Source organism: Protopterus annectens, chromosome 17.part0 (genome assembly GCF_019279795.1).
Source record: "Protopterus annectens isolate FY-2018-M chromosome 17.part0, PAN1.0, whole genome shotgun sequence".
In the NCBI taxonomy this organism is placed as follows: Eukaryota; Metazoa; Chordata; order Ceratodontiformes; family Protopteridae; genus Protopterus; species Protopterus annectens.
Window position 1 is genome coordinate 175,085,236 of NC_056751.1, and position 72,089 is coordinate 175,157,324.

Below are 72,089 nucleotides of genomic sequence, written 5' to 3' on the forward strand. Positions count from 1 at the left end.
GCGACTGTGCCTGCATGACAGCCCAAAACATAGCTGAGGTTGACAGACCTCTTTGGGCACGTCTGCCAGATGCAGTATGCCCATGGATGCTCCCACGAGAACCCATGGGCAACTGTCTGTGTGCTACCATCGCAGGACCCTGCCCATGGCTGCTGTGTGGGGAAGCATGTGCCACAGATACCACATTACTCTGGTCAATGCCCACTGTATCCTGTCCATCACCTAGGGACAATGGTGACATAGGATGTACTGGCAGGATGACTGTGTGCAATGATGGGGTTGACAGCTGTGTACTATCAATTGGCTGACCAATGGCAGACCCTGACACACCTTCCTGTGCCATTACACAGATATCATCATTATCAGTACCTGTGGCACCAGATTCAGGTTCCCTGCTGCAGGACACCAGAGCAGCACCAGAATCTGCGGGAGGAAGACAGGAAACACAGTTTACAGTGTCCACACAATGTTACCAGTGATGCACTTATGCTCACATGCACACGTGGACACTTGCACTTGCACACATGCACACGTGGACACGGGCACACAGGCACACATGCACACATGCACACCCCGCAGTATACACACAGAGCACTACTGAGTTACACTAGTATTACTAGCACTATCAGGACTTTATAGGTATTGTTAAAACACACTCACCAGCATGGATGGCCTGCCTTGCTGTAACACTGGAGGGACCTGCAGAAATGAGGAGATTAATGTCAGTGGGCACAACTGTGCCATTGATACTGCATATGATACAGTGCAGTAGTACACCAGTTGCCTTTCACACGTCAGCTGCTGATATTGCCAATATCACACCTGCACAATGACATACTATGTTGACAGCTACATACCACGGACACACCTTACACATGCATAAACTAACTGTGTACAGAACAGTCAAGTGTACATATGGCATATTACCTGCACGCTCCATGTCGTGCTGCTGTGTGGATCCAGCCTCCATCATGATGCAGGTGTATTGCTGTTGCTGTTCCGGGGCTGGAGCCACAACACTTAGGAGTAGCCCCTCCAGTCTGGTGAAGGGGGGATGTGTGGCCACCCCACCTCCTGTAGCAACCTGTTGCCTGTGGATATCTGACACACGCTGACTGACATTTCTGATTAAATCACTGCAATGATGTCGTACCTGCTCATATGTCCTATTATGCGTGCCAATGTCATTTACCCTACGGACAAGGTCTTGCCACAGTGCAGCCCTCTCCTGCTGATTTTGGCTGGTGCGGGAAAACAGTTTGTCATAATCCCGCACCAGGCTCTGGTGTATCTCCTCATCTTCTGCTGCAGAGTAGGCGGGATTATGCTGACACGCCATGTCCCTGGAAGAGAACACAAACAGGATATCAGCAGACTATGTCAGCAATATATGGCACACATACTATACATGATACTCAACTGTAGTGATATACTACTACTCCCATATGTAGCATGTGTGTGTCTCTTGGTGGATACACAAGTACATGGCCAGATATCAGTGCTCAGCCAACACCTGTGCAACAATACCTGCCACATTCCATACAACATAGTAGCATGCCCCATCGGTCAGCACACTGCGACAGGTCCAATGCACAATCTCACTCTGGGGGTTCATACCAAGGTACTGTATGTGGAACGACATCCACTAGTGTGATCTAGACACAAGTTACTCGGCCTGGATATACATATCCCACCACCACCACCAGCACAGTAGACTACTTTGATATGTATGTGATTAGACAGTTATTCACTTGTTAGGACTGAGATGGTATCCATGCAGCCCACTGGGCCAGTGGAAGCCACAACCCACACTGCTGACCCCTTTGTGAATGCTTCCCACGGACATCCCAAAGATTGCATGGAACATGCACACACATTTCTAACCCAGACCCTATGCACAAATGTTAGGCCTGTCCGGTGGACCCCAGCCAAAGGCAGATTGTATAACAATAGAAGGAGGCTACTGCAGGACAGAGCAGATTCACATGAAGGGAGGGCATCTGTGGTCAGCACTGGTAATAAGCTACGGTCTCTCATAACAACATCCACGGCCTACTCTGGGAAGGAAATGGCCACGAACACTATAGATAACCACAAGGCCTTCTTCAGTTATGTTACACATATGGACCAAACGCCTCAGATATGCTCTGAGTTAATACACACCTACTTAACATTCACTGAACACACAGATATTGGCAACATTCTTGCAGACAGGTTCGGTGCACGTATCCCCCCTCCTTCTCCCCCACAAGTAGAAATACTTATCACAGCTGAATGTAACCTCCCTATCATCTCACATGTCCAGGTGAGGGCTGCCCTCAGCAAAGCAGAACACACAGCATCAATGTGACCTGATGGTATCCCTGGATGTGCTACGTGAACTCCAAGAGGACATACAACCGCATATAAGACTGATATTTAACCTTGGCCGTACTACAGGATATGTACCTGAACACTGGCATACAGCAACAGTGGTCCCACTCCACTAAGGAGGCACCTCTACTGACCCTGGGAACTACCGCACCATAAGCTTAACCAGCCTGGTCTGCTAAGCTATGGAATGATTCAGTATGGGACGCATATACAGCGATATTGGGTACCTGCAGACACTTGTTCCCAGCCAGTTTGCCTTTGTGATGGGCTGATCCTGCCTTTTGAACCTGGTTGACCTTTCAAAACAGTCACTACAGCCATTGATGAGGGCAACGCAATCCATACAGCCTACCTGGACTTGCCTAAGACCTTCAACACAGTACTCCACTCAGACATCATAGACAAGCTCATTAGCTTACATGTTACTACATATGTCACATGATGGGTTGTACACTGGTTGACATACAGAATCCATAATATCGATATTGTAGGAGCCATGTCAGACTCAATGCCAGTCACATGTGGTATCCCACAGGCCTCTGTCCTAGGACCCCTCTTGTTTGGCATTTATTTCTCAGATGTAAAAGCGAACATGTGCGGGTTGTGGATGACAAAGTTCCCAGATGACTGCTAACTAAGCGCCATAGTCATTACACCAGCTGACACACACATCCTACAGACAGGCCTCACTGCAATGGAAAACTGCTGCCAGGATCATGGCCTAACACTGAATGACATGTAATGTATAGTCATCCCCTTTTGGTGGAACTACGTGCACACAACATATCACATGGACATACCTATAGATACAGACCTATGACACATATGGAGGGTTCACAGTATGCAGACTATTAACCTGCTACTTTACATTACCTGTGTTTGTCACAGCTGGTTGCGTTACCACTACTACTGCTTCCTGCTGCTGCTGGTGCGGCTTTCTACTGTCACTGCTGACAGCTTAGACTCAGTGTGTGTACCGTGTGTTGTTGTTTGTGTTTTTTTTTGTTTTTTTCTCTGTCTCTGTCTGTCTCTTTCTCTCTTTGTCTGCCTTCAGACAGTGCAATGAACGCATTGCATGTGTGGAGTGTGAGTACAGGATGCTTTTGTAGGTATCTGCATAAGTCCATGTGATGGCCTCTGCACCAATTGTAAGCCAGCATTTGCTAATTGCATGCAGCCAGTTGTGTACTGATTGCAGTTCTCACTGTGATTTCAGGACAGTGCTATAAAAGGGTATGTGAGATAGGCATTGCCCTTTCAGATTGTAAGGGCGGGGACCATGCTGGTATGCTGTGGACACTGTTCTGTGAGTGTAAAGGTTAGTATCTCTCTCATGATTCAGGCTGTGTTGTAGATTCACATTTCTCCATTCCTCTCTCCTGTTTCCTGTAGTAAGTGTGTATGCACACTGACACCTACAACTATATATATATATATATATATATATATATATATATATATATATGTATATATATATGTATATATATATATATATATATATATATATATATGTATATATATATATATATATATATATATATATGTAAATATACATACATTGATATATGTACATTAACTGACATTATTACCTACTAGCTACCAACTAGCATGGCTATTTCTGTTCACACACTACTATTATAGAAATCCATTAGTTTTGACAGTAAGTATAAATGACATGCTTTGTGTACTACACATCCTATATTCCCTTTACATTCATTCCTACTATTACATGATATATTTATTTTAGCACAATGTTCTTGTATAAGAGTCATGGCTTAGTGGTAGGTCATGCAGACTACTGTTTCCAAGGTCCTGTGTTCGGGTCTGACAGTGGGATTTTATTTTGCTTTTGAACTGACTACAGGACCTGTCAATCAGAGTGACTAAGGCACGTTTAAGCAGTTGTAACCGGGTTAGCGCTGGTTTGCGCAGAGCTCACGCATGCGCACTGGCATTCAGCTCCGCGCACACCCGCTTACAACCGCTTAACAGTGCTTACTCTGGCACACCAGCTATTTTCTTTGAAAGAAATGAAAATGGGGAGACAGGAAAGTGGTGAAAAAGGGGTCACAAAGAGGGAAAGACAGTAGGGAAACAAGCTTGGGATTTTGCAGGAGGAATGTAGGTAAGGCCCATAGCTGCCCATTTCTTCATCAGCAACAGCTGTGCATATGTATGTAATTTGGTGTGACATTTGAAACCTTCCACCCCTGAGAGAGGTGTCAGGACAACAATAATACTTGTTGTACAGCCAATTGTAATTAATAGTTTCCATGTCCAGCAGACATGTGTGCAGAATGGGCAGCTATGTATGGGGCGTAATTTTTTTGTGGGTACAGAGTGCCCTTTTTTTTTTTTCCAGGTGACAGTGGTATGTCAGGTGAAGGAAGTCGGTATAACTGGGGAAGTAGGTTGGGTAGGTCAACAGACAAGACAAACAAGACGCATACAAGGGCGGTGTATGACATGTGTGGGGGGGGTTACACAATTGACGGGGATGGATGTTTGGATATCCAGAGCCCATGAGCCCACAGATGGCAACAGTGGAACTGATATCCCCACCCATGGGCAGTTGCCACTGTTCCTTCACTGCCCAGGACGGGGCTGTGCTGGGGGCTGTGTAGGCTGGGCAACAGGCATGCCCGTAAGTTGTGCCACCTGTGCCTCAAGCTGGCATAGGGGCCCAAGAACAGAGTACCGGATCTCCCTACGCACCACAGTCCGGATGCTACGGATGGTGAGTGGTGGTTCTCCTCTGGCCACGCTTGCAGAGGGGGGACGAGCCCCATCCCCTGCAGCACTTCCACCCGCAGGTGGCACAGGGCCACCGGAGGAGGGTCCAGACTGGGCACTAGTGCCAGGTGCACTCGCCAGATGAGGTGGGAGAGGTGGGTCCGCTGGAACCCGCATTCCCTGTTGTCCTATGTTTTGCATTATGTCATGACAGTTTGGGTTAGTAGCATACAATACCATTCGCAATTAGTTGTAACAGCATGCATTAGTATTCCCATTAACCAAACACCCAGATATTCACACCATTGAACAGCGAGCATAACACATGCATAATTTGAACAGCAATACACAGTCCAACAACATGCAGGGTTGATTGATGGCAACAGGCCATCAGGTTTGGATGTATGAACAGGGCAGATGCATCAACGGACATGCAAATATTTATGACCCAACAGGACAAATGTCCAGGGGTGTTAATTGTGATTGCACATAACATTTTCACGTGGAATGGGTTATATGTGATTATCGGGTGGGGTGAAGAAAATAATATTAACACCTTCGAATACCAATACATATGCTGTACATTTCTAATAGCTGCAGATATATACACACTACTGTTCTAACTACAGTTTCCTATATGATAACTACTTCAATTTGGTGATAGGACTGTTACTGCTACATCAATATACATTTTATTGTTCTTCATACACATTCATATCTGGCTTTGTTCAGCTACATCATCCTGCTACATTTGCTTTATATAGCTATAGACAACTGTGGATGTTTGGTATGTCAGACAATCATACTATCTGCATATTGCAGACTGAGAGCAACATATCCAGATTTTGGGATACACATTCCAGCTGCAGCAACACTTTGAACAGATTTCACTGTTTGGTTCTGCTTCTCACATTCATTTCATTCTGTACTGACTGCAGTATACTTTATTCAGGGTTATTACTACTTTATTGGTGGATTCATAACTCTTTCTCACACTCTCTCACTTGTTTTCATTTTACTATTCAGGATGGTACTTACTTCTAGGCTTTATTGACATGTTTTACCTGTAGTTATTACAATCCTTTCCAGCAGTCTCACTTCTGTCATGTTTCAGTATTTCAACAGGGGTATATTTCACACATGTGATTTGCTCATCTTCTGCAGCTGTACTTTTCAGCCTGCTGCAGGTTGTGTACTATTATATTACAGGTGGGGCATCTTTATTTCAGACTTTATTTCAGACATTTTCATTTGTATGTTTGGATTACAGACTGCAACACACTTTTGTAATCAAGCAATACTTGCAAACACTCTTACACTGTTACTTGCACACTTTATTACTTAGTGACTACACTGCACTCTTTTGCTAACTGTCATACTTTTATATTTCTTTACAGTTACTGGGAGAGGATTACTGACCTGCCTGGTGGTGCAACCGCACCAGCCTATCGCCATAGGCTCTGCGGTTCGCAGAACGGACACCTGCAGCTGTAATATAAATTAAGTAATATTGGAATACACATCTCCATAATATCTGCTAGTTTAATTTCTTACATACGTAATTAAATGTAACTTACTCAGTAGTGGGGCGTTGGGCATTTGCCAGGCCTCCTGGATCCAAAGGTTCAATTGGTCCTGCTTGCATCTCTTCAGGTCCGCATGGTGGTGATGGACCTGCTCACCAGTCCTTGGAATCCCTGTGGCACTGGTGAGATCATGAGCCAACCGGTCCCACACCTCAGCCCTATATGCTCCCCACAGGACCTGGCCCTGCATGAGTTGGGCCTCATGATTGTGGACTAGGAGCCAGACCATGTATCTGGACTCCTCAACTCCCCACCTCTGTGCTTAAAAGCAACTACCCTCACCTACTCCTGACATTCTGGCTGCAAGTTAGTTCTACAATAGTTTATGCTGTGTATTCCCGCCTATGGGGCTTATATATGCCGTTTTTCCCGCACATATCTGTGATTGGCCATTTTGGAATTGTATCAACTTCACAAAACCTGCTTTGTCATGCTCCACTTTGTATTCATTCCTATATATTTGCTATTACTGCATTTCTAGGTACTGCTGTCATGGCTTAGTGGTTCAGTACCTTGACTATGGTGCATAGTATCCTGGGTTTGAACCTGGCCACTGCTTTTTATTTTTATGACTGTCTAGACAGGCTAGGGGGTGTGTCTGTGTAAAGGCAGTTTTGATATAGCTTGCTCAACGTTGCCCGTCGGTTAGCTGGTTGGCGCAGTGCGCAGCTCCGCGCAAATGGGTTACACTGGTTTATGCTTCATTTGGCTGTCAGCACGCATATTACGCTCAGCTCAGCTAGGGGCACACAGTTTCAGCATGTTAAACCACAGCTCACCTACAGGCACTCATTTTGCACCTGTTGAACCATTGCTCACCTACGGGCAGATGCACTCACTTTGTTAAACTGTAGCTCAGCTATAGGCACATCTCGCATTTTTTATTGTTTTGTTATCTCACATTTCTTCAAAATAAATGGACTATTTCATTACATTTTACATAAACTATGATTTTATATGTGTACATATTTGTCAGGGACTTGTTTCGTGCTTATTTTACTAAAAATAAAAATTGATGTTGTGGGGGCTCAAACCATGAATGCCTGCTCTTCAGCCAACGTCTCTACCGCTACGCTATTGCTTCTTGGCTTACTTTGCATATTTAGTTCTTATATCCTTTTCCACTGACTGCTAACTGTGGCTAAGCTACGGGCACGCCCGCACAAATGAGCGCACTCATGGGCAAACATCTTTATGATTTAAAAAAATATATAACATGTTCATTTATATATTTTATGTTCATAGTCTGTGGAGGCATGTGTTGTGTTGTGTTTATTCACATTTCCATGGCCTCTGTCGTGGGTATTTACTTTGGGCAATTTTACTCTTCTGGGGGCGTGTCCGCTTGCAGGGCTCAGCCTACGGACATGCCCCTACTGTCTTCCACGGACCGTGTTAGCCTTAGGTGTGATTCAGCATGCTCTCTTGCATATGCATAACATGCTGACATCACACCATTTAACTGCAGCCTCCATGTAAGCCATGTATCTCTTACACGGAGGCTTCGTGAATCCTGCCCTAGGTCTTGGTTACAATATGGTTCTCAGAAAACAACCTTGCTTAAAGATTTCTCATCTTCTTTTTGTGGATGATTTAAACTGTATAGTTCATCAGATGAAGAGATGAAAGCACAGCTGCAAGTAGTTAAGACATTCTCAGATGACATTAGAATGACATTTGGTATTGATAAATATGGAAAAGCAATGTTTAAAGCAGGACAATTACAGTTCCAAGAAAATATCATTCTGGGACTGGAATGTGATATAAATGAACTTGAGGAGGAAGGAGTGCTATTTGGGAAATGGTAAAGGATAGTTAATAAAACATGAACAAATACAAATAAAACTCAGTAAGAAATACTTCAAAATACTAGAACTAATATTGAAAATAGCGTTGTTGATATCTAGGAATAAAGCCCAAGCTATAAAGCAATTTGCTCTTCCTTTTCTAACTTAAAGTTTTAGTGTGATTGACTAGCTTCAAAGGTTATTGGATCAGTTGGACAGAAAAACAAGGAAAAATGCATCTGATGTTGTCAGTCTTCATTCAGTCTTGATTGTTGGGTGCCGGTTTCATGCTCAGAACTGGCTTGGCCATTGTATCAAGCTCACTTCAGCCAGAAACTCTCAAGCTAAGGTTAACCATAGTGCATCTCTTCACTTCCTCTCAGATCTTGTTTGCCATGTAGAGTTTTAGGATGCATCAGCTGTACTCTCAGTTAAGTGCTACCTTATTTTTCATAAATGTCTTACTAAAACCTTATATCTTTAACTCTAATCTAGTTGTTTATTTAGTTGTTTCTAGTTACTGTTGATATTGTTTGTGTAAGTGCTATTTTTCCCTTTTTACCTTTCGGTATATTTCTCACATTGCCATTGTTGGTATAGGCCCACCCTTCCCTTTTACCTCTGGTAAAACCTAAATACCATTGCTGGTATTCCTTCTTTACCACCCCATTCTTTACCCACTCTGGGTATTTTCTTATCTACCATTGTTGGTACAATCTATTAAAAAAAAACTTCATTGTTTCTCTTAACTTTGGTGTGTGTGTATGTGTGTGTGTGCGTGTGTGTGCGTGTGCGTGTATAAATGTTTTTGCTGTACATGCTTTGTGTTGCCATTTAAATATGTCAGAAAAGCATAAATGAACAACTGGAGTCAAACAGTGTGAGGAATTTGGAAGAAAGTTGCTCAGCTCTGACAGGGATCCCTCTTGTGTATATTGTTTGAGGGTGCCACATTTAGAAATTCAACCTCTCTGTGAACTTTGCAAGGGTTTCAGTGCTCAGACCCTTGCAGAGTGGCACAACAAATTAATCCTCAAGGGGCTTTTAAAATGTCCTTTCAGTGAGGCTTTGTCTGAGGAGGAAATGTCAAAGTATTCCAAGAAAGAAGCAAAAAAGAGGAGTCACTCTGTTCCAGCTTCTCCTAAATCTCATGACTCAAAATCTTCTAAAGGCCAGGTTTCTTACATAGAACTGAACCCTAAAGTTTTGAAATTGACACCTACAACCATTTTGGTGGCAAAGTCCATGACTTCCTCTACAGTGCCAACAACTATTACTGAGTCTACAAAAGTTGCTTCAGTACCGACAACTATTACTGAGCCTACAAAAGTCACCCGGTTCTGATCCCTTCATTGGTACCTATGACCCTCTTGGGACCAACAATAGTTTCCCCAGTCATACTGGTCACTTCCCCTCCAACATAAATCATTGGTAAGCCAGAAGCGGTGCCAAAGGCCGAATCCTTCCCTGGACTAGGTACTCCCCATCTGTTGACCTCTTTTTTGGTCACCAGTTAAGTCCTTTTATTGAACGTCCAGAATCACCCACGGGGATGTCTATTTGTTCCACCAGGAGCCTTTCAGAGCTTCATGTAGTTAGGTGAGTGGATCAGCTCTTGGCAGCCAGAGGTCTTCCAGCCCCATCTAGGACCTCCCTCCCATATGGAGCTGAGATCTACTCTCCAAGAACTCCAACTTATCTTCCTCCTTCAACCTCTCTGCAGGTCTTGGAGCCTTTGACTTCAATGCTGCTCCTGGTGCCAACTACTTTGGTACCAATGGTGGACCTCATGTTGGTTCTGGAACCCACTCTGTGGTGCTCAGCTCAGTCAGAGTCAAACCACCCATGAGACCATGACTTGGCTGCCGGCTCCAGGATCCATAGCACGGTACCAATTTTTTTCATGGTGCCATCTACAGTTCTGCATCCTTTGACAGTTCCAAGTCATCTTGTGGCTTCTTCTGTAGAAGTGGGCTCATCAGAGCAGGGTGTGACCCTGGTTCTGAGGTTGTCATTCTCAGTTCTGGGCTCCCATCCCTCTTCAGGTAGGCCTGCCTTTCAGATTATGGAGAGAGCTGCATCAGGGCAATGGGCACAAGAGCAGCAAGACACCCTGCTGCAGGGTACCCTCTCTTCTGAGTCCTCCTCAGACCCCCCCCCCCGAGGAGCCACTCCATAAGAGATTGTGCAAGAGAAAGCACCTAGTTTCTCTGGAAGAATATCTCACCAAGGATACAGATTATGATGAAGGGGAAGGGTCCCCATGGTCACCCCCTGAAGATGACTCCTTCAGAGACATACTGGAAATCTTGAAACAGAGGGGTGATTGGAAGTCCACAAACCCTTCCTCAAAGGAATCTGTCTTCTAGCAGGCCTTTTGTGCCTGACCTTCTACTTCTTCGGTGACCCCCACCTTCTGATGAATTGGTCAAGCTCATTGTACAGCATTCTTGGAAGGCCCCTGACACTATAGAACCTATCCCCCGGAGTCTCGGAGACTGGACAAAATTCTTTCCGCACCAGACGATCAACCCCACTGGTCTAAAGGTTTAGCAGTAGATGCTATGGTGGTGGTGGCAGCCACAAAGAAAGAACTCACAACCGAGAGTCTTGGACAATCGACAGATTTTGGAAGTGGGTCTATGCATCAATGACCTTTGCCATTCAGTCATTGAATTTCTTGGCACATTTCACACGTCTTCAAAGGGACCTGATAACTGAGTTCTCAGGGACCTTGGCAGGGACAGTGTCTGATGAGCTACTCAATAAGGTTGCATCCCAGCTTGTGACCCTAGAATCGACATCGAACTCGTCCATGCGACTTATTGCACACACAGCTGAAGGGACGGCTAGGGCAGTGGGTACTGGCATTGCCATTAGCCGTCATGCTTGGATGCACTTATGTGACTGTGTGGACCCTTTCAAGTCTTCCTTTGTCAACACTCCAGTTGATGCTACCTCATTGTCTGGCCCAAAAGTCAGAGACACATTAGCCAGGTGTGAGAAGGACGGAAACACCCTTTCTGCTGTGGGTGTGCATTCTTCCACTCCTCAATGACCTTATTCCAGGAATCAGAGAAAGATGTGGTTCAGGAAGTCCCAAGGGCCTTTTTAGGACACATGTGGTGAGTTTTCCTCCCGGGGCTGAGGGGAGAACTCATCAGGAAGACACCACCCCCCTGTGGCAGAGGGGGCCCACATAATCAGGGTTCCAGAGACTCTTTTCCTTGACAACCCTACCAGCCCTCCTGAGCAGTAGCCTGTTTGCTTACCTCTAGAAGCATTTGGGGGAAGATCCTCTATGCACCACTTTTCTGGCACTCAATAACATCAGATTCCTGGGTGTAGATCACAGTTACCAGAGGTTATCACACCCCCTTTGAACTTTATCCAGGACCACAAAGATGAATACTTGATATTCCACCCAGTCAGAGGGATACAGCAGCACTAGAAATCCAAAATCTGCTTAAAAAAAAAGAGTAATCCAAACAGTCCTACCAGGCCCAAAAGAAAACAGCTTCAGAAAGCTACCAGTAGTTTAAAAGTGCATAAAGCGCTTTTCGTTTAATAAAATCAAACTTCTTCAGATGCATACATAAAGAATACAAGTTTCAGTTAAATAAGATACCAGGAAGTGCTTGAGCCAGTCTGCTCATAAGCTGTGATGACATCAGCAACCATGATTAACCCTTCCTGTTCTGCACACTATGAAATAATACTAGTTAAAACTAAAACAATGTTGACATCCATAAACAAGGAGAATTGAAGCTATGAAAAAAGATAAATCATATCCAAAATATATTAATGAATATTACTTTAGACTACAAAAACAAATAAATGCATAAATAAATAAAATCACCTATAAAGAATTACTTAAAATTTAATTTAGGTAATTGTAAATTACTTGAGGAGACTAATATCTGTACATGAAAGTATTTCTTTAATACAACATTAAATCACATGATAGTGCTAATGAATACTTTAAATAATACACATGATGCACTGCTAAAATTCCATACTACAACCTTTTTGCAATAACATTTCATGCTGCTTCATTGCTAATCACCTGGCCCAGAAAAATAACTCAGCTGGCAGCTCAGAAAATATATTTAGGAACTATATTTGTGAACCATTAACAGATCTAAAAAATATATATACAAGACATAAACTTGATGTTATACATTTTTTTAACTAACAGTGCATAACCATATTACTAAATTTGTTGCATTCATGCTATGTTATGCCATACACTAATTCCCCGATGTAGCATTCATTATGTAAATAAGTAATACACAAAACTACTATGACATTAAAGGAAATTAAGGTTAAATATACCTGGTATAACATTTGCTACCGTGAAATACTACTAAAGATAAACATATAAATGATGTTATAAAAATGGGGGAAATGTCATCTAGTTAAACTTTTCAATGTAAGTAGACATCTAATCGAGCACATGTCATTGATACCAGGGTAATAATATGCATTGAGGTGAATTTGCCAGTAGAGGTCAAGTTCTTCAAATCTTAGGGAGATGGGTCCACCCTAATGTCATATTTGAAATAATCAATAATCTTGAACTTAAATTTATGGTTTGGAAACATTCCAATATGTTTAGCCAATGCATTTTCCATTTTCTTTTTGTTAATGGTGTACTGATGTTCATACATTCGGTCCTGGAGCTTATGCTCCGTCTAGTCTATATAAAATACTGGGCAAGACTGGCACTTCACTAAATATACTACCAATTTGGTATTGCAATTGTATCTGTCTTCTAATCTAAAGACATGATCATTTATCTCAAATGTGTTTCCTACATCTATGAATTTACAAAAGTTGCAGGATTCACATTTAAGCATCCCAGAAAACTTCACAAATTGTGGTCTACTAGATTCCAAGAGGTTCTTAATATAACACCCTCTACTATAAATGATTTTGGGTGAAGTACATAATCTACTAAGTGAGGTTGGGTCCCGTCTAAGCCATTCACAGTTTTTTCTAACCAAATTCTGTACAAGATGACTGTCCATGTTATAGGTGGTAACTAGGCTCAAAGTGAAGTCATTTTTTGTAACTGGACTATCCACATTGGGGTCAAACCCATACCTTTCTATTGATGTTGATACAGATATCCCTCCTGAACCCAAAATCGGGGTGTAAAAACCTGACCTTTTCTTACTCTGAAGCTCCTCTGTAAGTGAATCCATTAGATCACAGGGGTTGTCTCGAGCTAAAAATATGCTCTTTAATACCTTACATTCAAGCTCAAAGTCACTATTCAAGGTAATAATTCTAACCACTCTTACCAGCTGGCCTTTAACAACCGAACAGTTTTGGTGGTAAAGGTGGCAGCTGGAATAATGGAGAAATGAGTTCAAATAAGTGCTTTTCCTGAAAATTCTAGACAAGTAATGATTTCTCTCTCTATCTTTTCTAAGGTTAATATCCAAATATGCTATTTCTCCACTGTCAAAAGTGTGAGTGAATTTCAGGAAGGATGTGGTATTATTAAAATAATCCACTAACCTATTAGCTACTGCTAAATCCCCTTTCAGCATAATAAAAATGTCATCCAAGAACCAAGTATAAAACAAAATCAGGTTCTTGCATTCCTCCATATTAAATACAAAATGTGTTTCCCAGAATGCCATCACTAGGTTTGCCAGACTGGGTCCACAAGGGGAACCCATGGCAACCCCAATTTTATGCAAGTAGAAGTCATTCTCAAACACAAAATAATTATTTGAAAGAATCTCCTTAGTACTACAATTACCTAAATTAAATGTTAAGTCATTCTTTATAGGCAATTTTATTTATTTATACATTTATTTGTTTTTTGTAGTCTAAAGTAATATTCATTAATATATTTTGGTTATGATTGATCTTTTTTCATAGCTTCAATTGTCCTTGTTTATGGATGTCAGCATTGTTTTAGTTTTAAATAGTTTTATTACATAATGTGTAGAACGGGAAGGGTTATTCATGGTTGCTGATGTCATTACAGGATGTGAGCAGACTGGCTCAAGCATTTCCTGGTATCTTATTTAACTGAAACTTGTATTGTTTATATATATTTCTGAAAAAGTCTGATTTTATTAAACGAAAAGCACTTTATGCACTTTTAAACTACTGGTAGCTTTTTGTAGATGTTTTATTTCTATTTTAATAGTGTTTTTGTGTTTTTTCGGCTTAGTCCTACCAGACCAAATAAGATCTGGATTTTACTCAAAATTCTGTTTTGTGCCAAAAAAGACAGGGGACTGGAGGCCATTTCTCGACCTTAGTGTTTTGAATAACTTTGTTCAACAGACAAAATTCCGGATAGTCATGGTACAGTTGATCCTTCCTTTTCTGGAAAAAGATGATTGGATGTGCACTGTAGTTCTTCAGAATGCATATTACCACATAAAAATGGATATGTGCTCCAGAAGATACCTCTGCTTCCAGCTGGAAGCTAGTCATTATCAATTTTGAGCACTGTCCTTTGGTCTCACCAGAGCCCCCAGGGTGTTCGCCAAATGCATAGCAGTGGTAGCAGCTCACCTAAGGCTACGAGGATTCCACATATTTTTGCATTTAGATGACTGGCTCCTTATAGCTCCCACCAGGCATCCATTGCTTCATGCCTTGGACTCCATTTTGAAGCTGGCAGAGTTCATAGGCATTTCAGTAAACAGCAAAAAGTCAAAACCATCCCCCCTAATTCCCCAGTTTTTGAAGAAAGTCCAATGGTTGAGAAGCAAAGTCACCTTCATTGCACCTTATTGGCCATGCAAAGTCTGGTTCCACTTTCTTTGGCCTCATCTAGCTTATCGTCCATGGACCCAACTCCAGACCTGTTGTCTTTTCTGCAGGGACTGATCCATCCCAACCTACAAAGTCTCAAGCTGACTGCTTGGTACCTTCACTTCCAGTGATTGCCATGCAGAATAATCTATCTTCCCCAGTACAAAATATTATTTTGGCTTCTCATAAACCATCCACCAGGAAGCTCTACCTTAGTAAATGGAAAATATTTGTGCTTTGATCTCATAGAGAAGGAAATGACCCATTTTCAGCCTCAATTAAAAAGGTATTAGAATATTTATCAACCTTATTCCAATTGAGAGCCTCAGCTTCGACTATTAGAGATCATCTAGCTGCTATTTCAGATTTTCATAATGGCTTTGATGACCTTTCCTTAATGTCTCATCACCTCTGCAAAACCTTCCTAAATGGCATTTTACATTTGAAACCACCTTTTAAAGAACCCATCAAACCTTGGAGTTTAACGCTAGTCTTGCAAAATTTGGTCCATCAGCCCTTTGAGCCCGCAGCCTCCTGTGATAACACATTTTTATCTTGGAAGACTCTATTCCTGGTGTCCATTAGGTCAGCCAGGTGAATATCAGAATTGCAAGCTTTGTGTGCGAAACTTCCATATATAATTTTTCACAAAGACAGAGTATCATTTAGAACTATCTCCTCCTTTCTACCCAAAATAGTATCAGACTCAAATATTAATCAATACATAGACCTACCTGTTCTCTTCCCAAACCTCTCAAACAAAGGGGAATATTGCTTGCATTTGACAACATCAAATAAAGAAGTTATGTTCTTACCATAATGTTCCATCTTTGTTGTCAGTCTTCATTCATTCTTGACATCCCACCCTCCTACCCCTTCCAAAGACTCCTGGCGGTTCAGAACTAGTCCTGGTTTTATACTAGGGCAGTTGCACAGACAAACCCCGGGATTCATGAAGCTTGTGCCAGGCGTATGCATAGCGTAGGCGTTATAACGCCAAATATGGCCGTCGAGCGATTCAGGTACGATCCAATTCCACGTGCACTACCGGTGTACGCCAGATCTGCGCAGCCCCCGGCGTAGGTATGCTAATCACCCCATGTGCAGTGTCGCACCATGCAAATGAAGGCATATAGCGATTCATGAAGTGGTGCAGGCGTAGCGTAAGCCCACGGAAATGTAAACCAAAAAACACAGTTTACATTTTCCCAAACAGAACATCGGAGCTATGGAAGAGGGCCAGACTCGGGTATCACAACGTTAACATATGCCAATGGCGAAATACACAGCCAATGACATAAGAAAAGATGCACAACACGTAAATAACAACATTTAATGTCATGTCCACAGTAACGCACAGCACAACTGCAGGGCATGTGGGCGGAAGCTGTAACACAAAGAAATAATATAAAAATGTCATAAAATCACAATGCAATAGAAATCAGGTCTACAGCATAATACACAATGGTAGGCATGGAACACCACAACCAAGGTGCAAGGGTTGCTAAGGGCTTGCGATAGTGTTCGGCGCAGTAACTATGAATTAGTAGTCAATGCCATGCAAATGAGGCAGATAATACTGAATCGCAAATGTCCCACCGGATTAAGGTTGTACCATACGGCGCAGTGGTATAACACTGAGGAGTGGCTCAGAGGAGATACATGACATCAGCAGAGGGGTGTGCCACCGTAGCAGTAAGCACATTGGAGCATTGCAAATCTGGCCTGTCCGTTGCTATGCAAAGCTGCAGGACAGGGGTGGGGAGGAATCGTTTAGCTGAGAGCACACATGGTGCCCAAAAGCGTATGTGTACGAGGATGAAAACGTGCCCGAAACCCAGTGATCGGACACACGCGCCGCAAACAATAGCAGAAACAGGAAGGTCAGGGGAAGAAAAGAAGGAAATGTGGAAGTAGGGTAATTGGAGTACTAATGAGCAATCAACACCAATCAACCCACGAAGGCCAATCGATGGCAGCTGACAAGTCTGCTTGGAGAAACCGGATAGGGGAGGCATTTGAATGCAAAGAAAGGAGGGGAGGTATTGGATTGCAAAGATAGGAGACCTGACACAGCAGAGCAAAGCAAACCAACAGCAGACCGGCAGTAGCACACAACGCAAGATATGCCAGGTCCAGGAAAGTACAAATGAAAGTAGGCTGCAGGATGCACACCAGAAAATGGTAGGTGCAATGTGCAGAAATGTAAAGGGAAGGTCAAGAGGTAATCCACGGCAGGCAAATGTAATTCAACACCAAAGGCACCATAATAGTAGTTCTGGCAGTAAAACACATAAGATAACCTGTAGCTACGAACGTACATACACACCTTATGACATAATTGGTGCTCACAGCACAATAGTATAAAGTGTGAAAGCACCCAACACACACCTGTGTATTCCCAAACACCGCACCATAGGTGTAAACACACAGGGAACTTTTAAAATATACATGTTGGGAGCTGCCATAGCTGTGATTCATCAGCATGTGTTAGAGACTGACGGTGTTGTGCAGGATGATGCCGACAACCACCGCAGGCCTCGGAGGAGAAGGAGAGTGTTCAGACCAAGGGTAACCTACCAGGGGCTACATGACCTGGAGATAGTAGAGCGTTACAGGGTGGACAGGGACATCTTACAGCAAATAATGGAGCTGTGCCGGCCACGCCTGAGAGCCAGAAACAACAGTGGGGAACCCATCACAGTGGACATGAAGGTATGTGTAAGCCTGCGAATACTGGCCACAGGTACCTTTCAAAGGCTAACTGGAGATATAATGGGTATCTCACAGGCATCAGCATCCAGGATACTACACCAGTTCCTGGATGCCATGTTACCACATGCCAATGAGCAGATATACTTCCCCAGAACTCAGGAGGAGTTGGCCAGCAATATGCGCCACTTCCACCATGTGGCACAATACCCGGAGGTACTGGGTGCGATAGACTGCACGCACATACAAATCAAGTCACCACCCGGTGAGCAGGGTAGGCGCTACATAAACCGCAAGGGATTCCACTCCACCAACTGCCAGGTCGTGTGCAATGCCCAGGGCATTATCATGGATGTGTGTGCTGGCAGCCCTGGAAGCTACCATGACTCCCATATCTGGCATGCCTCACAGCTGTATCAGGTATTTGTCAGGGGGGACATCCCACATGGCCATCTCGTGGGGGATGCTGGCTATGCACTGGAGTCGTGGATGATGACTCCCATCAGAAATGCACACACACCCATGCAAGAACGCCATAATGAGGCACACGCACAAACCAGAATCATCATAGAGCATGTATTCGGGATGCTGAAATCATGGTTCCAGTGCTTGGATACATCTGGTGGAGCCTTGCAGTACTCTTCAGGCACGTGTGCCCACATCGTCATAGTATATGCCATGCTACATAATATGATCCTGCGGAAGCAGCTGCAGCAGGAACAAAAGGCCCTCATAGCCCACCGCAATTGTCAAGGCCATTACAGGCACAGAGGGATACAGACCATGAACACAATGTGCCAGCCCCAGTAGGCAGACGGAGGCGTGCCCAATATGCCTACGCCTTGGCAAAGAGGGAACATATAGCACATACTCTGACAGTGTAGGCCCCTACGGACTGACACCTCTCCACCTGCACACACAGTAAAATGGATGGCACACAAACATGACCACCTGTAAATTGTAATGTATAGGTGGCCCAATGTGCGACTCCTACATAGGCAGCCCGCAAACATTGTAAACACAACAGCCAGTGGAACACGGAATGCCAACACCTGAACAGTACATGAGTCTTACAGCATATGGTGGTGCTGTGTGCCTGTCATGTTCCCCGCCAGATATATATATATATATATATATATATATATATATATATATATATGTATATATATATGTACACATATGCATATATATAATACAGATAGAAAAGGGCAATAGAGGGATATATGGTGATATAGATATATAGATGGATTCAGCGATATCTGCAAATATAATAGATAGTTCAACGACATTCATAACATCTTGGAGGTACAAATAAATAGGATACCGCCAACCATGGAATGAGTAACATACCAACATGCGTAACCACGAGGCTGAAAGACCAATAGAACACAGTACCGGAACAGTACAGCCTCGAGTAATAGTATGATGATATGAAGGGACAGTTAGTCACCGCTGCCGGTGTCATGGTCCACGTAGGTACTGTGTTCAACTGTGTCTGTGAGTGCCGTAGTCTGTGTAAGTGTGCGTTGAGGGTGCCATGTGCATCTCTGTGTGACTGTAATGTGTGTGCGTGTCCGCAACATGTGTTTTAGTGCCAAGTCAGAGGCAGATCAGTACGGTAAGTGTGGGTATAGCTAGCCGTAGGCATACGGTTACTACCTGTCCCACAGTAGGAGGGACAGCCCCACCCTGGGCAGGTGTGTCCTGACATAAAACAGTACAATGGGCAAATGTCCGAGATGGTAGGACATAAATATGTCCCATATATAATGTAACAGTCGTATTTAATAGTTATGCCTGTATGTAAGAAACGTAAATGTTACATGCAATATGATAAGTAGCCAAAGTCACACAACAGTAGGTATGTAGTGAGGATAAAAGTATGTGCTAACCTGTGTACTGACTGTGGCTACGTGTTGGCCTGTAAACACTGCTTTGTGTCCCGCAAGTGTCCAACAATGACCATATGAAAAGGTGGCAACCCATGGCAAACAGGCTCTTTTAACAACACAACCACAATGACTGCAAACATCTGGGACAGAAATACAAGGGATAGCTGCCACTTACACATATCCCTTGATATATCGCTGCAAGTACGGAGGTATACAAGTAGCAAGCTCACCTGCAGATGATATAGAAACCAATTAACAATGGCCCAACGTACAATCCCGTAACATAAGTCTACTAACTGTTAGCTCTCTAATTAGGGACAGAGCCCACACACATATATACGGATTATGTAGAAATGCAAGGCCCACAATCCTGTATATGTTACGTACAAACACCGACATCCCCCACACTAGAAACAATACAGACTGTAATAGAAGCACAAACATCCAGTCAGTCAATTACATCTGCAGAACCCTCAACATACCATGTGAGAGACACAATTAAAGGCTTCATGCAAAATTGCAGGCCTTGTATAATAGAACAAACAGCCATGTTACAGATTATGATTGCAATACTCCGTTATCAGATGTTGGGATGACAGGTACACCCACATGTTGAACCAAATATTCTACCTGTCACACACAATCCACGGGGGACATGAATCCAAACTATACTTGTCTCCATGCATAGCAGTTGCAGCTACACATAACAAAACACAATACAGACAGTCTCCCCGAAAGTAGGGCAAATAGGCAACGCTCAAGTGGAGAATCCAATTATACCCCACTGTCGCCACGTAATTGGTGAATGGAGTAGCTGCACAGCTGATATGCAATTAATTAGTCACTCAGGAACACCAATTGGTGGGATGAATCCACATGTTTCAGGTATCGACGTATATAAGGATGACTTGCCAGACATTCAAACCGTATGCTCATACCAAATACCAGTTGAAACACTGTGAGAGAGATAGAAACAAAACGCCTTAACGACAACAAGGTATGTAGAACGCCCGATATGTAAGGTTATGTATAGCATGATCTGTATTAATTAGTTTTACTGTATGTATAGCCTGGTTTGCATTAATTAAACGTGTCCGCAATGCATAAAGTGGGGAAAGGTATTTATGTAGTGATGTCTTGCTGAGCATACTAACGCTTGTAGAAACTGTGCGTCCAGCAGTGGGACACAAGGTACACAGCACAGACACCACAAGGGATGCTACATGAGGGCGTTAAACAGAACAATTCCATACAACCCGCCAACAACAAGGACGTGCCATAGCAGGGGATAGTATATGTTGATATACTGTCACAGCACGCATGTGTATGGGCATATAACGTTAATGACATATGTAAGGTGGTCCCGCTATGCAAGTATGCTTTGCATTATGGGATACTATGTGAAATATGTGTAATGTATAGTATTATAGGTAGATATGACAGATATTCTACACAGCATAACAGGCATATCATGCATACCACAGGTATCGTCTATTGGTATGTACAATAACAGGATACATATGGCCTGTAGGTATGGGACATAGTAATAGCATGATAGCTAATCTAAATGGAAGGGCTACCAAGTAACCATGCACAAAGGACATGTAATAGCTTCACAGGTGCATAGTGGGATACTATGCAGTCTGGCAAGTCCATGTGTAAGCACAACTACAGTGTTCACACTAGTGGCACCTCTCTAGGGTAGTGTCCTGTGAACAGCAGAGCCAGGTGTCACCTGCACCTCTGCACAGTACAGCCACTGCAGTGATCCCAGGCCTACATGTGTCTCCCAACCACCAAGGGAGGTATCACATGAACAGTGCTACTGAGTGTCCCTGCGTGATGTACATAGGACTTATGTTCCACAGCATGGTGAGTGTCTGGTTTGGGAATGTAACCCTCAAGCACATCCCACTCATTGTGGCGTGTGTGCACATATCCATGAGTATGTTGCTCACAGTGGCCTCTGCTTATGTCGCGTATGAGGAGTATATCCATCAATAATGTTGTGGACATGGGCCCTGTCTGATCAGCAGAGGTCACCCCTGAGTATGTAGTATGCAAATGTGTACAGATGTGGTGTCCGTAGTGCAGCTGCATATTTAAACTGTCGGAGCTCAGTAAACGTCATGGTGAGTTAATGTTGTGGCATGTAAAGCTGTAGCTGTTGTGTAAGGTACACCCTAAATGGGGTGGTGTACCCTTGAATGTGTGTAGATGTCTTGAGTTCAGAGGTACAATGGGTGCCTATGTACCAGCTACACACCCAGTACAGATAGGTGTGGCCACATAGAAGGAAATCCACGCCACAGTGGCAATACGGTAACCACAGGTGTGGGTGCGACATATGTGTGTACTGCAAACATGTACAATGTGATATGTATGTAGGGGACTACCATCCATGTGATAGTCAGTGGGTGAATGGTGTAATGCAAAGGTTATGTGCATGCACCTTGTGTCATGCAGCTTGATGCCATGATAGTCGTATTATGTATCTGTCACAGCGACACCCGTATGGATGGAGTCAGTATCAGCTGGTGGAGCAATCATGGTGCTTGGTATGTAGGGGTTTGAAAGCTAGGTAGGGAAAGTCCCCTGTGCTAGCCTGTTCTGCAGGGAAGCATATGCTGAACATGAGGGGCCCTATGACTGAGGACCGTGGTATGCCAAATGTACCTGACATGTAGTAGGTACTATGGTATGCTGGCCTCACTGTGTCCTGTCCATGAGCCACATAGCATAACATCCTGAGACACAGGGTACGATGTGCAGGTGGATGTGTATGTTGTCAATACCAGAATGGGGAATAGTGCTGAAAGGCAATGAGAGGACAATGTAGGATGTGTGGACTCCCGTACCATCAGCAACTGCCCTGGTAACTGTATGAAAGGAGTCTACCATGTGTAGGGGCCATGCCCTGGCCTTAACAAGCCCAACCCGGGTGGCAGCAAAGGACGGGAGCCCAACAATGTCTCTGTGAATGACGTCCTTGATGATGTGCCCCATAGCCATGCAGAACAGTCCAGTCAGGTGTGTAGGACTATAGTCCCACTTGTGCAATGCGGTGCCACCTGTGTGTAGTGTGATAAATGCTGCTGTGTGCCATTCAGGGGCTACAATGTCTGAAACAAGGCTATTACTAAATATGGTGGCCTAGTGGGGAGACATGTAATTCAGAGGTTGGTGGACATCACAGCCTGGGACGTTGGAAGGTGACATGGGGCCAGTGTCCCAGGACATATAGAGTGTAGGTCAGTACTGTGTAGGTGTGACCACAGGGACACCACAATGTTCATGTATGGATTGCGGCCCTGTAGTGAGTGAGAGGGTGTAATGTCAGCATTGAATACATCCTCCAGCATGTTGCCAACAACACCTGGGTCTGCAATGTTCCTGAGTGACTGTTGTATGTGACAGCAGATGTGGGTGTTGCCATCAAATACTGACATACCACCATAATGCCTGGTGGTACACCCCGGAATGTGTGGCAGTCATGTTTACGTAGCTAGTCTTGGAGTATGTGATGAGGGACCCTGTGGCCCCACCACGGCTGACCAGTGAGCCACCCCACACATGGGAATGTACACCACTGTGCGACAGCCTACACCTGTTGTTGTACATCATATGTCCATGGAACATGACCACCAGAGTGGCATCTGTTATCTGGTGTGTACCATCATGGCTCTGTGTGAATAGCATGATCCATGCAGTTGTGTACATGCTAATGAAGTGCACTGGGGTATGTGTCAGCATTTGTATGTGCATTGTCCATCTGCACGGGTGTCATGATGTTAACAACCGCTGTCAGCAGACATCTGTAGTAGGTGTTGTAGTACTCATGTACTGTGTATGCTGTGATGGGTGTGTTGCAGCTGTCAGCAGACGATTGTAGTAGGTGTTGTAGTACTCATGTACTGTATATGCTGTGATGGGTGTGTTGCAGGGATGTGGCTAACAAGGTCGATTAGCATATGTTTGGAATCCACCAATGAGGGGATAACCCCAGGTGTGTAACACCAGTCACATGGTGGTAGTGTTCATGCCAAGGGTAATGTAGGTCTTGGAGGTGGTGTGTATGAGTTGATCCAGCAGAGCGGAGGGTATGACTCATGGATGTGTCGGTACATGAGTGGCTATCCCAGCGAAGTGTGGGGTAGTGTCAGTCACACATCAGTAGTAGCTGTCGGAGGCCCACTGTCCACTATACCAACATAGAAGGTATGTTACCCGTGGGGTATGATGTTGACTCTGTCGCTTGTTACAATGTGTTTAGTGGTCCCAGACACAGTTAGTTGCACATGGAGCACCTCTGATGCATTGTGCTAAATAACTTGCCAGGATGTGTGCAAAACATAGTGGGATATGGGAACACCTCAGCTGTGGGTGTGCCGGCCCAGGTTTGTGCCTGAAAGATATGGTCTGTCTATAACCTGTCATTGCAAGTGTGCTCTGCAGAGCCTAGAGGCAGGTCCCAGTCACTGCAGAGATGTTTGAGTGGTGCATTATAAGGTGTGCCTTGCCTGCGTGTGTCACAGAGGAAGATGCAAGCATTGCATCACATGGCCCCATGTCGTACCTGCCAGTTACCACCCTGCTGGTGACAGTTATTGGAAACTGTGCAAGACAAGCAGTATAGAAACAGCAAGAGCCTTACATGTGAGCTGTACTCCCAGGGCTGACAGGTGCAAGTCATCTGTGCCACAGCATTGTGTTTGACCAGGACAGTCATAGCGGACAGATACCACATGCCTGTGGAATGACAATAGGAGCATAGGCAACTGTTGAAGTGACACAGTCGGTCATTGTACAGTGGTATCGTGTCCGGATGAATGCAAAATGCTCCCCAGGGCTAGGCCCACACCCTCAGGGCTATAAGACTGGTGAGCTATTGCATGTCCCTGCACACGTAGTCTGTGAAGTGGCATCACAGGGCAGTCACACTAACATGGAGAATGACAGTCATATCGTACCTGGTGAGGTGTGGCATGAGTGCATAGGTTATGTTGCAGAAGCAGTTACCCGACAGCAAGATGTAAGCGACTAATGCCTTGTGTAGCCTGCTGTGTGGAACTGCAGTGTGACTCCCAACAGAGTCAGCTATGACTGGTGTGTTGTGAATGTTATAACTCACTATTGGCTGTATGTGATGGGCATACATGAGTCTGAGGGCTATAAGCTGGTGATGTTGTCTTCCATGATGGGGGCTACCTCTGGTGCCTACAGTGAGTATGGAGACGTACTGCACAAGTTGTCCTTGTAGGTGTGGCCAGTGGTGTAGAGCATGTGAGACTATGTGATGGGTGGGGTGTGTTGCGAATGTTACACATCCCCAAATGACTGTCAGGTGCAGTCAGGGTTGGTGACAGCATTACCCCCAGCCATAGCTGTCAACATCCTGTCCCCAAACTGAGGAACATTAGCCCTCATACTGTGTGACAAATGGGCAAAACGTGGAACACTTACAACTGGCTTACTAACAGCTTCAACTAGGAAGGGCATATGATGGCTAAAATAGGCTGGTCTTACGTATAAAAAAGATATTCCAATGAATTAATATGATTCCCATCTATTTAGCCATGGCTAGCAGGTAAACTATTTACAACAATGAATGTGTGACAGACCCTTCCAATGTGGAACCTTGAGGAACATGCACCTTTTAGAACCCCAAATGAGGTATGTTCCTCGTAATGAGGTACACCTGAGAGCTATGCCCCCAGCACGGCTGCAGAAGTGCATCCCCCACAGGCTGTAGTGCCGTATGTTGGGAGGTGAGCATTGAATGTGTACATGAGACAATTGCTCTATTGCCACATGTACGACATATCCCTCATATAGACAGGCAGTAGCACTGGTACGTGACAGTTGGACATGCCTGCATATACAACCATGTCCCACAGGATATGTGCGCTACATGTGTACAACAGGTGTCGTACCTTAAGCAAGCTGGGAAGTGTAGGACGGCCAGTGTACCTGTGGGAAATGGTGTGGAATGGGTGCTATAGTAATCAGTAGCTCATGACATGCTCACAAGTTCTGAACAAGTGCCTAGCATGACCATACAATACAGATAGTGTCTTGGGTAATATCAACCCGCAAGTGGGGATGGCAGTCATTTAGGGTGGCACCGCACTATAACCCTGCTGAGTATGGTGTGCATGTCCATGAACCATTAGCACTGTAGAGGTTAGCAGTACAGATGTACAAGACAGCACGGATATTTGATTACAAATGCCTTTGCATGTCACAGGAGTGTCCCACCAGTGGCCTGTTGACAGACTCACAACTACAAAAGGTGCAAGAGTGACATGTGCACAGCACACCAGTGCCAGTTACAGTAGAACAGGGCTAATGTGTTGTACCCCACCCTCATTGTAGCCCATACCACACAGACAAATGTTAGGCATCTGTGTATGTAAGGCTGTGAATGGCCATGACCTATCAGTATAGCTGTGTCAGTGTTGTGAACAACATACAGAATGGGCTGTGTGGGTGAGGTGTGTGACATATGTGCACAGTCTGATGGATGATACCAGCAGTGTCACTGCTAGGTGAACATCCCTGTACCCATAAACTGGGCTGTGGTCAACATTATGGACACTGTGTAAGGGATGGTGCTGTGCAGTGCACCCCCTGACATGGTGACATCTCCAGGCCCCTTAGGTAGTCATATGAGGTACCCATGTCATGTCAGGGTGCCATCCATGAGCACGGAGATCACTGGACAGGCATATACAGCACTGTGGTGACCAATATTGGATCACATACCACCTGTAAGGGGTAATGGCTATGCATGGATGTGCGATACCAGCCTTCACAATCCTCACCTCCACTATGCAGCATGCTGTCTACCTTGCAGAAGGACATTTGCTACAGCATGATGATGGACATGCTACATGTCCATATCCTGATCTATAAGACATATGTCATGGACAGCCACCATCCTAATACTAGGATCGCCACAGGCTGGACAGATCCCTGTGCCATATATGTGACATACTCCTGCCATACCATGCAACCCTGTCCATCAAAGCTGCACATGTCATCCCAGTCATACATGGTGTGATGGCTGCATGGTAGATGTACTATCAACTGACTGGATCAGTAATGTGGCACTGATGCACCTTACGGTGGCACAATGGCTGTCTGTTACAGCTTGGAAACCATGCCCGTACATGCTATGGTTGATAACCATCCCTGCGAATGTCGTCTAACTAGCCATTGTCCCATGTCTATCACATGTGCAATACAGGCAAGCCGTGGCAGGATGTTGAACAGTTGTACAGTGCTGTGTAGATGTATATGGCAAAACACATGCATGTACAGGTGTCCATGCGTATGTGTGCATTGTCACTGCTCAAGTCCATTACGGCTGTGTCTGTATTGATATGTGACATATACACAGCATCCAGGTCAACAGTAGTACCGTGGACACATCGAGGCATGTGCAGATAGGTAAGAACACAAGTGCAGGCAAATAGACATGCCCACAGCAAGACAGCATTTACATTGGGTATGAACACTGTAATGAGGTGACACACATATATGGTGATGATATCCAATGCATAATGGGTGTGACATGTGTGACACAAACACGTCAGTCATGTCAGTGTCATGATGCTTTGCAAAGATAACTGTGCAGATGTAGTAGATGTCATAGAAATGTATGTGCAGCAGTATCTCTGCACATCTCTGAAACTGTGACCTATCACCATCATTATGTCTTACAGATAATGCCCCTTACACGCCTCCCAGCATACACCCGCCAGGAGGATGATGTCCTCATCCCACAGCTCCATGACAACTATGACTTGTTGTTCAGCCATGTGCCACAGCATGCCCATCAGCGGGATAACCTGTGACAGGATCTACGCAGGAGGGTGAATGATGTGGGTGGCCATAACTGCACCTACCAGCAGGTGCGCAGACACTGTACTGACTTAATACGTCATGCAAAACAGTGTGCCACTGCAATCACCAGGGAACAAGGTGGAACAGGTGGTGGGCCAGCCACCAACCCAGCTCCCACTCACACACACCGAAGAGCTACTGGCCAGTCTGGGGACACCCAGGGAACAGCATCCAGAAACACTAGCTGCCATCGTGGAGGTGGGTGTCTCCCAACCAATGAGCCTGGAGTTGCCTGGTAAGTCAGTACTGCACATATGGCTATTATATCCCATGTAGTTGCATGTGTCACTGTACATTATGTAAAGTAACAACGTATGCAAGATATATGGACACACATGCTGCATACTACAGTATGCTACGTTGTGTATGCACACATGTGCATACTATATGCTATTACACAGGTGAATGTGTTCACATGCACAGTGCAACCTGTGGCTGTCATACAGTCATGGATAATGTTCATACTGGTGTGTCATCCCTATACAGGTACCTCTGGCATGCCGCACAGACATGAGTCCGTTGCAGATGAGACTGTCATCAGTATCAGGCATGTTACAGTGTAGATCTATTTGCCATGTGGCCAGTTAACACTTGCTCACCTGATGTTTGTTCCAGTCATGATATGCAGGTCACACCACCCTTCATTCACACAGGCCACCCATGTGCAATATATACAAACGTAATGATACACCAACTTGAAACCACAGTACTTGTCATTGCAACATGTGTGGTCAGCTGTGCATACAACGGTGGAGGTGTTCTACAATGGAGGCATATGTAGTATGCATTGAACAACATGTGTGGTACGCACACAGTACCACACAGTGAGCTGTGATATGGGCAGCCCACAGGTGTCACCATTGTGCCATATGCCCCTGCATTGGGTGCACACATTGTGATGTGCCACCTGACATGTCCCAGACATGTAGTGTTCTGTCTGCAATATTGTCACCCTATCGCATGACCAATACCCCACATACCAAACATACAACCCATTGTCTGCATAGCCCTGTGGATTGTGACATATCTGACATCTATGAGTGTATGTCATATGGGACAACACAGACATGTGGAAAAGATGCCCATCACACACAATTGGCCAACACATGTGCACACATGGCCATGGGGGATGGCCAGAGACATGTAGCCACACAGTACTTGGGATGTGTATACACCCTGATGTCCTTCAAGGATGCATCTGCAGTCCTTACAAATGGGTTGTCCTGTCGTCAGGCAGCCCTTCGGTCGGCCGGATTCAAAAGTCTGGGTATGGCCTCGGCTGGTGTCGCACTTCACCCGACGTCATAGCTGCAGTTGTTCGGGTATAAAGGCATCAGCCGACGCCATTTTCCTCAGTCTTTCTTGCCGCATGGCGCCCGAAGCAGAAGCTGTTCGCAAGTGCCGGTTGGTCAGAACCAGAGATTACTACTACCGAAAACTACTTCGAAGACTTCTAAAAAGCTAAGTACCCCATTGGGGACTCTTTCTTGCCTCAGCCGATGTCAGAAAAAGTGAATAACTGTTTAACTTGTGGGAAACAAATACCTCATAAAGATTTCCACTCTTACTGCTTACCTTGTCTAGGCCCAGACCACGGCGCCGCAGCTTGTCTAGCCTGTGCTTCTTTAACCGGGCGGACGCTTAGACGCGGTCGGAGTTTGCTGAGGAGTTTTTCGCCCAATTTTGCTTATATTATGCCGCCGGATCCTCCGACCGCAAATTTCTAAAAACGCAAGGAAAAGGACCGACACTTTCGCGGTCCGCGGTTTCGCCGAAACCGCGGTTAAGCCAACCGCGAGTGTCTCGGTTTCAGCTGAAACCGAGCAAGCGGTTCCTCCTTCAGCCGAAAATCTTCCTCCTGCCGAGGCCTCTTCTAACCTCGTGGAATCGGCTTCTGATTTCCCACTTACTGTTACAGTTTCACAGGAATTATCAGACACTATTCCCTTGGATATTTCTACCCCTGCACATGGAGCTGCTAGGCCACCTGCAGCCATGTCCATTAAGGCCTTTGCCAGGGCTAAAGCAGCTAAAACTACTAAATCTGTGCCTGCAAAGCCCCCCTCTCACAGGCCTAGCTCTAGTTCACAAATGCTTAGTTTAGCACAGGATCTCATTTCTTTAATCCAAGGATCCCAACCTCAACCAGACATGGCCTCTCATCCGCCTCCAGAGAAGAGGCCTAGAGCAGAGCCCCCTGAGCCACTGTCTTCAGATGATTCCTCTGATGATTCAATTGATACAGACCCTCCTGAGGCCCCATACTCCCCTTATGAAGACTCTGATGGTGAAGAGTCCATTCCTTCTGCCTCTCCGCCTGAGGAATTTTCCTTTGGGGAAACCCTGCATGCTATGAGGGAACAATTTCAGTGGCAGGGCCAGGACTTTTCAGATTCCAGAAAAAGGCTTAGAACTTTTCTGCATTTACCACAACATAGGCCTTTAGCCATACCTCCAGTTCTTTCTGTTGTAGATGATGCATTTAATGATGCTTGTACTGCTCCTGATTCTCTGCCCCCGGCCCCTGTTAAGCCCGATAGATACTACAGGGTCCCGGACACACATTATCACTTATATAAGGCTCCCTTTGCAGATCCAGAGACTATCTCCCAAGGACCTAAGGCTGTAGCAGCCACCTCTGCCAAAAAAACCCTCCCCTCTGAAAGGGAATCCAGATCCTTAGAGATGGGGTAAAAACGTTTACACTTCTGCTACTCTTTCAGCTAGGGCCTTGAACTGTCAATTTCACATGATGCAGTATCAAGAATTTTTACTAGATCAGTTAACCAAAAAAGTGTCCTCAGATGAAACAGTAGACAAAAAATATGTGCAGGAAATGGTACATAACATTCAACAAGTCAGTAACCATTCCCTAAAATGCGGCTATGATGCACTGGAGGCTTCCTTTAGATCAGCCATGACTGGCACAGTCATCAGAAGGCATGCATGGCTAAAGGAACAGGCCTTACCAGACCATGTCAAATCAAAACTATTAGATGCTCCTATGGATAAGATCAATTTGTTTGGCTCTCCTGCACAACAAGTACTGAAGAAGATGGAAGAGAAGGCAAAATCTGTCCAAACAGTAAAAGATTTCTTGCAGGTCCAACCACCAAGGTTTAGCAGGAATTGGCCCTCCAAGAATTGGTCCTTTCCAGACTCCTCCAGAACTCAGAGAGGCAGGAATAGGCGTTCAAGAGGCAGAAGCCAATCCAGGGGTGCTTACAGAGGACGTCAGTGGCAGGGCAACAACCAGCGAGGCACAGCCACAGACATAGCCACCACCACAACTACTGGTCAATCACAGTGACTTGGCTCTGGCACCGCCTACCAGGGAACATCTACAAGCACCATTAGGCGGGAAGCTAGCCTTATTTATGACAAACTGGCATTACATCACAAGAGACAAGTGGATTTTACAGATAATAGACCAAGGTTACAGGTTTCACTTCCATACTCTACCAGGGAAGAGAGGAATGCCAAATCTACCTCCAGATCAAAAGGTAGAAGCACTAAAGCAAATATCTCAATTATTAAGGATGAGAGCTGTAGAAAAGGTACCATCTATGGAGCAAGGAAGGGGATTTTACTCCAGACTCTTCCTGGTACCAAGAAAAGAAGGCAAATGGAGACTTATTCTCGACTTGTCCGCTTTAAACACATTCCTTATTGTTCCAAAATTCAAAATGCTGACCTTACAGCAGCTTCTTCCCATGCTGGGCAAGGAGTCTTGGCTGGTGACTCTAGATCTCAAGGAGGCATACCTGCATGTCCCCATATGACCAAACTACAGAAGATACCTCAGATTTCTTGCAGGATCAGAGCATTATCAATTCTCAGCATTGCCCTTTGGCTTATCTACTGCGCCCAGAGTGTTCATGAAATGCCTGGCATCAATAATTGCTCATTGCAGGCTTCAGGGAATCCAAATCTACCCATACCTGGACGACTGCCTGATACAAGCGGACAACGAAAGCAAGCTAGCAGAAGATTTACAAAGGGTCATTTATCTGCTACAAGCCCTGGGATACACAGTCAATTTAAAAAAGTCAAGGCTGATACCATCCCAGAGAATAACCTTTTTGGGTGCAGAGTTGGACACATCAAGGCAAATGGCATTCCTAACAGTAGAAAAACAGGAGCAGCTACCTCTACTTCTTGGCCTTAACAAAACAGAACCATCTGACAGCAAGAAAAGTTCTGCAAGCCTTGGGATTCATGGCATCCTGCATAATATCGGTTCCTCATGCCAGGCTGCATATGAGAAAACTACAGTGGTGCCTAAGGAATTTATGGTCTCAACACAAGCACAGCTTGGAAACCCAGATTTCCATTATTCCATGCCTGAAGCAAGAATTCCTGTGGTGGGCTCAGGCTTGTCAAGCAAACACAGGATTGCCCTTTCACAGTGCTCAACCAAGCCAAACCATCACGACAGATGCCTCAGACCTCGGTTGGGGGCACACATGCTGGACAAGTGCATACAAGGCTTATGGTCTCAAAGCCAACTGCACCTACACATAAATCTAAAGGAAATGCTGGCAGTAAAACTGGCAATTCAGGCATTCAGACCATTCCTTCAGCAAGGTCTATTGATGATAAGGACAGACAACACCACAGTTATGTGGTACATTAACAAACAGGGAGGCACACACTCGTACTCTCTTTGCCGGATGGCACTGGATCTCTGGAATGTGGCCCTGAGCTACAACATACAGTTGAAAGCAATTTTTGTACCAGGAAAAGAAAACATCCTAGCAGACATTTTAAGCAGGACAACCACGGATACCCACGAATGGATGCTGCATCCGGACATCTTCAAAACCATTACAAAAAAATGGGGACTCCCAGAAATAGACTTATTTGCATCCCTACACAATCACCAACTAAAGAAATTCTGCACAAGGACGTACCACCCACTTGCTTGGAAGGTGGACTCCCTATCCTTCAGTTGGAAAACCTGGCAGCATATGCATTTCCACCACTTCCTTTGATGCACAAAGTGCTATTGAAGATCAAAGAGGACCGTCCAAGGATCATTCTGATAGCTCCAGACTGGCCAAGGCAACATTGGTACCCATTACTGAGGAGCATGTCTCGGGAACAAATGTGGCCACTTCCCCTGGTTCCTTTGCTGTTAACACAGAACAATTACAACAATCTGCATCCCAACCTGGAAACTCTGCAGCTGACTGCCTGGAACATTGCATAAGACCAATTAACCCAAATTTATCCCAAATGGTTAAAGACATTATCCTTGAGGCTCGCAGACCCTCAACAAGAAAAAATTACTCAGCAAAATGGAAAAGATATCTCATTTGGAGTACTGAAAAAGGAGAAGATGTGTCACTGGTAAACATAGCCAACATTCTGGAATACTTGGCAGAGCTCTTCCACACAGGCCTGTCCTACTCCTCCATCAAGATTCATGCATCAGCTATTTCAGCAGAGTACGACTTAGATCCTCCTGTCTTCTCACACCATCTGCTCAGACAGTTTCTGAGAGGAATTAAAAATGTAAAGCCTCCTAGGAAGCCACCATTACCAGCATGGGACTTGAACTTTGTGCTAGAAAAATTGACACTTCCTCCTTTCGAACCAGCAGCAACATCAGAATTGCAATACTTATCATGGAAAACTGCTTTCCTGCTGGCAATCACTTCAGCAAGAAGGGTATCTGAACTTCAGGCATTAATGGCAGTGCAACCCTTCCTGATCTTCCATCAAGATAGAGTGTCCATGAGAACAAATCCTTCCTTTATGCCTAAGGTGGTTTCCAGAGTTTCCTTAAATCAGGCTATCCACCTACCTACATTCTTCCCTAACCCACAGAACAGGGGAGAAAGACTATTACATACCTTGGATGTGCATAGACAATTACGCTATTACCTGGACAGGACCAAGGGCAATAGAAAAACTGACCAGCTACTGGTAGCATATGCAACAGGAAGGGAAGGAAAAGCAATTTCAAAACAGACAATCTCCAAGTGGATAGGAAATTGCATTAGATTTTGTTACTCCTGCCATGGAAAGAAAACTCCAGAGAACATCAGGCCTCACTCTACAAGGGCAACAGCCACTACCACAGCCTTCTTACGAGGAGTGGCTACCAAGGACATTTTAGAAGCTGCTACTTGGAGCTCCGTGCATACATTTGCCAAGCATTATAATTTACCTTTATACTCTAGATCCCGAGCAGGCTTTGCCACTGCTGTTTTGCAAGGGATCCTAACTACACCATAACTTTATTTGTCCACCTCCCCCAGTTTGGCTATGGTACTCTACCCATTTGTAAGGACTGCAGATGCATCCTTGAAGGACATAGTACAGTTTTGTACCTACCATAAATGTAGATGTCCGATAGGAATGCATCTGCAGTCAGGATTACCCACCCGCCTTCCCCTCTGTGGTGCTCCTAGGGTATTTGCCCATCTTATAGCTAGCTGGGGGAATCTATTATGGTGTATTTGTTGTATATATGTACATGCATGCTTATTTTTTGTGTTTGCTCTCTACTATTTGGAATCATTGGCATTTATCCAAATTTAGCCTTCCAAGAGGGCACCTGGCATCTGGGGCAAGAAACACTGAGGAAAATGGCATCGGCTGATGCCTTTATACCTGAATAACTGCAGCTATGACATCGGGTGAAGTGTGACACCAGCCGAGGCCAGACCCAGACTTTGGAATCCGGCCGACCGAAGGGCTGCCTGACGACAGGACAACCCATTTGTAAGGACTGCAGATGCATTCCTATCGGACATCTACATTTATGGTAGGTACAAAACTATACTTTGCACATTGTCCACACATGGTACAATTATAGCCTTAGTTGACCGATTATACAGTTGATGTGGTACGCTGGACAACCTAAAAGCCTGTGCAGAGCTACTGGAGGTGTCACTGAAGTCTACCATATACGATCTGTTGAACATCACGACTGTGTTGCAGTTATGGCTATGCAATGTGTACATATTATGCATTCTACAGCAACATAGATGCCTCATATTGCCATGCAATGGCACAGTGTCTGTAATTCACACTGTATAGCAATGTAGATGCCTCACACTACCCTCCCATGCTCATGCACATTTGCTAAACATGCATTCTATCTGTAGGGCATACAAAGAAACAAGAAAACCAAAAAACTACTAAAAATCAAAAGAAAAACGAGTTGAATGGTAGGAGAAAGCTGAAATAAGCAAATACGAATAGCGTAATGCTAAAGCAACTAAAAACTTTAATATGGTAAGTGCTTTCAGTGGTAAAAATATTTCACCTTCTTCAGACCTGAAGGTCTGAAGAAGGTGGAATATTTTTACCACTGAAAGCGCTTGCCATATTAAAGTTTTTAGTTGCTTTAGCATTACGTTATTCGTATTTGCTTATTTCAGCTTTCTCCTACCATTCAACTCGTTTTTCTTTTGATCTGTAGGGCATACACACAACACTGCAATGTGAAGCCCATTATGATGCTGTACATGTGTCAGGACACCATTGTGTCAAACATGTATGCAAGTTAATGCACATGTCAGCAGATTACATGTCAAGGTCACATCAGCCATGTGTACTGTTATCCTGTTCTGGGCCACATGGTGTATGATGGGGATGCATGCCTACTACCATGATTGTGTGAACTGCATGGCTACTGATATGACACCTGCTTGCTGTAGTGTGCACCCCAGGGAGGTATGCTTACTAACACTATTAATGTCTGAGCTGCATGCCCTCTGCTGTATCGCAGGCATGCTGCATGCCATCTGACAAATCACATGCATGGTGTGTGTGTGTGTGTGTGTGTGTGTGTGTGTGTGTGTGTGTGTGTGTGTGTGTGTGTGTGTCTATTGTACTTTACAGTATTTCTTTGCATTCACAGGTGATGTAGGTGTGTTACCCTCCTGCGGTCCATCTGATGTTAGTGTCCCCACAGATACTAGCGGTGATGAACATATGCATGAGGTACAGACAGGGTTGTCAGGGGCTGAATCTGTGCCAATGGTTACCATCCCAGCTATGTCCCCTCTTCCCCGCACAGTTCTGCTGCCAACACATACCGCATCACCAGTGGCCATAGAGGAAGGACAGTCAGCGTCTGTTAGCGTGGAACAGGAACGTGTGGTGGCTACAGAAGGTGTGTCTACACACCATGGTGTCAGTGTAATGACTGCAGATGTGCCACACAGGCATGTGGCTGGTGCTGCTCATAGGAGGACCTCTGGCAGACATGCACCTGCAGGACAGAGTGCAGCAGCTGGTATCACCAGACGCATGTTCCAGACTGTAATGGCGGCACAGGCACGTGCTGAACGGCAGAACAGAGAAGGGCAAAGGCTGCAGAGGGCTGCTATCCATACCCTAAATGACAACATCCAGGCATTGGCAAATGCTCAACAGCAGATTGCTAATGTTCTGGATAGGCGATTAGGTGAAATGGTCAGAATCCTTGACTGAGGCATGGCAATCCACGAGCGGGAGCTGTCTGTGCTGGAACTCCTGGTAGGAGTGAGGTGTAGGCCACGTGGACGTAGGCCAGCAACACCACCTAGTGTAGGTCGACGTGAGCGTGCCACCTCACATGCCCGCTCCCATAGTACTGGTAGCAGTAGTAGTGCAGCTGGTGCTGCGCTGTCAACACCAGGACACAGCAGGCCACGTGGACGTGGCCCTGGACAGTCTCAGCAGGGACACAGTTCCAGCGGACATGTGTCGGACAGTAGCCACTCTGTACCTCCACCTGGTAGTGCCCGTGCAACCCCAGGCAGGCACAGGTCACGTGGCCGTGGACGGACACAGTGAGCTGTACAACCTGCTCTGTACAATCTGGGGCTGTCAATTATACCCCGTGTAGGCCTCACAAATGGCAGAACTGTGTACACACATACATGCACACAGCAAACACAACTGTAGGGCTCCACAACATCCACATGCATTCTGCACAGACATGTCCAGTCAACTCACCGGCCCTTACACACACACACACACACACACACACACACACACACACACACACACACACATGATGTTATCCATTGGTGCAGCCTATGACCCTGGCAAACATATCACCCTGTGCATATGATGAAGCCTGTGCCGCATCCCTGTCATCCACACCATCGGTGCAGGGTTATGCACAAATATTCTGATGCACAGGGTGAACAGCATAGTGAGAAGTGTATGTAATATTACCTGTGTATGCATAGTGAGGGATGTGTATGTTGCAGTGGTTGTGTGTGAATACTGAGAGAAGTGTATGTGACATAGCTTGTGTACTGTTGACATGCACCAGTCATACCATGTAGTGCAGGTGCAGCATGCATTGTGATGTGTTCACGGTATGTGTCTCGGTTACATCTGTAGCACCATGTTGGTTGTAATACCCTGGTTCCCTCCTATGGTGTACTTGTATGTGCCCACAGGTAGCAGCGTTTGCAGCCCCCCACGTGTAACTGTGGATTACTCACAGGCATGTCTGGCAATATCAGCATGCTACATGTACCCTCAACCTGACTGTTGGACACACCAACATGACACAAATGTCTGCACATATACTGCACCTGAAGCATGTGGTCAGTGCCACAGGCTACACTGGACAGAGATGTGACATACATAGCATGACACATTACAGGTATGGCGACATGGTACAGGGGTTGTACACAGCGGCCTGGCCAATGATGATGTGAGGTGTCAGTTGGTAGCTGGAGGCCACACTGTGCAGCAGTAGGACCCTGTAACAGTACAGGAACATGGCTGCATTCACGGGGTGTACACCACTATAACGCACACCCCATACTGTGCAGGTGGGGACCCTTGCCTGTGTGGTCATCACCCTCACAGTACTATGCACCCACACGACATGTCACAGAGAAGGGACATGCACAGGTAGCCAGTATGGCTGGGACCTATGGCATCAACAGGGTTGTGCAGTGCATCACCATTACGTGGTTAGTCACCACGTGGGGTTAGTGATCATTTCCCACCGTATATTAGCATACACCTTCACACCAAGCACCAGACATACATACAGACACACATACACTGTGACCACACATGTGTATACGGACAGCCGATGTGTGTGATGCACCACACCGGCCGACATCATGCTTCCCACACTGATGTATGTACAGATCTCTACAATGGTGTACAGGGATGTGTAGCAACCGGGACATATTCCCCATGATATGTGGCATCCCTGGTCACACATTCGGACACACATGGCAGTGCTGGGAAAGATACACCTGCCATATGATGACACGTTTGATAGACATGCAGCGGTATTGATTGCATTATGTGTACCAACGCTATATCTGGCAAATGTGCTGCTATATGCACATGGGAGGTTGTAGGTGTTACAGGTGCCATGTGACATAGTTGTTAACACCTGACCGCTGTGCATGCATTATGTCAGCACAGTCAGGTAACAGCGACATAGCGTACTGTTTGCACATGGCATGATAGGATGGTGTGTGACAACTGTGATCCACCCCCTGCACACATACATCTAGACAGGTGGTTAACCACGTTATGTACACACATCCCTCCATATGTGCTGTTTGTATGTCACCATATACAGGTGTCAATGATGGGTCTGCATTGTGTCTGCATGTTGTAGGTAGGTGCAACTATGTTATGGACATCGGCACTGCACATGCATGATTGCTGCATGCACAGTACAGATGTCACATGTGTCTCCTGTTGCCATGTTTGTATGCATTGCTATTGTTGGACATGTGTGTTGACATACATAACACATGGACTGTGGTATGATATCATGGGTGTCACAGGCGACCAGTACAAGGGTATGTGTCCCAGTCAACACTGCTACCCCCTGTAGTGTGAGCATTCAACAGACATGGGCCCACCTTCCACTTGCGTGTGTAGCATTGATTAGGCCAGTGTTATGCATGAGGTACATCAAAGGCTATGTATGTATGTGTTGTGTGTGCAGTCCATGCACACATCCACACAATCACATGTATGACATACCCAGATGTGTGTTCATTGGTGTACAGCAACAGTCAGGTGTCACAGCTGTGTAAGGGCCGTGGTATGCCTTGAGCCGACCTGTTCATGTATACTGGTATCATTGCAATGCATAACACCTGTTGGATCCCTGTTGGTACATGTGTACTCTGCACAGCTGGTGTACACCGCTGTACAGCCCAGTGGTCATGTGTCACATGGTGTTGTGGGACCGTAAGGCTGTGTAGTGCTGCACCAACGACATGGTGCTGACTTGACAGCTACAGTGTACACTGCAGTGTGTACATGTGTGACCTGCACCTGTGACAGCTGTGATGGCAGCTGTGTGTGTACAGGTCACAGCATGTGTGACCGCCCTGTGCGTGAGGACAGTTATACCTTACTGTGCCCTTCTGTACTGTGCCCTTCTGTGTGTACACTCCATCTGCATGCAAGATGGCCCTTTGCAACAGCTGTGTGAGCATGCCCAGTATGCCGTTGTGTAGATGGACACACAGTACATTCCACACTGCGCCCTTCTGTGATTAGACTCAGTGTGCATGCAAGTTGGCCCTTTGCAACTGCTAAGAGTGTGAGCATGCCCAGTATGCCGTTGTGTAGATGGACACAAAGTACATTCCACACTGCTCCCTTCCATGATTAGACTCCGTGTGCATGCAAGTTGGCCCTTTGCAACTGCTAAGTGTGTGAGCATGCCCAGTACGCCATTGTGTAGATGGACACACAGTACATTCCAAACAGACGTGTGATACTAAGCGTGTCGGCATGGCCATTGACATCCTGTATAGCCATGGTGGTCATCCAGGCAACAGATGTCCATTTTCAATGTCACGATGGATGCCTACATTGAACACACTGGTTGCTCTCTCGAAGGGTGTACTGTCTGTGGCGCATCCCATATCTATTTAGTGTTGTAGTGCTCCGTAGATATTTAGTTGGCCCGATGACAGCACTGCCATGTTTGTGTACGTCTACCTTGGGACAGTAATATGCTTTCAGACCGTTCACTCTGTCAACATTCCCTATTGGCATCTTTGCCTTTGCGGATGATGTCATCCACCTAGAAGTATGCCTCTGGGAGTGCTGTGTTCAGTAATCTCGGTAGCGTGTTCTGTAAATGCGTAATGCTGTAGTGTGTTAAAGTAGTTAGGTGTATGTTCAACTCCCGGCCCTTTCAAGTGTGTGTGTGTGTGTGTGTGTGTGTGTGTGTGTGTGTGTGTGTGTGTGTGTGTGTGTGTGTGTGTTTCCAGCTGCCTGGGGACACAGTAATGCTTTAGATGTCTCACAACACATACATTCCCTATCGGCGTCTTTGCCTTTGCGGATGATGTCACCCACCTAGAAGTATGCCTCTGGGAGTGCTGTGTTCAGTAATCTCGGTAGTGCATTCTGTAAATGTGTAATGCTGTAGTGTGTTAGAGTAGGTAGGTGTATGTTCAACTCCCGGCCCTTCCAAGTGTGTGTGTGTGTGTGTGTGTGTGTGTGTGTGTGTGTGTGTGTGTGTGTGTGTGTGTGTTTCCAGCTGCCTGGGGACACAGTAATGCTTTTAGATGCCACACAACACATACATTCCCTATCGGCGTCTTTGCCTTTGTGGATGATGTCACCCACCTAGAAGTATGCCTCTGGGAGTGCTGTGCTCAGTAATCTTGGTAGCGCGTTCTGTAAATGCGTAATGCTGTAGTGTGTTAGAGTAGGTAGGTGTATGTTCAACTCCCGGCCCTTCCAAGTGTGTGTGTGTGTGTGTGTGTGTGTGTGTGTGTGTGTGTTTCCAGCTGCCTGGGGACACAGTAATGCTTTTAGATGCCTCACAGCACATACATTCCCTATCGGCATCTTTGCCTTTGCGGATGATGTCACCCACCTAGAAGTATGCATCTGGGAGTGCTGTGTTCAGTAATCTTGGTAGGGCGTTCTGTAAATGCGTAATGCTGTAGTGTGTTAAAGTAGTTAGGTGTATGTTCAACTCCCGGCCCTTCCAAGTGTGTGGTGTGTGTGTGTGTGTGTGTGTGTGTGTGTGTGTGTGTGTGTGTGTGTGTGTGTGTGTGTGTTTCCAGCTGCCTGGGGACACAGTGATGCTTTTAGATGCCTCACAACACATACATTCCCTATCGGCTTCTTTGCCTTTGCGGATGATGTCACCTACCTACAAGTATGCCTCTGGGAGTGCTGTGTTCAGTAATCTCGGTAGCGCATTCTGTAAATGCATAATGCTGTTGTGTGTTAGAGTAGGTAGGTGTATGTTCAACTCACGGCCCTTCCAAGTGTGTGTGTGTGTGTGTGTGTGTGTGTGTGTCTGTTTCCAGCTGCCTTGGGACACAGTAATGCTTTTAGATGCCTCACAACACATACATTCCCTATCAGCGTCTTTGCCTTTGCAGATGATGTCACCCACCTAGAAGTATGCCTATGGGTGTGCTGTGTTCAGTAATCTCGGTAGCGTGTTCTGTAAATGTGTAATGCTGTAGTGTGTTAAGGTAGTTAGGTGTGTGTTCAACTTCCAGCCCTTCCAGGTGTGTGTGTGTGTGTATATATATATATATATATATATATATATATATATATATATATATATACATATACATATATGTGTGTGTGTGTGTGTGTAATTGTACATGTTCACCTTGGATGTATCTGAATGTGCTATGGCTCAGTGATAGTGCACATACTGTGTGCTGCAGTGATCCTGGGTTATAGTTGTGTAGTGACCAGTTATTTTGTTGCTGGGTATTACCAGGGACATTGAAAACAATGATAGTACAGCACCTTTAAACGGTCATGTGCACATCTCAGCAGCAGTCAGCAGTGGTCATTACTTTGGAGGATGAGTATGGCTCATATACCTATGTATTACATGACAATACTATGCAAATCAGGTTAACATTACTGACACCCGTTTATCCACAGGTTGTGATACAGATCCCATGTATGTATGTGTATACATTGCCAGGTGCAGGACTGGACTATGGTTGAATGCATGGAGGGGTGTCCATGGCTAGGAATGGCGATCTGTACAGCCTGGCAGGTACAGTCTGTGACTGTCCCCACAACCTCCAGTATATGGCTGACACATGCTGAAACAGTGTACATGCAGAGACACACATAAAACAAACAGCTAGGGATAACACATACACACACACACATTGCATCAACATTGGGCCATGCAAAACCTGTTGTCCCTCACACACACACGAATGCATACATGTTGATTGGCTGGTTCACTGACAGGCTCTGGAAAAGAAACTGCATACCCTGTGCATATGATGACAACTGTGCCACCTCTTGTAATGTGTAACATTGATGCAGGTACAGACTAACATGGTGCTGATGCACAGGGTGGCTTCATAGTACTGTAATAATGTTACAATGTTGTTAACACAAAGTGTGATTTCCTTCTAGGTGTATGTAAGCAGGCATGATACATTCCAGCTATGATCATCAATGTAGTATAGTGTACAGCACTGTTAATTCTGAAGATGTATTATCCATCCATGTGCTATTTGACTGACGTGTGTAGTATTGGCAGCATGTGTTACAGAGTGTGCAGTACGTGTGTGATGTGTGTAGTACAGATTTACATGTATCTATATGTGAACATGGTGAAGGTGCACTGTCTGCATCTACATGTATAGTGGACAGATTGGAATGGTGACATGCCCTGTATTTCACACTGTTAACACGTCATAGTTTCTATTGGTGGCCAGTATGCATTATACTACACATATTGTTGTACTTGTCTACACATGTGTGATTGCTATGGTTTTACATGGTGCTGTGGGTGATACTGTTACTATCTGTCATAGTTTTGCATTATGGTAGAAGACACGACCTCAACAGTCGGAATGACCAATTGTTATACGATATCTTCACAACTGACCCACACATGTAGGACACACAGTAGCATGTGGATCCTACATGTACTATACTATACCAGTTCACACTGGTATTGACCGCCACACATTGCTGGGACCATTACTGTTTGACATATAACCATGTTAGTTACAAGCAAAGACAATAGGGATATTCCTGTCCACATCTGGGAATTCATACTGTGGCCTAGAATGCATTCTGCACATGACACAGTTAGTCTACACAAGGGTATCATACAGACAGATATGTGTTATCCAACCCATGCTGTACACCTATAAGGCTAAACAGAGTCAGTTATCCACATTTACTACACATACTTTATCAACAGTAACACATAGGCATTACACTCAAATATGTATAATGGGTAACAATGCGTACATATAAATATGTGGTATGTCATTTGTCATTTGATATTTGCATTTACAATGGTATTTTGAAGTACATCACTGTATCACATATGCAATGAGAGTTCTGCATGCATATCCTCCAAGGTGGTTGTACAACTATGATGAATATCCATTATTGACATACTTTGCTGTGTTTGAACTGTTCTGCAGTATTACACATACATGAACAGTCACTCACACTATGTATATAAACTGTCGTGTGTGTGTGTGTGTGTGTGTGTGTGTGTGTGTGTGTGTGTGTGTGTGTGTGTGTGTGTGTGTGACACAGATGTCCTAGGCCACAGACAATTCTGATACATGTAGTTGACAAGTGTGGTAATGCTCCACCAGATGTGTCCAGGCACCAGAACTGTGACTTGAGCGACACAAACACATGCTAGAGTAAGGTTTCTGTATGTGCATGTGCCTCATTATGGCATTCCTGTTCATGTGTGTGTGCATTTCTGATGTGTGTCATCAGCCACAGTTGAACTGCACATCCGGCATCCCCCACTAGGTGACCATGAGGGTTATCCCCATTGCCAAATGTTTTGTACAGCTGCATCAGATGCCACATATCAGAAGCATTGCAGCTTCCAGGGCATCCAGCACACACATTCATTATTACGGGCTGGCCATCACACATAAACTGCCACTTCATGGAGGGGAAGCCCTTGTGGATGATGTAGGCCCTACCACACTCACTGGCTGGTGCTTTGATGCATATGTGCGTGCAGTGTATTGCACACAGTACTTAGGGTATTCCACTATTGTGTGGAAATGACACATATTGCTGCCCAATACCTTACGGGAATTGGGGATATATACATCATCACTGACATGTGCTGACATGGCATTCATGAACTGGTGCAGTACCCTGGATGCTGATGTTTGTAAAATCCACATCATATCACCAGTTGATCGCTGGAAGGGACCTGTTGCTGGTATCCTTAGGGCAACACATACCTTGGTTTCCACTGGGATAGGTTTCCCTCTGTTGGTTCTGTGTATGAGACATGGCCTGCACAGATCCACAATCCTCTGCAGGAGGTCTCTGTCCACTCTATAGCGCTCTACTATCTCCAGCTCATGTAGCCCCTGATAGGTTACCCTGTGCCTGCACACTCCTCTCCGTCTACTCACTGTGTGATGCTGAGCAGCATTCACATTGGCACAACCCTCCACATGTTGCATATGTTGACGTATAATAGCAATGGCAGCCCCTAACATTATGTTCTCAGTTAAGCTTTTACAGTTTTCACTTCTCTTAGTATACTACAGTGTTGCAGTGTGTCTGAGAAAAACATGGTGGAATGCTGTTTGTAGAGTTGTACGTGCTGTGCTGTGCTGGCCTACTGTACTGGCTGTGTAATATACTCAGTCTGATTGTTTTCACCTGCTAGCTGTGGTAGTTCTCCTTGGTTAACTTACTGCTAATTGTTTACCTTCCTTGTTACTGTTTGTGTCCACAGTGAGTGGCGCCGCGCATAGGAGTACAGTGAAGTGCATATCCGCTTCCACGTGCGCACACAGGCTTATACATGCATATAAACACTAACACTGGCTTACACAACATTACACGGGCTTCAACAGTCTTACAGTAGCTTACTCGTTCTTCAACTCGCGCACACGGGCTGACACACATGCACACATGCTTACTTGGGCTTACAGGCTTGCACTGGTGCAAACACACTTCACCAGGTTTGCAAGGAACTTCAGTGATATCCATGGTGTACACCTTCAGTTTACTGACTTTACCTAGGATAAATCATAACACGCCTCTTCTACTGATGAGTCACTGACAGTAGACACGTGACACACTGCTCCAATAAGATTACAGTGTTTTATACATACACACTCATGATGTCACCTATCTTCTACGCTGATAGTCCCCTTAACCTACTCTTACACTGTAGGGGCTTGGCCCATATGGCATGACAAATTTTGCTTCACTATCCTCAGCCTCAATTGCATAAGATTGCTTACTAATGCTTGGTTACATCTCTGAGTGTGCGCTTCCACACATAGCAACCACTACTCAGTAGCCATGTTGTCTTCAGCTTGCCATTCACCTGCATGATGCAATAACTTTTAACTGACATTACAATTTGTATGTATATTTTACATATTTGTCTTGTTTTGTATGACAGCGCGTACTCGCGCTGCTGCACTACTCTTAAACACCGGAGATCGGGGGAGGACAACTAGAGTTTGATTAATTTCCAATGGGAATACATGCCACTGGCCTTATATTTGGCCATTGGCACGCTACTTCAACTAAACCATCCTTTATTTGCAGATGACATTGCTCCGTTTAGCTACTTGCAGAACATTACTCGGTTAACATCCATGTACATTTCTGCACATAACTCTACTCTTGCACGGACAGCTTACTGTTTCATGTATCGCATATTTTACATCATTTGCATAGCTTTCACCTACAAATGGGGTAATTTGCATATCCTAACATTGTCCGTGCAATGTTCGTTTGAGGGGCTATGTTACACTCCCCTACAGGATATTGCTGAATAGCTCGGCGGACATCTTGTCTTGCTCTACTCTTACTCTACTCGTACACCGACCACAGCTTCGTGAATCCTGGCCTAAGCTTTGATGTGTGCTAATATGTCTATTTGTGGAGTAAGCATGGCTGTAGGTATGTTTTGACCTGCTACGTCTGTCATTTCTACAGAGCACCTCCCACTTTCATCATTTGTAGAGGTGACAGCCCTATAGGAACTATATGTACAGCTGTGACATTTGACAAGTCCACACATACCTGCGGTCAATACTAAACTGACTACTTCAGCACTTTTCATACCTTCAGATTTGTCTTGTAGTGGTATAGTCGATGATACTGTTTCCTATAACATGTATCTGTTTCTGATACAAGATATGTCATTTTATTACACCACTACACACAATATATGGAGAAATCACAGGCCAGATGCCATTACATTCCTTTTGTAGGACACACCGCCCAGAGTGTTGTGTTCCTCACAAAAGCCAACAGGTGCTGATCAAAACATATTCTGCTATCATCTACCTTATGTGTTTGCCGGTATTTGCGCTTTCCATCAGTGGCAGAACTCACATGCGTGTGTGGGAGACTGAACACTGTATCGGGGACACTGCATAGCACCCTGAGGGACACATTTATGTTGTTTCTATTAACCTTCCACATTGACTATCACAGGGCATTAGTATTCATCCAGATTTGTCGAGGTACATGCTTTTGACTTATACATGTTTTGTCATTTGTCATCACGTCTTTCTTCACACCTGTCCATCTAATCTCACTAGTTCTTTACATTTATTTAGGTCAGGGTTACCTTCATACCTCTCAACTGTACACATTTTGGGTAAATGTCCCGAACTCAGACGTCTGATTTTGTTCCTTTTTTAATAATATTGTGCCTTTCTGGTGGGGTTAGACAATAATGACAGACATTTGTAGTTTACAATTAATAACCCTCAAAACATTCATACTATTGATTGATCCATTATTCTATCAATGTTCTGACTTTGTAAGAGGAATATTTGAGATATTCCCTATTTGTACTTATTTTAAAATGCCTTTGTCCAGATGTCTTATTCTGATTGAGAGGTATGGTTACCATCTTATTAAATGCATATACGTCCATGATAATCGCTTACACGACACTAATATAGCTCCCTACATCTTCCCCCAATAGTTTACACGATATCCAGTAGATGGGTTCTTCATTTTAGGAAGTTAGAGGCGTCTGCTATACCCAAATAGGTATATTAATCACTCCCATGGGGCGGACCTCATAAATCTGTGCCAACCAACACCTAGGCACCTAGTCCCATTATTGCATACCCATGATTCCCAGACCTGACACCCCTCCACAGTAGTCATAACACATATTTAATGTGCGCGATAATAAAGTATGACGACACTGCTAAGCACTGTCCACTCTCCGCATGTCGGTACATATGTCTTACATTCTGTCAACCCATGTGTTATTACACTTGCACAAGCTACTGTTGCATGTACAGCTATATTGTAGTTGCAGATGACACTTCTTTGCAGCAATCATTACAGGACAGTGCATTTATAGATTCACTATTTTTGGAGTCCTGCAAAGGACACCTATATCCATGTTTAAAGAGTAGGACTTACAGATCTGGTACACTGATACTTTCCGGGCAGTAGTTTTGAGAGCAGCAGTGTATTTACCTTAATTGCATGTCTGTTATGTGTATCCATACTAGCTATGGTGTTACCTATTTATGTACATGTGTTATATCTACGAGGACATTTGTTTATAAGTTTGTTAGGTATATATCAATTGATGTTGTATGTGTTTGAGTGTATATATATATATATATATATATATATATATATATGTTTGTACATTCTTTATTTCATATACTTATTTAGTTTATGTCTGTGGATATATATATCTGTACACAAATGTATATATCCATATATAGACATTATGTGTAGAAACCAGCATTCATTTGCTATGCTGTGAGCAGATTACACACGCACAGGCGCACTTGCATTTCCTTATTGTGGGTTACGCAGCGCATGCATATCCTTATTGTGGGTTACATATGTTTACTAAGTCTTTGTGCTTACGTGGGCTTTATTACTTGTGACAGTACCAGTAAAATATCTGTAATCCGGTTAACGGACATATGCGAAACACATCCGGTTAACGGACATATGCGAAACACACGTTCACCTTTGCATATTTAAATGTCTGTACAGCACAGACGCATTCATTACACTTTAACATTATATGTGCTGTAGTCGTAGTTGAACCGGGACTGCATTCACGTTGGCCGGATGCTGTAACCACTATACGTTTGGTGTTCTGACTCATTTATATGCATACCCATAGTACATAGCTACATTAACATATGCCTCACCGCTTCACTTATGACACAGGCATCCATTCTCCTGCTGGGAAAAATGCGGTACTACATATTACACATTCCCTATTCCCTACTGCTCTGGACCCAAGCTGCATATTTCATCACTGCAGGGATATTCAGAACCCCAAGGCTTATAGTCCTGACACATACAAGTCTTTAATTGTCAGGGTGTTCATGTGGTGATCTGGGATTAGGCTTGTCTGCCTGGTGAATGGAACTGACCTGACCATGTTCAAATGTCAGACAAAGCACATGGACAGAGTTTGTCCATTTTAAACATTTTACCTGTGTTTACAGACACAGGTGTTTAGGCACCTGTCAGCAGCTTATAATGTTGGCAATACATAATAGGGGTGGGGTTGGTTACAATACATTATCCACGGTGAGTGGTGTTCCCATTCACATTTGACTATTTCCTGTATTCATTCATACGAGGATTATTATTTGGACATGAATTAGCTATGAATCAACTATAGGTATGCAGTAGTACAGTAAACATATGTGAAGGTTTGTTACAGTAAGAATGTACGGACCTCTGTAATACTCGGGGACTACCCCACATCCTTCACAATATTTCATGCTAATGTACATATTATTATTCTGTGAACTTTCGAAGTTTGTGAGAGCAGTATTTACATCTTTCCCTATTTGTCCACCCGTCATTTTAGGCTTTGTCCAGATTTTGTTGCTGTAATAGGTTGAGTGGTGGTGTCGGTATGTGATTGGGTTGAATATATACTGTCGATAATTCAGTGGGGAGTAGGGTTACCACCTCTTCCTCTTTGTGAGGGGAAGTCCCACTTTGGACAGTTGTGTCCTGCGATGACACCTAAGACATAGCAAGTGTCCTGTGATTTTAAGACACAGGTATATTTCTTATTTTCTTTAATAGTTGCTTGATACAGGTATTTTGTATCTGAAACACATAACTATTATTTGGGTTAGCATAAGCTATTCACATGCTATGACATAAGCTTTTATCTTGGCAAACAAGTGTAATTATGTCCTTTGCACTGGCCGGGGGTATGTTTTTTCCTTAAAATTCTCACATTTCTACAAGGGATGTCCCACCTTGGGCATCTGAACAGGTGGCAACCCTAGTGGGGAGACCTGCATGGTGGACAGCTGTTCCATCCTGTGTAGTATGTTTTGCATGTCTGTGTAGACACTGAACAGTACCATGACTACACATACATGTTTTGTCCAGATGTGTACAGTACTGGACACCATGGTGTGTAAACAATTCTGAGGTTTCAACAGGTTACTTATCACACGTGGGATGTACACACATTTTGCCGAAACATGAATGCGTGGCCATTTGGATTTACATAACTGTGATGGGATATTTACAAATGTGGGATACATATTTGCAATCCTGACACTGCCTAGGATGATACTTCCTACTACATATGGGGAATACTCGCTATGTGTCGGTGTACGGCTGCACAAGGCTGGTAGCTGGATTTGGTTGACATTCGGACATGTGTGCGGGTTATGTGCTATACAGGGGTTGTTGCGTATTGCATTTGCATGCATGGGTTCTGCTTTTGGATATCCCGGTTCCACATATAGCAAACTATGTGCATGTGCCGGTTACGTTCCTGTTCATGTGTATAGCACATTTTAATATACATATGTTTGTGTGTGTTTGGTATACAATTTGGACTGTCAGGTTTCTTTATGGTTGTTATATAGCCACAACTGCCCAGCTGTGTACTATCACTACCACTGTGGGACTGCTGGTGACCATGCCCATGGGGCTAGATGTGTGTATTGGTGGCGCGCTGACATGATGCGCTTCACTTCCACTAGGTATAACTACTGGCAGTGCAGTACATTACGGACACACGATTTTAAATATCATTTGTTCCATGGACGGAAACTCATATTGTGTTGCGTGCATTTCTGTTTGGTTCTCCATTTTGTGTGGCCGGGAACTGTCTTCCATGCTTTGCATACATTTCATTATCCACGGACACTGATAGGTGCGATTACTATTGCAGGCAGGCTATAATATTCAGCAGTTTAGGTTGCTCATCTCCAGCCAACATTAACACGCCTCCGGGCGCAGCTTAGTAATGCCCCATGCACTCGCGCACGTGTCCTATGCACGTGGATGTGGTGGCAGCGCACCTTCATTAATATGCATATGGCGCTACTACACCATATATATGCCGCACGGCCGGTGCAGGCCTTACACCGGCCTTGCGCCGAGCTTCATGAATCCAGGGGAAAGCTTCAACCATTTTTTTCTATGGGAAAAATCCAATCTGAGGGGAAGAGAAGCACTATGATTAGCCTTAGCTCAAGAGTTTCTGGTTAGCGCAAGCTTGATGCAACGGCCGAGCCAGTTTTGAGCATGGAACTGAGACCCAACAATCAAGAATGAATGAAGATCAACAACACAGATGGAACTTTATGGTAAGAACATAACCCCTGGGATTCAGTAAATGAAAATCCTATGTCCGAATAGTTGCTCGGCCCGAACACGTAGTTCTGAGCCTATGCGTTTCAGTAAACAGGCTGGAGGCATGCACGAGCCTGGCTGCACTATTCTGGCATGGACACCACTAAATAATGCTAATTACCTCATTTGCTGGTGAAAACCATGCAAATTAGGTAAATTCATGATTCAGTAAGCAGGAAAGAATCCGTGCCAGAATAGAGTCCGCTGCAGAAATGTATTCGGCTACTAGCCGAATACATTTCTGCAAAAATCAAAACATAGGCATGACAGCTCAAAGTAAAGCATGCATTATAATCCTTAGACATCCCAATGGCCAAAATTATGGCCATTGGCATGAGAAAGTGTTGCAAATTTTTAAAAATAAAAGTTTTTTTTTTGGCCGATTTTGGACATTTAAGCATAGGGCAGTGTAAATGGGATCGTGCTGAAAATGAAAAAAAAATGTGAAAAGACAATTTTAAGTTTAATTTGCATTTTGCCATTATAGTCTATATGGCATGCAGAATCAAAACAATAACAGGTAACACAGATTGCTAAGGAGGAAGGCTGTGGTGTAGAGGTGTAACCAGGGTCTAATGCAGTGGACTATGCAAATGGGCAAATTTTACTGAATCACTAAATGGGAGACCATTCTTTGGCTGCACCTAACCATGTAGGAGCTATAATTCTGCAGTGTAAGCAAGAGGAGCAGCTGACATGAAAATGGGGTGCATCATACTTGGTGTAAACTCATTTGAGTTCCACAGATCCCAGCTGAGCTTAGCTAAGCACAGCTAAGCAAGGGTGTGTGTCCGGGGCGGTATTGAATTATGCCATGAAATGAAGAGTGTGTTCATATTCAGGGGAGGGCCATTTCTACTGCAGAGTGTTCACTTTAGCTAAATGGGTTTGTGCGGCACAGTTCAGGGCTTAAAAGGGGCAGAAATGGGAAGGGGATAAAAAGGGAAATAGCAGAATAAAAGCAATCAAGTGAAAATAAAATAGCAAGCAGGTGGAATGTATTATAGCCAGCCAATCATACAGGCAGCATTTCCAGCACAACAGCATCAACTGTGCAAACATCTTTCAGTCCGTTTTTTCTCACAAACACTGCACCATTGGTGTACACATGCAAAGGAATTTTAACCAAAAAAGTGTTAGGGGCTGCCGTTGCTTTGATCCATCAGTATGTGCTAGAGGCTGAGAGTGATGAGGAGGATAATGCTGACAAATGCCCCAGACTGAAGAGGAGGAGGAGGAGAACAGTGTTCAGACCCAGGGTAACCTATCAGGGGCTACATGACCTTGAAATAGAGCACTAAAGGGTGGACAGAGACATACTTCAGAAAATCATCAAGCTGTGCTGTGCCGGCCTCAACTCAGACCCAGAGACAACAGAGGGAAACCCATTCCAGTGGATACCAAGGTATGTATATCCTTAAGAATACTAGCTACAGGTACTTTCCAAAAACCTGCTGGAGACATGATGGGGGTCTCACAGGCATCTGCATCCAGGGTACTCCACCAGTTCCTGGATGCCATGCTACCACATGCTGGTGAGAACATTTACTTCCCCAACACTTGTGAGGACAGTACCAGCAATATACATCTCTTCCACCATGTAGCAGACTACCCAGTGGTACTGGGTGCAATAGGCTGCACGCACATCCACATCAAAGCATCACCCAGTGAACATGGCATGGTCTATGTAAACTGTAAGGGCTTCCCCTCCATCAATTTCCAGGTCGTGTGCAATGCCCTGGGCATTATTATGAATGTGTGTGCTGGCAGCCCTGGAAGCTATCACGACTCCCACATCTGGCATTCATCACAGCTGTACCAGGCATTTACCAGTGGGGACATCCTGTATGGCCATCTGGTGGGGGATGCTGGCTATACACTGGAGCTGTGGATAATGACACCAATCAGAAATGCACACACACCCAAACAAAAATGCCACAATGAGGTACATGCACAAACCAGGATCATTATAAAGTGTGTGTGTTTGGGATACTCAAGTCACGGTTCCACTGCCTTAACATATCTTGTGGAGCCTTGCAGTACTCTCCATCCACATCTGCACACATGTTCATAGTATGTGCCATGCTACACAATATGATCCCATGGAAACAGCTGCAGCCGGAACAGCAGAGGGAAGGGCAACACAGCACCCCACAATTGCCAAGGTCCCCACAGGCACAGAGGGACTTGGAGGAGGAACCCCTGAGCCAGTCCCTGTAGGCCGACAGAAGAGTGCCCAGTATGCCCTGGCCTTGGAAAAGAGGCAATGCATAGCACACACAGTGACACTGTGTGGACCCAGGGACTGACACCTCTCTCTGACTTGCACACACAGTAAAATGGATGACACACACACATCACACTACCTGTAAATTACCATATATAGGCAGTGTACTGCATGCATCTGACATAGGCAGCCCTCCAGCACCATCCTTACATCTGCATCAGGCACAAGGTAAGTCAGTCTTCTTAACAATACATGAATGGATTAGTATGTTCTGATAGCATAGCTATGGTATCGCTGTATGCATGCAAGGGGATGGGGTGGCCTACTGGGATAGCAGCAAACAACTAACAGCTATGTGGGACACCAGGAAATGTTTGCCCAATACTAGGCTCCCCACACTATGCAGTAGTACCCAAGGTGACAAATCCCACTGCAGTATATGTGAAGGGCTAACTAACTGGGGGGTCATAGGTCACAGGCATGGATGTCTGTTTGGGAGTCCCATACTCACCCCTCAGCCTCACCCAGTACGTCAGCTATAGAAAACCATTAAGAAATGTCTGGCAAAGGCCCACAAATGGCAACAATGATGAAATACCCCCTTCAGACTTTACACAGTGATAGTACAGCAGGTGTTGCAGTTGCAGTAAGGCTCTGAAGAGTATGAAATCTGAAACTCAAAATGTGCCATTACAATATGACCTGTGGTCTTTAGTGATATGCCACTAGTCTCCAAGACAGGGCACAATACTATGCTAAATGGAACTAAAATGTAAAGCAACTATCAGCACAGTCTGTGCAAATGTGTACAGCTGACAGGTGTGCTCCCCCCACAGATATTCCCATAGAACTGCAGTAACATGTATGTTTGTAGGAAATTAGCAGCAGAGCACAGACTGCCAGGCCTGTCCCAATCTACATGATAATGTGTTGCATGTCCACAATATGCAGGGGTCAATGAACTATGTATATGTGTGGTTAATACTGTTAGGATGTGGCCAGCTCTTACTGCTGGCTACTGTGTCGTAGTGGCTTAGGTACAGTACTGTGGTTGACAGGGCCATGTTCCAAGAACTGCAGTGTCAATCTGCATGTCAGGTACACCTACAGTAGGAGTTGTACATACTGTCCAGGCATCAATATCTGTTATTGCAGGAAAACTGGACAGATCATGGACAGGGGGCCACACATATGGACAGTACACAGCTTGGAGTAACCTACACAGTGCCAACCATACCTCTCAACTGTACAGAGCTATTGTAGAATGTCCAGAGGTTAGCATCACAGTTGTGGTCTGTATATCATGAAATAGTGGTTGTCTGGCAATTAATTGGCAAATCAAGTAAGACTAAGGTCAGAAAATAATGACAGATTGTAGTGTCAGACTTCATACCCTGTAGAAAAATGCATGCTAATGCAAAACCTGTTATTGAATCACCTTTCTAGGTTTGTAAGGCCAATACTTAGAAATGGTCCCTATATTTAGGCCTCTGTCCCCCAATTACTTATGGCTTTGTCCAGATGTCTGGCTCTCAAAAGTTGAGAGGTATGGTGCCTAGTAGGACAGCAGCTACCTGAAGGTCAGTGTACTGCTGGTGTATAAAAGGCTGCCACCTTTCTGTGCCAGCACTGATAACATGTCACTGCCCAATAGCCATACCCCTGGAATGGCACAGGTTGTCACAGAAGGAGCACAAGTATTCCTTGTATATCTGTTCTGCTTGTCCTAACATTGCATTTGCCTGCTAACTATTTGGAAAACTAGAAAGGGTCATGTCAAAACAGCAATGGCAGAAAAGCAGATGTCATGTCCATAAGAGCAAACAAGCAGTTACAACCGGTATCCCAACTGTCCATGTTTGGCAGAACATTATTAACACCCTTGTTCCCATGTATGGGCCTTTGTCTGACTGTCCTATTTGGACCTGTCCAGATATGACAGGCCCATGTGTAGCCTCATAATAACATATTGCAACACAAACCGTCTAAGGACCACAGCAAATGGAGTGGCGCAATGATGGACAATCTGCTATATAGGTACACTCAGAGGTGTGAAGTCCATAAACTTGTGTGTGATGTAATGCTTTGTACCCCACCCACATTAGAATTACAAATACATAGCAACCACTGTGGCTGAAACCTGTGAATGGAGTACAGAAGGACAAAGAGATGCACATAAGGGGAAGGGGAACCACTGGCCAGACAAATGGAGAATGCGCACACCAGAACAGATTGTGCAATAACATAAGTGCCATGCAGTGTAAGGAGTCAGTAAACATCACCTGCAAATACACAATACACACACATGTATGTGGAGGTCCACAACAAAACAAAACCCAAACAATAGACACCTCAAAGGCAAATACACATGAGAACTCCACAAACCTACGTACCACAGACATTGTAGACTCCACACACCAGGGTCTTGCAAACACTAAGGCCTTACCCCATACCCCAAACACCTACTCTACACAGATAGGCTAACAGCACTGTCCCTCTACCCCATTCCTTACAGACTCTGCTGAGGTGACCCCTGTCTTGCATACAAAACAATCCAGACCCTGCCTTGATGGGACCGTTGCACATCTGGAACTCAAATGCCCACTCCATCATCCTGTAGGCACAGCATCAACCTGGCCTGTGATAGTATGGCTTGATTGCAGGACAGATATGTGTACCACACACTCCCCCATCTGTGGAATACACTCACTGTCAACAGCAAGCCAAGTGCCTCAATACCCCTAGTGATGTGCTCCCTGTATAAGTCCACTGGAAATACAAAATACAGTCCTGTGATCCCACCTGTGTCCCTGCTGGACAGGGGCTCTGTGTGCTGACATGTCTTAACATGGGCTACAGTCTCATCTCCTAGGGTTATAAGGGCTTCAGGGCCAATACTTTACTAATGGCATTACAAACTACCAACCTATACACAACATTTTTAAAATATACCAACAGCGTTCAACATCTCCAAGGCCTTGGTCCTGTAGTCAGGCTGCTCAGGCTAGCCTTCTGTAATCCAATCCGGGTGCTCCCTCCCTGCCTATATATTCAAAAGGAAGATCTCTTGCTTAAACTCAGAAGAACTCCCAGAATTTGCCTGCTAGCCTGGGTCTCCTACTAAGCCACCTACTGTGAGGACTCCCTGTAACAAACTGTGTATGAATTAATCCACCTGGGGTGCTCCCTCCCTGCCTATATTTTCAAAAGGAAGAGCTTTTGCTTAAACCCAGAAGAACTCCTAGAATTTGCCTGCTAGCCTGGGTCTCCTACTATGCACCCTACTGTGAGGACTCCCTATAACAAACTGTGTATGAATGCATGTAGCCAAAGAAATTACCTCTAAACTCACTATTTAGCTACTGTTATTACCCATTTATTGTGCTTGTATGCCCTCCCGAGTGTGCGTTCATTAAGCAGCCTACCGCAGACCATCTGCTACTGCCCCCCCTCCAGTCACTAAACCCTTCAAACCACTTAGTTCCAAATAAGACCTGTATATCTCTTCTGCCTGTTATCCCTTTTTAGCACTTTCTACCATTAGGTGGTAGCACCTTCACACTACATACCTAGAAAGATAATATCTCTTCAGTGGCCTCGGTACCTAATGCTGGCTGTACTTTCCATTTTTATAATACATAGTCCCTACTCCCTTTACTTTTATATATCCACTCCCTCCTTGCAATACGTCAAACTCTCTTTTTTTCACCTTGTTAACCTAGTTTCTGTGTTCCCTTATAGTATTCATTACCTACCCACTTACCTTCATTATTGGATTCCTATTGCTGATACTTTTTTTTCTGCTCCTCTATCTTTACTTGCTTGCCACCTATTGTGTTTCTCTTTCTCCCCTCCTACTCTCACTTCCCTTATAGCTTATCACTACCTTTCTATATATCCCCTCCCCTATTAGGTACCTTCCCCCCAAAGTTTATTTCTAGACGTCACTATACTGTGGCGCCATTTTTAAAATACGCCAATAGCGTTCAACATCTCCCTGGTCCTGGTCCTGTGGTCAGGCTGCAAAGGCTCGCCTTCTGGTAGGTTTCAATACAGAGTGCTCACCTTTTATGTGCTAGAAGAGCAGCAAAGTGTGTGTTATAATTGTTAAACTGATAAGCGTCTTATGTAAGATATACTGCTGACTTGTGATTTAACTCTGACAAAACATAAGGGGAAGTGTGTTTATCATTATATAGGTGCACGTTGAGCAACAAATGTGTACCTATTAGTTTATTGGATGCATATGTGATTATGTTGCAGTATAGCTGATGTCTGTCTTACCCTGTGATAACAAGGTGAATATTACTGCCCCTAGACTAGAAATAGTAGTGGCGAACATAGCCACCAGCTCTCCTTCTGTTAGCGACACTTGTATACAAAACAGCTGTCTTGTGTTTTATCCTGAATTTGGAAAAGGAATATTTTGTCTCTCTTAGCGTCAGTTTCTTATATAGTAGATTACACTACCTTTTGCTCCATTGTTTGCATATGGAATTGCTTATTTGTAGCGTTTATTGGCTTTCTGTATATCTGTTATTTTATCTTTTTTCTGTCTGTTAAACTTTATTGGGCTGTGATGCCCAAATTTAGCGGGTCCATAGAGTGTTTTGTACCTTTTCTCGACTCGTATGCTACCATATTGTATTTTTTTAATTTATAGTTTGGGCAGCTGTGTGAGTGAGTCTGTACAACTTATTGGGCTGGGACGCCTGAATTTGGCAGGATCATAGAGCATTTTGTATTTTTCTTGACTCTTATGCTACAATATTATATATATTTTTTAATTTATAGTTTGGGCAGTTGAGCGAGTAATTCTGGTAAACATAGCTGGGCTGAGATGCCCATATTTGGCAGGACCATAGAGTGTTTTGTACTTTTTCTTGACTCTTATGCTGCCATATTGTATTTTCTTTAGTGTATAGTTTGGACAGTTGAGCGAGTGAGTCTGGTAAAACTTATTGGGCTGGGACACCCGAATTTGCCAGGACCATAGTGCATTTTTGCACTTCTTGTCTCTTACGTGCCATATAGTATTTTCTTTAATTTATAGTATGGGCAGTTGAGCGACTCTATATGTTCTACTTGAAATGTATTTAGCCATAGAGAGAGTGTTTTTTTTTTCCTAACTGTGTGTTATACTGTATCTCACTGTTGGATAACTGCTTCTTATTAGTAATTTATTTTCTGCTATACCTGTTTGTTTTATCCAGCTGCATGGTATGTAGAGTGACTAAATTGTATGAATAAAGTGTCTATTACTGACTGCCCCTCTGCTGTACTTTAACCTTATCTTCTGCTATCTACTACCACCTCTTGTACCTACTCTCCCAATAATTTCTACCCCTCAACCTTACATTATCCCTTGTCTTACTCACTATGTAATGTATCCTAATTGTCTATCCGCCTCTTCAGACTCTTGCTTACTTTTTCCTTCTGCCAATTCCTCAACACTCATGTTTCACTATTCCTAAATAACTTAACCCACTATGTCTCTCTTTTCTGCTTTATTTTACAGTAATCCACCCCGGCTGCTCCCTCCCTGCCTATATTTAAAAGGAAGATCTCCTGCTTAAACCCAGAAGAACTCTCAGAATTTGCCTGCTAGCCTGGGTCTCCTACTAAACAACCTAGTGTGAGAACTCCCTTTAACAAACTGTGTATGAATGTATGTAGCCAACAAAATGACCTCTAAACTCATTATTTAGCTTATATTATTATTACCCATTTATTGTGCTTGTATGCCCTCCCGAGTATGCATTCTTTAAGCAGCCTACCGCAGACCATTTTCTACTGCCCCCCTCCAATCACTAAACCCTTCAAACCACTTAGTTCCAACTAAGACCTATATATCTCTTCTGCCTGTTATCCTTTTTTATCACTTTCTACCACTAGATGGCAGCACCTTCACACTACATACCTAGAAAGATAACATCTCTTCAGTGGCCTCAGTACCTAATGCTGGTTGTACTTTCCATTTTTTAAAATACATACTCTGTACCCCCTTTACTTTTATATATCCACTCCCTCCTTGCTATACCTCAAACTCTCTTTTTTTCACCTTGTTAACCTAGTTTCTGTGTTCTCTTATAGTATTCATTACCTACCCACTTACCTTCATTATTGGATTCCTATTGCTGATACTTCTTTTTTCTGCTCCTCTATCTTTACTTGCTCTAACCTGTTCCGTTCGCCCTGCAGACTCACTCTGCACCCCAAACCTACCTCCAATTCTCACCCACCCCTAGTGCACCTAAACTTATACTCCTTTAACCACACCCCTTCCCCCATCAACCTGTCACTAACTCCTTCCCATTCGGGACCCCACCTCTTCTTCTTTCTACACCTTAAAGCTACTTTACACCTTATATTACCTCACTCTACCTTCTCCACTTGAGCTATACTTATTAATAACCTACACACTGTTGTTCTACCGTTCTCTCCTACTACTTCCCATATTATACTTTATAACATACTCTCTCCCTCAATCTATTCCATCTCTTATCCACATCCTCCTCATGGCCCAAATGTAGAAAATTACTTACACGCACCTACTACTCACAACAGCTGTTCTAGTTTCACTATCTATTCCCTACTCTCTAACCATCTATGAACATTCTTCACTTAGGGAACTTCACCTTACCCACCAGCAAACACAATCATTTTCTCAAGTAAACTCCCTCAGCCACATAAACATAACCTCTACTTCCACCTATATACTTCCAAAATATCATAGATCCGCCCACATTATCTATTTCCAAGGCAAAAAAAAGCCCTAAATAACTACTATAAAATCATAAAGATTATACAAAGACCTCAACAACACCCCTTATTAGATGGTGACATTCATCCAAACCCTGGCCCTATCAATACAATCACCAAGGAACCATGGAACCCAACTTCCAATACCCATACCCAAACAAGGCCCTCTTACTCCCTCCTGATAGCCCATCTTAACATCCATAGTATAAACAATAAAATAACCCATCTTCATGCACTCTTATAAATACACTCATTTGACATCCTCTGTATTACTGAAACTTGGCTAAAACCTACTACTCAACACCAGGAAATTACCCCACCCGGATATAACATTTTAAGATGTGATCGGATGACCAATAAGGGTGGGGTAGTGGCCATCCTCTACAAATCCGAACTTCAAGTTACAACCTTTAATGAGTATCTACCCTCAAATACCAATGCAGAAATCCTTAGTGTCAAACTACAAATCAACAACTGTAAATGTATCTACATAATTTGCTCCTGTCTGCCCCCTGGAAATAATATTAACACTCTGGAAAATATTCTCAGTTGCCTCTCCACTCACCTACCTCAGGAAACATAGTACTAGGTGACTTTAATCTAGACTGGGCTACCTGCAGCTTACCTAATCCTACTTCCCACATTAATCTATATGTCTTTTCCTAAATTATATTCACCCCTACTAGAATCCATAAACCAAGTAATAAAGAAAGCACCCTAGGCTGGATCCTTATAAATAGTCACCCCAATACTTATAAACCAGGTACCCTTCCGGACGACATTAGTGACTACTCTCTAACATTTATAGTTAAACAAAAAATCCATAGCCCCAATCCAAAGAATTTCAAAACCTCATGCTCAAAAAAACACTTTAATCCAGAAAACTTCCTAAATGAACTTAATGCATGTGACTGGTCGCCACTTCATCATTTTCAACTAGAAGAAGCAGTATCTAACTTCAATACAAAATTCCTACAAATCCTTGATTGCGATGCCCCTCTCGCTCTACAAGAATATGGACCAAAATTGCTCCATGGCTTACTAAAGAAACAAGACAAAAGATCCTCCTATGTAATAAAATGGGGGCCAAATGGAGAGCTTCTAAAGACCCAGCAGACCATCTTTACTTTAAGCAGTTACAAAATACCACTTAAAAAGAAATTCTGCTAGACAAAAAACAAAAACTTCTACCTTCACCTACAACAAACCCACCAGCATAAACCACAAACGTTTTGGTCAAGCATTAACAAACTGCTTCAGCCAGGGTACTCCAAAACTCCTACCCCATCAGGTATAACCCAAGATAACCCTAAGCAAATTGCTGACACCTTCAACAACTACTTCACCGAAGCTATTCAAACTCTAGCAAATACACTACTCCCTGTTAGCTCTAACCTATCAATCAGTATTAATAGCCCAGCTCCTTCGTTTCATCTTCAACCAGTACCAACATCCATCATCTGCTCCCTCCTTCAAAAACTCAAACCATGTACCCCTTCAGCTGACTGTCTACCAGCTGAATACCTACAAATTGCATCCAAAGCCATTGCCTATCCTATATCCTTCCTTGTAAATAGAACAATTACAGAAGGAACAACCCCCTCTATCTGGAAAGTCTCACACATCATCCCTCTGCATAAGGGTGGTTCCTCTACATAGATTTCTAACTTCTGACCAATAGTCCTACTCTCTCCAATAGCAAAAATAATGGAAAATGTATCCACCAACAGCTACTCATCCACCTTCTCTCTAATAATTTACTTGATAACTGTCAGCATGGCTTTAGGCCTCACCATAGTACAACTACTGCCTTGCTATCCTTTTTTGACTGTATTAGCAAACATCATAATAATAACTCTCTTTCCTCTGCATTACTTATTGACCTGTCAAAAGTCTTTGACATGGTTATCCATCACCTACTTACTGATATACTAAAATCCCTATCTCTTGACCCACAGGCAATAATTTGGTTTAAATCATACTTGGATACCAGACTTCAGGCTGTTCTCTGGGATAATAATTTATCCACACCCCTCCCTGTCAACATTGGAGTAACCCAAGGCTCCATATTAGGCCCTCTTCTCAATCTTTATTAATGATCTTAACTCTAAAATTCCACAAGCCACCTGCATACAATAGGCAGACGATTCAACTTTAATATGCTCTGCCAATTCTGTTTCCTCACTCCAGACCCTCACCCAAACTGTATTTCATACTGTTGAAAATTGGTTCATGCAACATTGCCTCCTCCTGAACCCCAAAAAAACTAAATGATTGCTTTTTGCTCCTAAACTAAGGTCTCTACAGTGTCACTTCACAGTAACTTCTAACAATGGAACTACCATATCCCCAGACACTACAACCCGACTCTTAGGAATTACAATAGACCACAGCCTTAGCTATGATGATCATATTAATACTACTATAAAATCAATCAACAGAAAACTAGGCTCCCTTTACAGAATCAAACCCTTCCTCACACCATTATCTAGAACTACAATTGCCCAAACCCACCTTATCTCTACCCTGTTTTATGCATCTGCCATTTATACTAACCTATCTAAAAACAACCTTAGCAAACTTGCAACCAGCTATAATAACATTGTCAAATTTGCCACTGGCTCCCCTTTTAGAACCCATCACTGTCACAACCTTAAAAAGCTAGGATGGCTAGAACTGCAGAACCAACTACTTTCCCAACAACTGACTATTGCCCAAAAGATTCCCTACCACCCTAACAATACTCCAATCCTCACTAGTCTGGTTACCCCATATAAAAATCTGGCAACACTATGCTGTACTAATAAGCTTCTAGTCTCCTCTACTAAATCTAACAAGACTGGGGACTCACTATTCTCCAACACAGTGGGAAAAACCTGGAACTAGCTTCCTAAAGAACTCTCGTCACTTTCTTCCACATTACTCTTCAAAAAATATCTTAAAGAATATCTCAAAACATACTAGCTATGTCTCTGCTCTAACCCTGACTAAAATCTATTTCCCTATCTCCCACTCCCTTTACTTATCTGCTCTGTTTTATTATGCCTCTCTATATTCTAACTAGAATGATAACCACTTCCTAGTATTAAAAGAGACTTCCTCTCTGCTCTGTTTCAAGACTTCCTTCTCTAAAAGAACTCACCCTCTGCTGTACTGAATGCAAGCATAAAATTGTATGCCTGTTGCCAGGCCTCTGATTTAAAATAACAATTCTTTGTATTCTTTATCGTTTTTATTATAGGTTATCCAATTTTTTTTTCCAGGTAACTATGTACACAATTATTTTTTCTAATCTAAAATAATGTAATGTAATTTCCTTCTGTTGTATATATTGTATGCTAAGATATTATTGCCTATATTGGAGCTTTTCTCCCCGGGCCTCTACTGAAAATAGACATATATTCAGTTAGACCAGCCCGGTCAACAAATGTAAAATAAATAAATAAATAAACTGTTTGTCAGTGGTTCACCACATTACTCTGTACTGCTCTGCCACTGACATACCAAGAAGTCACAGTGCTATGTGGAACATTCTACATATGTAATGGACATTTGTGCACAGTAGAATGCAGTCTGTACACACACCCATACCTCCCAACCTCTGACAGCAAAACATCTTGACAGGATCATACATAAAAGTGGGACAAAGGCACAATGATATGTTGTAAATACTGCCCTTACATACTGAGGAAGTTGGTAGGATAAGGGACTTTGCATTAGCATGAAGCATCTGAAGGTTATAAAGTCTGAAACACTAATGTCTGATATTAGTTTATAACGTCAGTCTTCAAGTTTATGCAACTAACTTGACATAAAAACACAAGTTTATGTAGACTGGATGAAACTTCTAGGCAAACACCTGGACAATCTGCCACAAAATGTACATTTCAGAGGTATGGCCACACCAGGATACAACTTTTCAGGTAAGAAGAATACCACACAAGCAGGAGATCCCCAGCCAGTATATCACCAAGTTGCTGGACTGTTTACACAACTTCATCAGTCAACCGGCTGTAGCCACACCTCTCAAATGGCGATGTTGGGCAAGAATGTCCATAGTCAGGCCCATAATATTGGTCTGTGCATCATACATCCTGTATAACTTTATACTGTGATGATCTGAGGATGTCTGGCACCAGGTAATGACACAATACACTGCAGTGTCAGTCTTCAATTATGTCAGAAAATGTCTGCTAAAACAAACCCAGTAATCTTAGGAAAGTCCTGTTTACTTTTGAGAGGTATGGCTGTAGCACACAAAATCCCGTACCAGAGTACACCTATCTCTGGAATGGAGTCCTGCTCTTACTATAGAAGGTCACACTGGGCATGCTCCTGCACTTATAGAATCACAGGCCATGTCGGAACCCACATCGGACTATATAACTGTATATATGTGTCTTTGCATGAAGACAGCTAAGTACACCTTAACTATCCCTACACATACCCATCAGACAGGATTACCCTCAGCTAGCTGTAGGTGGCCTAAATGTGCTATATGCAATACACAGACATATATATGGGCAACAGATAATATGTCAAGCATACACACACATAGCTTGTGGGGAAAGGAGAGACAGACAGTGATAGCGAGAGAGAGAGAGAGAGAGAGAGACACACAGGGGGACAACACACAGTGCGAGTCACACACATGGATACCCTGAATGGCATGAAGTGAAGTCCTGCTGGAGACAGTGGCATACCGGTCGTAACCAGTCGCATGTGCCAGCATGAAGATGAGCTGCCTTGTGTAATAGTACTGAAGTGGAGGTTTTAATATCACATCACCTGCGTATGTGTGTGTGTGTGTGTGTGTGTGTGTGTGTGTGTGTGTGTGTGTGTGTGTGTGTGTGTGTGTGTGTATTTCTGTAGTTCTAAGTATTAGGAGGCTGTTGCCACTCAGGACACTTCCCATTGCCCAACTGCACAAGATCTGCTGCTATCATTCACTGTAGAAGTACCGTTGTACACCTATAAGACCTTTAAGCTGTGTAGCATATACGATAACTGTGTAACACCATAGTACAAATAACTAGATGTGTAGGAGTTCTAATCTCAGTCCTGGCAAATGTAAGTCTATGTGAGTGTGTGTTTCTTTGCAGGTGAAATAGATTTAGGACATTCCCACACAGTACACTTCCCAGTCCCCCACTTTAGCAGTCCTGATGGAGTCATTCTCCTTAAACATGGAAGAGCTGTCCGATCTTGTAGCCCAGGCAGGTATGACCCTAGCCCCAAGTAACATTCTGCCATCGTCCAGAATAATACCGCAGTACAAGGACAAAATGATTGACTTAAACAATTGGCTAAGCTTCTGGTGTCATTCTAAGGGGATTCAGTATCTGTCTGCTTGGGATAACAAAGTCGACAGACCACGATGCTTTGCCACAGATGGCCTGCACCTTTCGACCCTGGGATTCTGGATACTGGCTAAGGCTCTTGCTGCCCCTATAGTGCCTTTTTTAGGCAAGGTTCAAATAACAAATTCACCACCATAACAGGCAAGCAAAAACTGAGGATAATGCTACTCAATTCTAGATGTCTAAATCTCAAAATGCACTCACTCAAGGCACTCCTTAAAATGGAGAACATCGATATCTGTTCAGTGACTGAGACCTGGTTCAAGGCTCCAGAGAGCACCCCTGCACTACCAGGCTATAACTCATACCACACTTTTCAGCCATGTAACCTGGACCGAAACACCAAAGGCAGAGGTGTGTCCATATTCATTAAGGATATCCACACCTCCTGGCTAGAGGTTATTCAAGTGCAACTAACTCTGGGAAAAACCACAATCCAAATTCTAGCTTGCTACAGATCCCCCACCATGCCCTGGGATTCCCACTCCTCTTTTCTTGATGTACTGGAAAATATTAGGGTTCAACCAAACACCCTAATAATGAGAGACTTCAACTACCCCACCATTAACTGGGAAAACTACTCATGTAACAATTCCTTAGCTCAACGCTTTCTGGAATTCATAAACTGCAATGCCCTGGATCAACTTATCCACACCCCCACCAGGGGCAACAATATCCTAGACCTAGTCATTACCAAAATGAGTGACCGGTGTTCCACACCTGAAGTCAACTCCTCATTGGTCCGATCCGACCATAAGCTAATCACCCTTGATATCCACATCCCGCCCCCAACCCCATTAAGGAAACCACAGTAAAAAATTTCTCCAAAGCCAACTTCATGCTTCTTAAGATAGAAGTGGTGAGCTTCACAACACCCACGCAGGTGGATAATGCAGTTTCAACTGCTGAATCCTACACAAATGCACTCTATAAGCACTTACACGAGTGCATGGATCAGGCTATCCCAAAACAGAACCAAGACGCTATTCTCCAAAAAAAGGAAGCCAATCTGATGGTCCCCTGCCATAAACAAACTGTACAACAGAAGGAAGAAACTGTTGCAAAAGAGTAAAATCCCATGAGTGGAGGAGCTCCCTGGACAGCCTCAGTAAGAAGCTGAGATCCCTTATAAGATCCTCCAAAGCTAGCTATGAAAACAAAATCGCCACTAATTCCAAAGACAACCACAAAGCATTTTATAGCTATGTCAAGAATCTCAATGGCAACACCCAGATCTGCTCTGAGTTACAGCACAAAGGCACGAAAATTACAGAACCAACTGATATTGCCAACATCCTGGCAGATAGGTTCAGTGCTAACTTTACCCCCCTCTCATCCCCTAAAGGGCTCATATCTATACAGGAAGAATGCAGAGTCCCTGTAATCACAACTACGCAGGTAAAAGCTGCACTCTCTAAAGTCAAACACGCAGCATCCATGGGATCGGACAACATCCCAGGCTGCGTTTTATACGAACTTCAGAAAGGACTGGCTCCTCACTTAAGCACCATGTTCAATAAAAGCCTCACATCAGGCTTTGTGACCACTGAATGGCACACAGCAACAGTTATCCCACTCCACAAAGGAGAATCCACCACTGATCCCGGGAACTATCGACCTTTTATCCTGATGAGCCTGGTCTGCAAGGCTGTGGAATGTATCATAATGGAACTCATAAACAAAGACATTGGTAACCTCCACACTATGGATCCCACCCAGTTCGGGTTTGTGAAATGCAGATCATGCCTTTTGAACCTGATCGACTTCTTTGAGGCAGTCACCAAAACCGTAGATGAGGGTAAGGTGGTTCACATAGCCTATCTTGACCTTGCCAAGGCTTTCGACACCATCCCCTATTCTGAAATTATAGCTAAACTCACTAAACTAGGTATAAATCCCTACATCACAAGATGAGTTGCCAACTGGCTACTGACAGAACCCACACTGTAAAAGTTGCAGACTCCAAATCTGACCTCAAAGCAGTGACAAGTGGAGTACCACAGGATTCCTTCCTGGAACCTCTCCTGTTTGGTATCTACTTCTCTGAAGTACACGCTAACACAGAAGGCCTCTGGCTAATAAAGTTTGCAGATGAGGAGCCGTAGTCAAGTCCCCAAAAGATGTGGACATCCTACAGAAGGGGCTCACTGAGACAGATGCCTGGTGTCAGAGCCATGGCCTCAAGCTCAATGCCATAAAGTGCAGTGTCATCCCCTTTGGTAAAAACTCTGTACCCATGAACTACCACATAGGCAGCAATCTACTTAACACCAAATGCATGATAAGAGACCTTGGGACCCAGGTGGACAGTAGTCTCTCCTTTGATAGTCACATTACCACAGTAGTCAGGATGTCCTTCTATGTGGCACACCTCATTATAAAAGGGTTCTCATCCAGGAAAAAAGAGGTCATTGTTCCCCTCTACTCAGCACTCATTAGACCCATTATGGAGTACAATGTCCCATTTTGGAATGTACATCACAAGGCATCTGCAGCAGCTGGAAAGGCCACAGAAGTACCTCACAAGAGGATTACTGGCCTCAAACAAATGCCCTACACTGACCACCTCAAAAAACTCCAGCTTTACTCCGTAGCATATCGCCTACTCCAAGGTGATCTCTGCCTAACATATAAAGCTATGTCAAACCAAGAGCTGTTGGACATGCTACAACTAAAGAAATCCCGATCCCTCTGAACTATATGCTCTAGGGACCTAAACCTTGTCACCACAATAAACAGGACATGCTGAAGGGATAGATTCCTGTCCCAGAGACTTCACATACTCTGGAACAGCCTACCCATCTATGTCAAGCAAAGTTCTTCATTAGCACTCTTCAAGAAAAATCTTGATGAGTGGGTGGGAAATAGGAAATACACCCAGAGGATCACTTCTGTGTCTCTGCTCAACAGTAGCACAGGAAAATAACTTTCTTGGGTGGTGTAAGCCAGGGAACCTTGTTGACTAGGCTTACGTAGGCCCTTGTGCCATTAGCCTAGTACCTACCCTTGTGCCATTAGCCTAGTACCTACCTATGAACCTATGAACCTAAGAAGTACCTTTGCACAGCCCCAGCCCTATAAGCTCTGTGGTGCATGCAATAACTATTTAACAGTATAGTACAAACAAACTGATAGGCAGGGGTTCCATTCCTAGTAATGGCAAATGTATGTGTGTAAGTGTGTATGTTTGTGGGCTGAAGTATTTTGAGGACTTTCTCACCCACAACACTTCTCAGTGCCCAACTTTATGAATCCCGCTGATGTCATTCACCTTAGAAGCACCTTTGGGCACTTGTCAGCCCTGTAAGTTCTGTAGTGCATGTGATAACTGTGTACCACTATAGTACAAATAACTAGATAGGCAAGGGTTATATCTCCAGTATGACAAGTGTGTGTGTGTGTGTGTGTGTGTGTGTGTGTGTGTGTGTGTGTGTGTGTGTGTGTGTGTGTGTGTATGCGTGTGTGTGTGCGTGCGCATGTGTACAAGAGTTTGTAAGTATGTATGTTTGGAGGCTGAAGTATTTTGAGGGCTCTCCCACCCACACTTCCCAATACCCAACCTTAGCAGTTCTGCTGATGTCATTCACCTTAGAAGCACCTTTGGGCACTTGTCAGCTCTCTAGCATGTGCAGTCACTGTATAACACTATAGTACAAATAACTAGATAGGCAGGCGTTCTGTCCTCAGGTCTGGCAAATGTGTGTGTGTGTGTGTGTGTGTGTGTGTGTGTGTGTGTGTGTGTGTGTGTGTGTGTGTGTGTAAGTGTATGTACACAAGTTTGTATGTATGTTTGTAGGCTGAAGTATTTTGTGGGCTGTCCTACCCACAACACTTCCCAGTGCCCTACTTTAGCAGTCCTGCTGATGTCATTGCCCTTAAAAGTACCTTTGGACAGCACTCAGCTGTATAACCTCCGGGGTGCATGTAATAACTAAGTAACAATGTAGTATAGATAACTAGATAGGCAGGGGTTCTACATTCAGTTGTGCCAAATGTGTGTGTGTGTGTGTGTGTGTGTGTGTGTGTGTGTGTGTGTGTGTGTGTGTGTGTGTGTGTGTGTGTGTGCGTGTGTGTGTGTGAAGGTGTTTGTAAGTGTGTATGTTTATAAGGTAATGTATTTTGATGCCCTTCCCATCCAGTACATTTCCCATTGCCATACTTTACACGGGCTCTTGATGTAAACACCTTAGACATACCTTGCAAAACTGCGAAATTTTGTAAGCTATGTGGCACATGTGATAACTGTGTAAAACTGTAGTACACATAGCTAGATAGGTAGGGGTTCTAAACTCAATACAGGCAGCTGTAATACTGTATGTGTGTGTGTATGTGTGTGTGTGTGTGTGTGTGTGTGTGTGTGTGTGTGTGTGTGTGTGTGTGTGTGTGCCCGCGCATGTGTGTGAGAATCATATCCTCTGGGGGTGTGGGTTGTACCATTTTGAATCATGTACCACCCAGTATATGTCCCAATGCCCTACTTTACAAGGCCGTCTTATGTCAATCACCTTAGATGTACCTGTATACACTTGTCAGCCTTTTGAGCTCTGTGGCATGTACAATAACTGCATAATACTTTAGTGGAAATACTCAGGTAGGAGTTTTAATCAAAATACTGACACCTATAGTAGTGTGTGTGAAGCATATCCCCTGTGACTGTTGTTGGTGCAGGTTTTACCATTTTAAGGCCCATTGAACCCTTACCCATTACATTACTTTAAAGACCCTGTTAATGGCATCTGCCTCACGTGCACCATGTAACACCATACAGCCCATACCAGTCATCTGTACAGATGTACATGGGATATCCACATATTTGCAACCTATATATGGTCTGTGTCCCCTGAGAATGAGCATACTTGTGATATCATTGCCAGATATGGCACAGTTACTGTACTGACATACATGCTTACATCAGACATCATAACTGACTGACACATCACGCTGATTCAAAGTCTATCACTTTATCACTTCTGCAGGTTTTCGGAGCAGTAGATGAGACCAGTTGCTTTGTCTGGTGGGTTATCCCACCAACCATGAAGGCATTAGCAAGACTACGTTTTGTAAGGGGTTGTGTGTTATGTCTCAGGCATATAATCTATATGAAGCATGACATATGTACACAGCAGTGTAATACATACAAGTGGATATGTAGGGTTACTAATATGTCTATTAGCAACTGTGTGTGTGTTTCTGTATGCACAGCCTCTGTGGCTGTCTTCAGTGAGTGTATAGTGATGGCTATACCATTTTGTGTGCCTCTTCCACCCTATGAATACCCCCATTGCCAACCTGCTGTCAGCCCATACAGATGTCATCCATGGTACAAGTACAGTTACATGGTTTCTAACACCAAGCCACCGTGGTGCAATGGTCGTATCACTGTGTTCTGTACAATTATAAATGGGTAGGTCATCTACTCTGTCACCTCCATGTGCATGTGTGTCTCAATGCATGTGCCCATGCAGCAGTGTGCATGTGCGTGTGTGTGTGTGTGTGTGTGTGTGTGTGTGTGTGTGTGTGTGTGTGTGTGTGTGTGTGTGTGTGTGTGTGTGTGTGTGTGTGTGTGTGTCAGATGGCTCTTGCATGTTAAAGGGCTCTGAACCCACCATTGGCAATCCTAACAGCCCCTGCAACTGTCATCCAATTCAGTAGTAGTGGCAGACACTGCCACACTACAGTACTGCTGTGCTATCTGTGTTATGTACCTAGCGCTACCATTAGTAAGATTGTGCAGGTAGGGGATGTGCTCATCCCTTCATCAGCTGCCCCATGCACAGGACTGTTACTCTGTGTGCACTACCAGCACGAGAGGCCAGCCATGCATATGGATAGTAGACACACATGCTGGTGACTATCAGGTTATACTAACACAGGCTGACCTGTGTCAGGAATACATACCCCAAACCTGTCATACACAGTATCAGGCAAGGCATACCCTCATCAACTGATAGCTGAATCTGTTGCAGTTAATGTAATGGCTAAGCTTGTGAGGGACATAGTGCCAGTATTCAAGTAACCCCCTTTAAAAGTGTGAGGCTGCAGTCCTACAGAATACACAGGTGACATGTATGAAGGCTAAATGGCTGTGTCAAGGATATGTATGCAAGGTCACTCTGTCTGCCACAATTGTCGCTCGCACACTGTTGCATGTAAGCACACCTGGTAAACATGTACATATACAGCTCTACCTTGGGTATGAAAAGGTCACTGTGTTTCCACTCCACCTTACTCAGCATAGCTACTGTCAGCAGGCCTACAGCCTGCAGACACAACTGGAACACTACCAGAATTCACTATGTGACACTACAGTCAGCAGTGCTAACAGAAATAGTGCATCATGGCTAACAAGGTACATACACCTCAATGTGTACCCATAACTACTGCCAGCAGACAACACCTTACACAGCATGACATTGCTACACTGTACTATAGTCACCCTATGCATCAGACCCATATGAACATGTCCGTGCAATGATGGAATATATAACAGGGTTGTGGCACAAGTATCATCACATACACAGGGTGTGGTGTTGGATTGCCAGAGGTCTAAGATGGGCCATATGGCTGACATCATGTGTGTGTGTGTCTGGAGGGGTGATGTTTAACTGGGCCATGCAGAGGAGCTGTGCATGTCTGGTGGTGACTGGCCTGTGATAGAGATGTGTGAGTGTTTGTCAGCACACCATCAAGCAATGTGGATGCCCAACACAGGGCTATGTTGGACAGTTGGTGACTGTACATGGCAGAATGTATGGTTAGTAATTTCTTGGCAGGTACGTGGCAACTGGTTCTGCCAGGAGAGTCACTGGCACCACCAGGCCCAAGGACAGATGCATTACTACTCCCTGATAGTGACTGCTGTCTGCTGGATCCACATCCCTGATGGGACTTGCCAGGACAATGTGCCTATGGCCTGCTCCAGTGTTGTGTGGACAGCACCCTCCCTTTGGTAGTGCTGTTGGCACTGCCACTAAGAACTGTGAATGTGCAAGGCCACATGGGCTCACTGCTGATCATGTTGCTGACCTACGTCCACCTGGCCAATGCCCTACTCCCACCACATGCTCAAGGACAGACATTAAACGGTCAAGCAGTGACATTCTCTCACCCCACTGTCTATCCACAACATCAGAAAGATGACGTATGGCATCACAAATGCTGTGGAGGTCATCACGCATGGCAGGGAGTGCTGCATTCATGACTCTGAGCATCTTTCTTGTGTCGCAGTCGATACACGTATGTGTCTCCATGACGGACCATAACACCTGCTGTGGCACTTGCAACAGGGACTTGATGGTCAGCAGTCCTCTATCAAGCACCCCTGTCCATCTGCCTGTGTTTGACCTCACCTGCTC